This window comes from Schistocerca piceifrons, chromosome 3, assembly GCF_021461385.2.
Source record: "Schistocerca piceifrons isolate TAMUIC-IGC-003096 chromosome 3, iqSchPice1.1, whole genome shotgun sequence".
Lineage (NCBI taxonomy): Eukaryota > Metazoa > Arthropoda > Insecta > Orthoptera > Acrididae > Schistocerca > Schistocerca piceifrons.
The window spans coordinates 483803487-483875575 of NC_060140.1; the positions used below are offsets into that span (position 1 = coordinate 483803487).

Below are 72089 nucleotides of genomic sequence, written 5' to 3' on the forward strand. Positions count from 1 at the left end.
AAAGAAATCTCACGAGATAGAATAAACTGATCCTACTTTATTAAGCAATAGTGTTTTTTTTTGCTTTTAAAAAAAAATCTCACGAGATAGAATAAACTGATCCTACTTTATTAAGCAATCAGTAAAAAAACGAAATTGAAACATAACAGCAAAAGCTTATTAGAACACAGAACTGCTTTATTATCTATGCCTCGAAGTGAAGACATTACGATCTATGACTAAGGAATGACGTCATTGTTCAAAGCCGACGGGTTGTATCCCCTGCTGCACTAGACCCCATTCATCATAGTCAGTATTTTTTACAGTTAAATAGGTATGAATTGAAGTGACTGAATCCAGATTTATGATGTAATCTGTTTTTGTAATGGATGTTTCAGTTTCTGAAGTGAAAATCCAAAGAAGAGAAGACAGCAAGAAGTAGCTTTTTGTCTGTTTCATGGTTTATAGGCCTACTGGGGAAACTCGCCATGTAAAAAAACGAGTAACGCATCAAGCTTGGTACCTCTATGGTGATGTGGAAATCCGAGCGTTGTTAATAAAGAAATTAATTCTGTGTGTGTGTGTGTGTGTGTGTGTGTGTGTGTGTGTGTGTGTGTGTGTGTGTGTTTCTTTTGATTCCTTTATCATGTTGCTTATAGTAGACCAAATGTAATTAAAATACCCAGGTGATAATTTCAACATAAATTGGACTATATGCATAGCTGTTTCTAATGGCTTTACTACTTCTCAGAGGCAAAGTATGAATATTTACCATCCTCTGGCATGTACATTCACTAGTCATTTATGGCAAAAGAAATCACTGACTGAAAGCATAATTTGCTTGGTAGACATAATTTGAAATGGCCTTTTTAGTTATAATTTTACGTTTTTAGATTATAGTACTCCCTGAGAGATTATCTTCTGCATTTCTTGACGCTGACATTATTAGTAATGGATGTTTCACCACCAGGTCAGGCATACAGCAATAAGTGTCCTGCTCTGCTGTGTGCAGCATGGTAGTCAATGTGTTAAGCAGGCATTTAGGAACTCTGAGTGTGAAGTATATGCATCTGTACAGTCGTGGCTAAAAAGAACAGCTAGAATGCTAATTACTGTTTCAGGAATTATCCTTTACACAGTTAAATATGTATCTAAAAATGAATTCATGACTAACTGTAGTCATTTAATCGTTTGGTTTTGTAAGACATTTAAATAAAAATACTGCAGACCCAAAAATAGTCTGGAAATGGCAAGGAATATCAAATATAAGTAAATATTTTTCCGCAGTAAGATTAAAGTGTAAAATTGCTGATACCTGGTTGTTACCATATCACTGCTGTGACCACCGGCACCTTCGTGCCAGCCAACGGGTTGATACACAAAACAGGGCAGTGCAAGACTTGGTCCGTAATTCTCATTGGTTGAAGCAACTAAAATCAAATTTCTGAGATGTGCTGGAACTGTGTTATTGGTATATTCCCCAGCATGATTTAAAATTTTTGCATTGAAATGGCACTGACAGTGTGTAATATATTTTTCAACTGAGAATAAATACTAAAAAATTTATGTTGGAATATATTTCAAGGAACCCTTTCATACGAAACCTGACAATTATATTGACACACAAGTAAACCCACCTGAATGGCACACTGGGTTACCCAAGCATTAGCTGTAGGTGTAGAATAAGTAATTTACACAGAAAACTTTTCATACAAATTTTATTGTAAAGCACACTAAAGGTAAGGGAAAGGTGCGATGCCTAGATGAGATAAATTTGGACACGCAAGAACTGGTTTTGCTCAGATATATGGAAAATTAACTGTAGTATTACATGACATACAACACATCTGAGGTGCAAATTTGTGGAGAGGAGAGATTGCATTGAACCTGTTGTGTATGGTGCACATTTTGTTGCAGTGTTGGGATGATGTCATCCAGATTTCAAAATTAGTGGTCTAGTAATGAAACTCTCATCAGTTTTAATATTTAAAAATAAACATGCCTGAAAAAGGAAGCTGAATTAGGACTTTCAATTAAATTGAAAAAACGTTCTTGTTTTGCACATTCACTGCAGATGACACTTAAAAGCACGGTGTTAGTAGCTCTTATTGACCTTTGTGTCAGCCACAGTGAACATGTTGAAGGTTTTAAAGTAACAAAGTAGTTGTTGACATTCAGATATTAATGGATGACAGCAGGAAACAGCAATGAAATAATGTGAATTACTTAAACCAGGAATTACACAAGTCTACATAGCTTTGAACACAGTCAAAAAATGGTTGGTTCAAATGACTCTGAGCACTATGGAATTTAACTTCTAAGGTCATCAGTCCCCTACATCTTAGAACTATGTAAACTGAACTAACCTAAGGACATCACACACATCCATACCCAAGGCGGGGTTCGAACCTGCGATCGTAGTGGTCGCGCTGTTCCAGACTGTAGCACCTAGAACCGCTCGGCCACCCCGGCCGGTGAACACAGTCATTTCACACTTCGTATTCACTGCATATTTGTGTGCTATAACTAATAGCTATAACTAATACAGCAACCTTTTATTTTCTCATCTTTGATCTGGAACATGTGTCACATCTTGCTTGTTTTCCTAGAGCAACTCTAGGTTTACAAGATCCACATTTCAGAATCCTGGTAATTGCTAGTCCTACCTCTGCTGAAAGTGTGGGTTGATAGCTGTTTCTTCAGATATGATCTCATCAACTGCCATTTCAGAAACTTGAAGCAAAAATGTGATTATTCAATTTTCTGTCAGTGACGAATATATCACTAACATATAGGTATATTCATGATGGTATAGGACAGTGGAGAGCCATCTTCTGGAACACCTGCTGGGGAGACTAAATTGTGCACTTCACATCCAGTGCATCAATTTCTTCATAGGTAGTATCATAGTACACTACTATCTCAGACTTGATTGTTGCAATGCTCAATGAAACAGCATTATGCCTTGAAGACACTAAACTAACAGCCTTCTTAAGTTTTTGAATGAAGGTTATAGGTAAGTAATATATCCAAAAACAATTAAGTTTTACATTTTGCTGTCAGGAACTCTTTTGGAATCTTTCCTTTTATTATTATTTTGTATATGTGTGGCCTTTGTGTGTCCTCTTCCCAGTTTGACAAGTACATCTGATTTACTTAATGAGGATATTTACGGTTAAAAAGAAGTGTTGATAATGCAACCTGCAAACCAAGATCATCCTCCAAAACTTTACGAGCCTAGGGAATAAGCACAATGATTTGGACATAATAGCATGTTTTAATAAACCAGATGTTTCAGTTATTACTGAGCACTGGTATACCAAAAAAAGAATCTTATTATGCACCCATTAACAAAGAATTTCTGCTCATCTTTCAGTAGGGATATCAAACCTTATGGTGATGTTGCAAAAAGTGGCAATAATTGGCTCTCAAAGATGTAATTCCTACGTGTTAAAGGTGTTACTGAACTTTCTGCGATAAGCTATAGATGGGAAAGGAAACATAATTACAGATTTGTTTTAGCTAAATCTCTATCAGTTGCTTGTAGAGAGAGATAGTAAATACTAAGGGAAAATGGCTGGTAATTATGCTGATAATTGTTCACAGTTTAATAAAAAATTATCTAACACAAATCAGTTTTCACTCATAAGGATGGCGAGTGGCACACACAGACCTAACTTTACTGATAGGTAATACAGGGTACCCAGGACTTTGTAATGGGATACTTCCTTTTGTTGATTTGTATAAATGACAAAATACTGCTCCTCCAATTCAGGGACAGTTCTTTATGCTGATGCTACACCCATTGCATGCAAGTGTAAAGATCATGAGCAACTACAAAAACTATGAAACTGTATTACAAATGAAATAATTCAGTACGTATTCAGTATTTCTATGAAAGTCATCTCATTGTCAGCACAAGATAGCAGCAGTAACGGATTTTCACCCCACAAGACAGATTTTTAAATTCAGTTGTGCACTGGAACTGATATTGTCATCAAAGAAAACTACTGCTTGCTTACAGTTAAACTTTCTATATTTAACATGTTATAACATGGAAACTAATTACCGTACTAGAACATAACTTGGTAGCATTAGTGTCAAGGACATGGGGAAGAGAAATAATGCAGAATCAATTCAATTGAAACACTTTTAATGTGCTGCTACAGTACACCATACTATTACATACCAGCACCATTACTGGTGACAGTGATGGAGGCTGTTGTGAAAAGCTTGCGATATTATTCAAATCTGATATGGCAAGTTAACAGAACTTTTGATCCATGTGAGTAAAATTATTGTGTAAAATTGATAGCGCAGCTTCTTACAGAAGTCTCTTCGGAGTCTTTCACTTACCTATCAACATATTTACTACCTAATGGTATTTGTTGTTCATAATAGTGGTAATTTTACTCTGTTCAGTGAAATGAACTTGCAAAATACTGGAAGGAAAAACAATGTCCATGTAGACTATACATCTCTGCCTACGATTCACAACGGAATTTCACATTCTGATCGAAAGTCTTTAACAGGTTGTTGCTAGACATCAGGCAGAAAACTGAAAATCCTAAGACATTAAAAAAATACAAAGTAAAAAAGTTATTTTATTAGCCTCTCCTTCTATAATTATAATTAAATGTAGTGTTTCGACTCAAGGATGCATATGCTAGTTAACACTAAGGTTCAAATTAACAGGGTTTAATGTTACCATTATATGTAGGGCTGCCAGTACTCATTGTAAAATTATGAAATGCTTTGTACGAAATATAACAGAAACAGCACTTGAATAAAAAAAACCATTTCTAGCTTTCAGGGTCATTACTTCCTTCCTCTGGGAAGATGAATACGTTTTGTGACTGGAAATGAGGGGAAGATCACTTAGACCACCCGTATAGAACACTTATGTGACACATTCATGAGTACTGCTCCAAAGTTTGAGATCGAGGTCAGATTTAAGCAACACATTGAAGCAACTCAGAGGCTGGATTCTAGAGAGGTTACCAGTAGTTTCAAACTATATGCGAGTATTATTTTGTATAACACTATTGAGAAAATTTAGAAGGCATGAGAAATCAGGGCTCAGATGACAGAAGGCCTTTCTTCCCTCTCTCTATTTGTGAGTGGAACAGTACAATTTGGTTGCTTGTGTAGTATGTTTATACATAAAAATACGGAAGAAAATTGTGACTGCCTACTACATTAAGAAGTAATTGTTGAACTAAGCTAAAGCTTCGTGATTTAGTTCAAATGTTTTGTCCCACTGACACACTCTGACAATCAGTGATTTGCATCTATAGCAGTCTTACAATTTGGAGATGTCAGTATTGCTTCGATCTATTAATATTCCCTCATTGAGCTCTTTTTATCTTAAAATCACATAAACTGGATTTTTGAGAAACTACATACAGGAAGATGTGATTGGGATATAGCTGTTTGTTTACAGAAAAACAACGATCAAAATTTAAGCATATCGGTAACATACACAGGGCAAGAGCACATATCTGGGCAAGAGCACTATACTGGATTTCGCCCCCTCCCCCCCTTTCCCCTAGAAACGTTGTCTGTACAAATAACTTTATTTGTAGCATAGTCTGAGGTCTACATTAGGCTGAAAAGCGATAATTACGTTGACAGTTGTGGAACACAGCGAATGAGAAATAGAGGTAGTGGTAACAGACAGACGTGTGTCTTTGTCTAATATTTGTTTGCGGCATATTTAAATGCACATTTAACGCATTTCTCATAATAAAAATAATAAAACTACTAGGTCATCCCCAAAAAAACATATATTAGAAAATGAACAAGTATCCGACGTGTTTTGATGCATATTACGTACAGATATCGTACACAAACTGGAAAAATGCAATGGGCGTTCCATTACGCATCCTTTAACATATTTGATTCGTTTTTCCGCATTTGCTACTGCTGGTATGGGTTCAAAGACAAATTCGGCCTGCAAACGTCTCAGTGGTAGTTAGCCTACATTAGTAAGCTGCAGTTAATGCGTTAAAAACATTTAGACACATTGTCCGCAATGCGCAATATGTGTTATGCTATAAATCACTCTGCCTTTCGACCAATAATTTGTAATCAATTGGCTTCAATCAATCACGTACGACCCTAATATGTAACTTTGACTACGCTGCGGATTTAGCATGTCACCATAATCCAGATTATTCACATTTAAACCTTTCTATATTTTATTCTGCTAACGGAAGCTTCATTCAAACAATCTGGATTGATTTGACATTCAAAACAACAGCTGAAGGCAAGTCTGTATAAACACTGTAGCCAACGTGTGACGTCACTTACGTAAACAGAGTTGTTTACAGGTCTAGTCACCAGGCAGCGCTGTCACGCTTTCAGCCTTTCTGATGACGTCATGAAGCGATTCCTCGGGGCCCGCGAGACGCACGTATTGCCTTTCCCCACATTTCACGCAAATGAAGGTTTTCTTGTGTATTACAGAGGTAATAGTTTTTGTGTTACAGCGCAATGAATATTTCATCAAAACGCCATCTTCCCCCAAAAATTGTGCTTGTTGTGGTGATGCATTACTGAAAAGCTTCTAAAACGTCCGGTGATCATACTAGATTCTTTGTAACATGATTAAAATTTCAAGCGAGTCTGCAATTGAAATGCCAATACTGATCATGTTGTTAAAATACTCCATTCTTACAATGGAATGGTCCAATAAGACGTGTCAAAACCGACCCTGAATTTTTTTACTCAGGAAGAAGACAATCAACTGTCAAAATTTTAGCTGCTACGAGGCACTGCAAGTATTTAAAAATACGGCTGAAAATTACCAAATTCCTAGCGCACAAGGTGGCGGTACACACACACACACACAGAGAGAGAGAGAGAGAGAGAAAGAGAGCCGAATTCGGCAATGCATTTGTAAACAGGAAACACGATCGAAATTTGTGAAGACCCTTTTCAGGTTACCGTTCGTTGATAGTTTCTCTGACATACAGTACACAAGTAGCACACAAGTAACATCTGTTACAAATTATCAGTTGCTTTTTGCAGTATTTGTAAGTACTGACAATACAGATAAAGCTCTACTAATATTTACTGTGGTTTCGTAAGGCATGCCTGCTAATAATATCTTTTTTTTCAGTTTCACAGTAATGTGGAATCCAATTAACGTTTTCAGTTTAGCAATGATGAAATGTGAAGACCATTGTTTCTAGCCGAAATCACTTGCTTCTCTCCGGGACCTACATATGTGTCATTTGTTAGTTGATTTCCGTCACATTCATTCGAATGATATCGACATTTCGTTTGAAATTGTGGATACGTCTGAAGAAATAGCAAATAACTGTGACGGTTCCATAAATTGTGGTTCGGATGACTTCAGCTGTGCTAGTAACAGTTCTGAAGAAGAATACCTTCCAAGCCTAAAAAAAACACGTGCTGCAACTGCTTTCAGTGACAAAGAAAAGGCAGTAAATTATTGACTAAACGAAGGAGGGAAATAACGCTTGAATTTACGCAGTGTGCAAAGGTGTTTTCGTTTCGTAAAATCGTAATGTGAACTGTCAAATGGAATAATGAATTACATGAAGTAAGAAATATGCGCCAAACGGAAACCCCATCTGAATGAAAAACTGTTCGAAAGATTTACAACTGCTCGTGAGAGGCTATGCACCGTTACCGATGGAAATCTACGAGACTGGGCCCTCCAAACAGCATCTGACATGAACATTGCTAAGGCCAGGCTTTGTCGACCTGGCTACGCAGGTTCAAGAAGTCGTGCAGAGTTGGATGTTGCGAAATTACCAAGTTTACGTCATGTAAACGTCTAGAGCACCTGCCAGTGATAGACAATACTGTAGAGAAATTCATAGTTGATGTAAAGAAGAAACTCGCTATTATTTCCGCAACTGCTGTTTCTAACGCTTAACAGTGAGGTTTCGTGAAAGAACTGCGTGCACAACGCACATTATCACTTCGGGGTGAAAAAAAGATGGAGTCGGTTGCCCAATCAATGAATGCCATATCACATTCATATATGGTAATGCCAGTGATAAGTATGAGAACCGCAAAGCAAATTAGGAGCAAAAATAAAAAAATCTGTAGGTGTAATGTGGATTCCGCCTGGTACTACTAGTGCGGTTCAACCTCTCGACAAAGAATTTTTTCGACAGTGGAAAGCATTTTTCAGGAAATTATCAGACAACATAATTTCCGGTACCTCTCTTTCGTTTCAGGTTTGACAGTGGAACAGTTTCTTAAGCTCCAGTCATTTGTGCATTACCAGTTTTCTTCGCCATGCTTTACGTATTTCATCAAGTATGCCTGATATGCAGCACAATATGTAGAACAACGACCGGGACCATTTCTGACTCTATCCCAGTTCTGTCTAAATAAAACTAGTGGCTACTGCAAAGTGCCTGACTGCATCAATTTTTCCTTTGTCTGGTGTGCCTAGTGCAAGAAAAATGTTTGTTTTTGTCATTCAATAGACACTTCGCATTTTCGTGACGACTACAAGGAATAAACAAAGAACTGTTTCACTGATAGCCAAAAGTACAGCATTCAAACATTATTATAAGGAGTAGTCCACAGGAATTGTTATAAAATGTAGTACTGCAGGACACATTTCATTTCAACAGATCATAAATCCTCATTGATGGAAGTCGTCTGTGACATCAAACACTGCCATGATTTTATTTTCTCTGCTAGCCACTTTTATCTGAATTACATGTGCAAGAATTGAACTGTCGATATGAAGTTCTTCAAAAAAAGGTTTGTATAGTTTAAGCCAGGTTTTCACCAGAGCAAACATTCACGAGCAAAAGAGAATTCTGTCGGTAGGCTTGTTGCAGGTCTTTCAGCTGGACGCCACTGCAGCTACTTGTGTTTCTAACCTTCCACAGTTACCTAATCGGAAAATGGAGACCTGAAATCCGAACCACATGTCTTTCGTGGCCACTACAACATCTGTGGGAAGTGATGCTCGGTTAAAAATCGTAGTGAAAAAATTGTGTTCTGAACGGGATTTTATCCCAGGCTCTCTGCATCACGAAGCATGCGCTTTCCCGTTTTTTAAAATCTCATTTTTTCCTTAATGTTGATTCTGTTTGTTCAGTGCAGACGTCCCCTGATGCTTGTTCAAGTTCATTGGTGATCCATTAACTCAGATTTTCATTACAGAGGGCAGCTAAACCTCTGACTGAACACACTGAGCTACTGTGCCAGCATCATCAGACCACTTTTGTTTAGGAAAAAAAGCAAAAAAAAAAAAAAAAACTATGACCATTAAGACCTTACACGCGTAGTGGAAACGTTAGCTGTGTGTCACCTCTTGAGATGATGCTTGACGTTGGTAATTAGTGTTCTGTTTGTAAATTTCCCCTCAATGGTAATGAGGAGCCAGGGAGAAATGGCAGCCAACACACAAGGCAAATTTTAGACCTACATCTACAGCTATACTCTTCAAACCACCATGTGGTGCATGGCAGAGGGTACATCCCATTATACCAGTTATCAGGTTTTCTTTCCATTCCATTCACAAATGGAGTGCGTGAAGAATGATTGTTTGAATGCCTCTGTGTGTGCAGTGATTATTCTAATCTTATCCTCATGATCTGTATGTGAGCGATGCATGGTGGGTTGTGATATATTCCTAAAGTCATCATCTAAAGCCAGTTCCTGAAACTGATAGCACTTTTCCGGTATTCTACCAATCAACTGAAGTCTACCTCCTGCTTTACCTGCAAATGAACTCATGTGATCATTCCATTTCATATTCCTACAAAGTGTTACACCCAGGTATTTGGATGAGTTGTTAAATTCCAATAGCGACCAGTTCTAAGGAGAGATGGAGCTGTCATTCCATGTAAAGTGCACGATCTCCACGCATGTCACAATTCCACACACATTGAGACACTTAAATTCTTCCTTCCCTACGACATTTTGCATACTCCATCAAAAACAGTGCGCTCGCCATGCAAAATAACTCACTGAGTAGCAAAGTTTCGCATTGTGGCTCTAACAAGATAAGTGTTGTATTCTGTATGCCGAATATTAGCTCCAAAGACTAAAAACTAATAACACAGCGTTGGTAGGAAATGTTCGCTACCTCATGTTCTCTTCCAATCCCTCCAGTATAAACGATTCTACCCATATATAAGCGAATGGTAGTGAATTTTCTGCAAATGCTAATTCGCATGTGTTCGCTTCTATTCGCTCCATTGTAAACCAGGCTTTAGGTGCTTAAAATTGGTATCTGTGAACTCCAGATAATTCCGCTATGTGGCGCTATGCGAGTGATTCGCCAAGTCGTGTGCTAGGCAGGCAGGGCTGCACGAACTGCTGTTATAATCTGTTCTTCGAACGGCAAAAATCAATTTTTTTACAAAATACTCGCAATACCTCTTAGCAGCTAAAATTTTGGCAGAGCATTTCTTTCGTTGTCTTCTAACTGTAAAAAATTTTCGGGTAGGTTTCGACATGTCTTGTTGGATCATTCCCTTGTTAGTGCAGTTAAAGTGTCAGAAAAAGTGATGTTAATGTATAAAACATAACTGCATATAGGTGTATATCAAAAAGTTACTAAAAAGCTATATTAGGAAGTTAGTAACATTTGTTATATTTTGATAGAGTAAAGCATTACGCATTATTTCTTGCTGTGGAACCAAAGGTATCCTGTTTGATTGCTGGTCGGTCATAGGATTTTTATCGGTCAGGAATCACTCATGTGAATTGTTTTTGGTATGATAAATGCTGAGTTTCTCTGTGGTTCAGGGTCCACAGTGAATTTTAGGACCCCCTCTTACTGGCTAGGTAAGTCAGTTCAGTGGTGAAAGTGAGGCAAGGACCATGCCTAATAAATCACTGAAGCGTTCAAATCAATCTTTGGATTACTGACAGCTTAACAATTTCTTACAAATCAACATTAGAATACATATTGTTGTGGCATGGACAATTTGGACTTCAGTGCTACAAGTGGGTTGAGATATCTAGTGCCAGTACTGCTGTAGGCACATAGTTAGGAATTTATGAACAATCTGTACTTTATTTACTGGCTTTTGACTCCATAAAACAGTAGAGTGATAGCTTTGTACTGTAACCACCTAACGCCCTCTAGTCACTGTTGCCATTAAAACTAATTCCAGTTTTGAAACTTCCTGGCAGATTAAAATTATGTGCCGGACCGAGACTCGAAATTGGGACCTTTGCCTTTCACGGGCAAGTGCTCTACCAACTAAGCAACCCAAGCACGATTCACGAGCCGTCCTCACAGCTTTACTTCCGCCAGTACCTCGTCTCCTACCTTCCAAACTTTACAGAAGCTCTCCTGCGAAGGTTTGCTCTCCTTGCAAGGTTCACAGGAGAGCTTCTGTAATGTTTGGAAGGTAGGAGACGTGGTACTGGCGGAAGTAAGGCTGTGAGGACGGGGCGTGAGTCATGCTTGGGTAGCTCAGTTGATAGAGCACTTGCCCACGAAAAGCAAAGGACCCAAGTTCGAGTCTCGGTACGGCACACAGTTTTAATCTGCCAGGGAGTTTCATATCAGTGCACACTCGGCTACAGAGTGAAAATATCATTCTGGATTTCCAGTTTTGTGCCACTATCTCCAAAAGTTATTACAGTCTGTGTGCAATGGAAAGTTTTCAGAACTATTTGCATTGGCTGATATGATTGTGGTTTTAATGACAACTGACTACTATTCTGAACTGCATTTCCTTGCAAATGAAACGTACTTATTATTCCTGAACCATGTAAACAATTTATCTATATTCCAGTTATCATAAAACGTCATCCTCTTGACCTATAAAAATATTAAAAATACTTTGTAAAATAATTAATACTGTATTTCTCTGTTTTTAGTTGATAAATATAAGAAATAGTCGAAGTAACTCCTTTTATTATTTTCTTTTCAGTTTCTCTTTAGTTATGACACTAACTATTCCTCAGACACATTATTACCAAATTTGACCATGTTTCATTTCACTTACTTAAAAATAAACTTGCTGACAGCATTAGAATCACATGTCATTTCTCCACTCATAACTCCTTTACAGCATTTTTTCCAATTATTCATTCTTCATCCACCTCCTCTGCTATATAGCCATATCCCTTCAGCCAGTGACTGTCTACTTACGCTTTCCACACTCATCTGCCTTCTATCGATCCTTTGTCGTCAATGTCGGCCAATTCAGTGATGTTGCGACCTTACACCAAGCGAATTTCTAGCTAGCACTATTTTAATCCACGTTCTTGTTGTCAAATCTTTCCCAAAGTCTACAAATGCTAGAAACGTAGGTTTGCCTTTCCTTAATCAAGCTTCTAAGATAAGTCGTAGGGTCAGTATTGCCTCACGTGTTCCAATATTTCTACAGAATCCAAACTGATCTTCCCCGAGGTTGGCTTCTACTAGTTTTTCCATTCGTCTGTAAAGAATTCGCGTTAATATTTTGCAGCTGTGGCTTATTAAACTGATTGTTCGGTAATTTTCACATCTGTCAACACCTGCTTTCTTTGGGATTGGAATTATTATATTCTTCTTGAAGTCTGAGTGTATTTCGCCTGTCCTATACATCTTGCTCACCAGATAGTAGAGTTTTGTCAGGACTGGCTCTCCCAAGGCCATCAGTAGTTCTAATGGAGTGTTGTCTACTCTCGGGGCCTTGTTTCGACTCAGGTCTTTCAGCGCTCTGTCAAACTCTTCATGCACTACCATATCTCCCATTTCATCTTGACCTACATCCTCTTCCATTTCCATAATATTTTCCTCAAGTACATCGCCCTTGTATAGACCCTCTATATATGCATCCACCTTCCTGCTTTCCCTTTTTTGCTTAGAGCTGGGTTTCCATCTCAGCTCTTGATATTCATACAAGTGGTTCTATGGGAAATAAATTGTGATCGAGATATGATACTGTGATATGTTTTACATGAAAGCTAGAAATGGCAAAGAGGGTCAAACGTTGCTACTTATGGTCATGACCTTGAACTGATTTTCATGATGATTTTTTAAAAGGGGAACCCTAATATTCGCTTTTAGAACTGACAGGAGTGGCAAATTTTAAGTATAACATGATGCATTACTCAATGTCATGGTAATGTTAAATCAAGATCAAATAAGTAAATATGTTTTTAGTTCTAGTAGGGATTAAGTGGTAGTAGAGTAGGGATACAGCAAAATACAGTGTTAGATGCAGGTTACAACCGGTATAAGGGATAATTGTCGAAAGTCATTCGAAGGTTGAGTTTTGTTTCATGGAAACAACTATTTGTGACGTCGGATTTGGAAAGAGAAAACACAGACTGGAATTTTGAATTTTAATTAACGTGTTTATTGGCAAAAATAAATACATTATAGATTATAAGTGTTACTGTGGCAGTTGCAAGAGAGAACAAATAAATACATAATAAGTAAAATGTATATTATTGTTGAATGAGGCCCCTCACCTCTCATTCCTCAGGATACCCCTTCCAGTTTGTATTTAATACTGTATTTTGCTGTATGCCTCCTCTATTCAAATTAATTCCTATCAGAACTAAAATCATATTTACTTGTTTGACCTTTATTGAACTAGCCATGACCTTGAATAATATATCATTTTAAACATAAAACTTGCCATTCTTTTAAAATCTTGACTCAAATAATAGGGATCCCATTTTAAAAAACTACTTTAACCTCCAAACGACCTTGCAAATTATGTTCAAGTTCAGGGCCATTAGTAGCAATGCATGACCCTCTTTTCCACCTACAATTTTTATCCAAAATATATTTCTATATCTTATTTCATCGCGAGTTATTCCCTGTTATGGATTAAAAGGCCCTACACGCACTGATTGCCACATATAGCACAACTGTATCTTCACTGTTTATTGTTAGTGTTTGACACATTTGAGCTGGGGCATTATCCTATCTAACTTCTATGTGTATGTTTTAAGTACAGTTCTGTTATATATAACAATACGCCACTGTTTAACAAATATATTGACCTGTTACAGTTGCCTATACCTGACAAGCAGTGTGTTTTGTCACCTTTGGTGGAATGCTGAGGCAGCAAAACTGTGATTAGCAGTTTTAGCATCCTTGCAGATCTTTTGCCTGTCTGCTCAATCAATGCAAGGCCAGGGGGCAGGTTGGTATGCAGCACCTGCACCCCTAATGACTGATGAAAAGCATTCACGCTCTTGGAGTTAACTCAGGATCCTTGGTTACTAGCTGCTGTGGCAAGTAATGGCAGTCACTGACCAGCATCACCACAGTGGATGCAGTTCAAAGCCCTGATCCATCAGCTCATAGCCATTGCTATTTGGTGAAGATTGGTTTGGTCTACACCTACATTCAACTGACGACTTGGTAGTGGGCTGCACCAGCTGAATGCAGCAAGCAAGATGATTTCACTGGCAAAGCCAGGCATATTTATACTCCCTCAGCTGGGTGTGTTGACGCATGAGGCAGGTTCACATCATGAAACTGTTTTAGGAAAAGACACATTGTGCTACAGCATGTAGTAATGTGGGCAGACACTGATAGTAGAAACCAGTGAAATCTGTACTCTAGAAAACCGTATGGTTTGGCTTCATGTTCTGGCCATTCCAACTGTCAATTCTGCAACATCAGTGTACAAAAATTTATCATCTGAATACACAGATTGCAGTCTTAGTGTATTCTGTATTCCTATGCTGAACTTTTCCATTGGAAGTGGTTGTTTGTCAGATGGTAACTCATTATACAGTTTCAGTGACAACACTTAATATCTGTCACATGCTTTAGATAATGTATGTATTGTCCTTTTTTGAATATTTTAACTGTGAATTTCATGCATGATGCTAAACATTTCCTCATTTTACTTTACACGATTCAGGCAACTGAAGACATGTTGACTGAAGACTGTCATTACTCCTATCTGAATGAAGATAGATCTGCTGTGGTCCAATTTCTTGCTTGACACTGTAATCCTACTCTGGTGGAGTAAGATAGTGTTGTAATCTGCTGAGAGGCCTCACAACGCTAATTCTCAATCAATATGGCTGTGAAACATTGATTGGTAAAGTGCTAATTAAATGTCGTGTTTTTTTATGAAACTTTTAATTCTTCTAAGAGGCAAACGAAATCTGAAGATTTTCCAGAAACATGTGCAATGTTTTTGGTCCATGCAGATTTCTGTTAATCATGAAATCAAGAAGTTTTCCATCAACAACGTTATTGAAGAAGGTAGTGTCACAAAGGCCCCATAACATCTGCTGCATTTTATCTTTGTTTTCATCTTCTGTACTATAATTCAGACTTTGGCCAGATTGAATATTTCACCTGCTTATTTAATTGCCTCGTTATGGTCTTTCCAACTAGATAATAAAACCACATCATCTGTGAATTCTAAGGCCTAACCTTTCAGTCCAAGTAATTTATAAATGTTAGGGACAAGAAAGGGCTAGGCAAGGCTCCCTAAGATAACCCATATTCTAGCTTCTGCTCATAACATTTCTCCTTAGGTAAATAGGATCTGTCACTTGTTTTCTAAGTAGGTCAGTAACATTCTCTGGACAATTCCAACAACATAGTAGCACTTCAGTTTGCAGCATTGTGTGATATACATTCAGATCCTTTACTAAGGTCAAAGAGTATTAATGCTGTGAATTCCTTCGCTTCATATGCCTTCACCATCTTTCCAACAAGAACAGACGCTGCTGTAGTAGTGATCCTCTCTTTGCTAAATCCATGTTGTGCACCAAGGAATATATTGTTGTTTCCAAAGTGATAGTGCAGCCAATTTTTCACTACAGATTCCATCAGTGCAGCCCATACAATAGTTATTCATATTCGCCTTTTATGAAAACAATTAACAGTGCACCATTTCAAATGTTTCACAACAGAAGTATTAGTTTTATTTCCTGCAAAAAATCCTTCACTGAGCTCCGAAAACAGAAACAAACAAAGGTAAATGAATTACAGGTGAAATGTAGCTATAAGGAAGTTAGAGTCCGTTATTCTGTCATTGTGTAGCCAACAAAATCAATCAGATGACCCGAAGATTAACACCAGTCACCTGACACATTATAAAAAGAATGGTTATCGCGTCATTTGCCATCAAAGGATACTTTTCACTAGTTTTTGTTTTCTTATTTGAACATCGATTTCAAACTTAACACAGGTGCTCGTCGTCTTTCTTTTAAACCTTTCTTATATAATAAAATATAAATTGTAGATTGCTCCTCTTTAAGATACAGTGTGTTCTGCAAATGAGACAATCAGTTCTCTTTCTTATGTGCAAGTTTTTGATCTGTTAGATAACTTGATAATTTTTTATGGGCACTGTAGTTTATCTAGATAGTTTTTTACACTGTAGTGAACTGCTGAAACTGATAAGAGGTTCATTAACAATAAGCCACAAAGTTTTGCAACATAAATGAACTTTATTATGTGAATTGTAATTAACTGGTCAACATGCTCAGAAAGCTCAATTTAACACAGGGTCATTGTTATATTGGGACATTTGATCTTGTTAATGAAAATGTTGTTAAGGCCAACTCACAGTAGACATCAACATACTGGAACAGAACAGAAGGTGATATCACCATCAAATTATGGTGTGTTTATACTAGATGCAACATTAACAAGACGACATTTTGCTTAGCCCACTAGCGAAAGGTTGTAATGATGTTATGAGACAAAATTAGTGGTATAAAATTAGGAGATAGTAAAATAATTTAGAAACTACACATGATAAATTCGTTCAAAACGGATGTCCTTCGCTAATTTGTATGCTAAGCTGTTGAGAGGTAAAATAAGATAATTTCGGTCCAAACATTTAAAAAATTGGTATTTATGTAGAAAAGGTAGTGCATATATGCATATGCATAAAAAATTAGGTGAAGGTGATATATGGAACATTTTGGCTGGCCGTCGTGGTTAAGCGGTTCTAGGTGCTACAGTCTGGAACTGCGCAACCGCTATGGTCGCAGGTTCGAGTCCTACCTCGGGCATGGATGTGTGTGATGTCCTTAGGTTAGTTAGGTTTAAGTAGTTCTGAGTTCTAGTGGACTTATGACCTCAGCAGTTGAGTCCCATAGTGCTGAGAGCCATTTTTGATGTGGAACAATTTTTACCTTATCTGTTGTGTTATCATCTTTCTAAGTATCAAATAACCACAAAATGTCTGTCTTTCTCTCCTTCTCTAGACTTTTTGTGGTTAATATCCTTATTTACGGAAATCGGTTTAATTTTCTTATTTATGCACAGCATGCATATTGTGTTAATCTATATATTAATAAAGCTAAATCATTTACGATTTTCAGCTGTCTGATCTCTTTATTGGAAGAACACTCATGTAAAAAATATCTATCACGGAACATTAGCTACATGCACAAAAACAAAGGAAACTAAAAAACAAAAGAAAGAGGGAATAAGAAGACACAAAAGCATGAAATTTAGTATCAGTTATATTTATTCGTTCATTCATCCATGGATCATCTGCTGATGATACGGACTTTGTCGGCGCAGTACAGTGAAGATATGTAAACACAAACAGTATACAAGAATGTTTTAAGTGGATACAACACTGAACTCACATTAGTGTAGCTTGCATAGGCTTCCGATGTTAGCAGATGAAGTCACTGTCCTCCCACGAACAACAGTGTCAATATTTGCTTCCCAGAAAATATTGTCATTTATTTCCCATTCCTTCCAGTCAAAATTTGAATGGCATTGTGGAATGATTTGAGATTTCTTCTGAATTATTCCATTCTGCTCCATTCCATCAATTGTGAATCAACTTCTAGTTTGTCCGTTATTTAGTTTCATGCTCATTGGTGTATTTGCAAAATTAATCATAATGATGTCTGATGAGTCATTTTTCATTCATTGTACATACTGATAATTACTTCTGGTGACATTCGTACACTTTTTTTAATGCAGATGTGAACTAGTAACTCCTACCCACCTCCTTTTGCACATTACAAAAATAGGAATCCTACTACAGAATAGAAGGATTTGTCAAGAAAAAACTTCCATTTTTTTTTTAAATTGAACTTTGATGTTGTGTCAGATATTTTATATCACTGGGTAAGATCAGCAGCAGTGGAGTTGGGAGCCGCATATTTAGCTTTCATATTTGTTTTTTAGTTTGATTCTTAATTTCCTTCCTAGTGTTTGTGCGCGTGCATATTTAATTACATAAAATCCTTGCGTATTCTCGTATTTGAGAGGAGTTATATTGCTTATTGATAGCTGTAAAGTATAAATTCGAAGAGTCGTTAGTCAGTTGTTTTGGACAGCCAGTGCTTTCTGTTTATTTCGTAGAGTAAGGTAGCAGCAGATAGAGGCCAGTGTAGTTTCATCTGTGCTTGCAGAGTGAAGTGTGCGAGCAGCAGTAGCAGACACTAGTCGTATATTCAGTTTTTCATATTAGTTCCGCAGGTTTAATTCAAATTACTTTGTGTTTTTGTGTGCTTACGTGGTGAAATTTTTCGGATCTTTGCGTATTTTCGAATTAGTAAGGGGTAGTATCAAATTTTAATAACGGTAAAGTATAACATCGCTTAGGCAGGTGTCATTTGTACTAAGACAGGGGTAGGATCGCATTGTAATATCTGTATAGTGGCGTAGTTGTGGTCATTTGACTGCTTAGTTCGTAAGTAATTGTTCATATATCGCAGCTCAATCTGGCGCTGGTGGCGCAATTGTGCAGTCGCATATTGCTGTTTTATTTGTCACAACTCTATATGTCCTGATATTAGCAGTAGGGTGGATGGGGTATGTGAGTGCTGTGTGCGGGCACAGGAGGAACTGGCCGCAGTTCGCAAGCAGTTGAGTGTGCTGTTGGCCATGGTCAGCCGCCTTCAGGCTGCTGCCTCGAGGTGCAACGACGGCGGAGGGCCTGGCGCGTCGCTGGAGACACCCCACGTGTCGCGTCGCTCGAGGCAGAGGGTCAATGTGGAGGCTGGCCCGCTGGCCTCGCCTGTTCATCCTGTCAGTGGGCAGGTGGCTGCTCCTTCAGAGGGCCAGAGCAGGCACATGGGGGCAAAGGCTTGCTGGTTACTGGGAGCTCCAACGTCAGGCAGGTGATGGAGCCCCTTACAGAAATAGCATACAGGGCTGGAAAGAATTCCAACGTGCACTCGGTTTGTCTGCCGGGGGGCCTCATCCAAGATGTGGAGGCGGCCTTGCCTGCGGCTATCGAGCATACGGGGTGCAGTTGTCTGCAAGTAGTTGCTCACGTCGGCACCAATGATGCCTGTCACTTGGGTTCTGAGGCGATCCTCAGTTCGTACGGGTGGCTGGCGGATTTGGTGAAGACCACTGGCCTTGCACGTGGAGTGCAAGCAGAGCTCTCTATTTACAGCATTGTTCCCAGAGTGGATCGGGGTCCTTTGGTTGGGAGCCGAGTGGAGGGTCTCAACCAGAGGCTTCGTTGACTCTGTGACGGTGTTGGCTGCAGATTTCTAGACTTGCGCTATTGGGTGGGGAACTGTAGGATGCCCTAGATAGGTGAGGGGTGCACTACACAAAGGAAGCGGCTACTCGCATAGCAGAGTACTTGTGGCGTGCACATAGGGGTTTTTTAGGCTAGGCAGTAGTTCGAGGTGTCCTGATGAACACTCACCAGTCAACGTGCAGGCACGGAAATCAGGACGTGCTCAGTGTAAAGGCACTTCAGCTATCAAGATATTAGCAGTAAATTTTCAGAGTGTTCAGAATAAAGTTCCTGAATTTACTGTCCTCCAGGAAGCGTGTGGCGCGCAAATTATTCTTGGGACTGAGACCTGGCTGAACCCTGAGATAGGAAGCTCTGAAATATTTAGTGAGGGTTGGAATGTGTATCGGAAAGAAAGATTAGACACCGTAGGAGGTGGTGTCTTCATTGCAGTTGACAAAAATATTGTGTCTACTGAGGTCAAAGTAGAGTGTGATTGTGAAGTTATCTGGACACGTTTAACAGGGCTAGGAGAAATAAAGTTAATTGTTGGGTGTTATTACCGGCCACATGGGTTCCACCGTGACAGTTCTAGAATCATTCAAAGGGAGACTACACTCTGTATCGCAGAAGTACCCGGATCATGCTATATTAGTCGGAGGCGACTTCAACGTAACTAGTATACATTGGGATGTCTGTGGCTTCATTACAGACAAACCGTCTTGTGAATTACTTTTGAACACATTATCCGAAAACTGTCTTGAGCAGCTAAATCGACAGCCACGATGTAATGGAAATATTTAAGATCTGGTAGCCATGAACAGACCAGACCATATCGACGGTGTCAGTGTTGAGACAGGTATTAGTGGTCATGATGTTGTCATTACGACTATGGTTACGAAAGTTAAAAAGTCGGTCAAGTAGGCTAGGAGAGTATTCTTACTAGAAAGAGCAGATAAGCAGTTGTTAGCATCCCACTTAGTAAATGAATCGACTTCATTTACTTCTGGTACGATGGACGTGGAAGAATTATGGGCAAATTTTCAACACATTGTAAATCACGCATTGGACAAGTATGTGCCGAAAAAGTGGGTTACGGACGGAAAAGACCCACCGTGGTTTAACAGCTCATTTCGGAGAATGCTCAGGAAGCAAAGACAGTTGCACGCGCGGTACAAGAAAGATCGGGAGAATGAGAACAGGCAAAAGTTAGTAGAGATTCGTGCTGCTGTAAAAAGAGCGATGCGCGAAGCATACAACCACTCCCACCGTTATACCTTAGCAAATGATCATGCTGAAAACCCAAGGAAATTCTGGTCTTACGCAAAATCGGTAAGCGGGTCGAAGGCTTCCATCCAGTCACTCACTGATCAATCTGGCCTGGCAATGGTAGACAGCAAAACGAAAGCTGGAATTTTAAATTTAGCATTTGAGAAATCTTTCAATCAGGAGGAACATACAAACATACAGCTGTTTGAGTCTCATACAGATTCCCGTGTGGAGGACATAGTGATAGACATCCCTGGGGTTGTGAAGCAGCTGAATGGGTTGAAAATAAATAAATCGCCAGGTCCTGATGGGATTCCAATTCGGTTTTACAGAGAGTACTCTACTGCATTGGCTCCTAATTTAGCTTGCATTTATCGCGAATCTCTTGCCCAACGTAAAGTCCTGAGCGACTGGAAAAAAGCGCAGGTGACGCCTGTATATAAGAAGGGTAGAAGGATGAATCCTCAAAATTGCAGACTAATATCCTTAACATCGGTTTGTTGCAGGATTCTCGAACATATTCTCAGTTCGAATATAATGAATTTCCTTGAGAAAGAGAAGTTGCTGTCCATGCATCAGCACAGCATTAGAAAGCATCGCTCCTGCGAAACGCAACTTGCCCTTTTTTCACATGATATCTTGCGAACCATGGATGAAGGGTATCAGACAGATGCCATATTCCTTGACTTCTGGAAAGCATTTGACTCGGTGCCCACTGCAGACTCCTAACTAAGGTAAGAGCCTATGGGATTGGTTCCCAAATATGTGAGTGGCTCGAAAACTTCTTATGTAATAGAACCCAGTACGTTGTCCTCGATGGTGAGTGTTCTCCTGCGAGCTTCTGTACAGTTTGGAAGGTAGGAGACGAGGTACTGGCAGAAGTAAAGCTGTGAGTACCGGGCGTGAGTCGTGCTTCGGTAGCTCAGATGGTAGAGCACTTGCCTGCGAAACGCAAAGGTCACGAGTTCGAGTCTCGGTCGGGCACACAGTTTTAATCTGCCAGGAAGTTTCATATCAGCGCGCACTCCGCTGCAGAGTAAAAATCTCATTCTGGCAACAAGACATTGACTGATGTCAACCAGTAGAGTGGTATCATGTGGGTGTACAGGCCCAAGTAAGGTGGCATAAAGCCGCTGCATTGAATGGAGATTATATTGAAAAATAGGCTTTTGTAGCCAAAAGAGTGGCGAATTATTTCGTGTACTGGAATCCTGAATAAAACCAACCTGCTTTCAGGAAAAAATATGCTGGATCACTTACTGAACGCCTCTCATACAATATGAATAGAAGGGCTCCAACACATTTCTTGGGTTGCATCCAAAGTTACTTCAACATTTTCTTATGACTCTCCACACAAGGTAACACACTGCATCCTTCCTCCCAAGAATTCCGCAGTTGAGTTTCCTATTTCGCCAGATATCCCAATGTGACTATACTATTGATATTGAGGGCAGATATGGTACTGAGTGACATGCTTTTTGTACATTGAGAAATTCTGTATCTACCTGACTGTCCTGATGTTTGGCTTTCAGTGTTTGGCGTGGAGGATGTCATTCTGTTAGATACCTCAATACATGCGAACCCAGAACATGTTCTAAGATTCTACAACAAATGGATATCAAGGACACTGGACAGTTTGTGGGTCACTTCTGCTACCTTTCCTGTAGACGGGTGTGGCCTATGCTTTCTTCCAGCTTCTTGGCACAGTTTTTTGTTCAAGGGTTCTCTGACAGATTATAGTTAATGGAGGGGCTAACTCAGCCACAAATTGGGTGTAGAATTTAGTAGGGATTTCATCAGGCTCTGGGGCTTCATTCAGTTTTAACGATTTCAGCTGTTCCTCGTTGTTACTGACACTAATATTTCACTCATCTTTTCATTGGTACAAGGTTTCAATTGGGCAATACATCTGGGTTTTCCTTTGTAAAGACACATTAGAAAACAGAGTTCAACATTTTGCTTTTATTTTGTTACTCTCAGTTTCAGTTCCTGTACTGTCTATGAGCGACTAGACTATAAAACCAGCTTCACATACGCAACGAAAGTGTCGCCACAGCTAGTGGCATACTGCAGTTGCATGTGTGAACTACTCGTTTTTAGTGACGCAATTTAAGAGACCCAACTTTTGTCATGCCACAAAAACTTTAGCCTGGTTGTACTTTGTTGCGCCACTTTCCTTCCACTTCAGCTCCTTGGTGACAATATTTCAAAACACGAGCATTCTGTTACGGTTATCAGGAGTTTTACTGCTGTATTCCATTCGATTTCAGTGTGTTTATGTTTTATTACTGGAAAAAGTGGATACAGTGGTCAGCAGATACACTTTCGCAGCTTCTGGAATTAAAAGAACAGCTACCTATTTTTGATTTTCTGCAACATTGTGTGTGTGTGTGTGTGTGTGTGTGTGTGTGTGTGTGTGTGTGTCTGTGTGATGAAGCCCAAAACATTAAAAGATTTTCAATGAATAAATAAATAAACTTAATGTATATAACCAAAAATAGGGAGACGTACAAATGTTATGATATGTGAGAGCAAGAATTGTGCAAATTATGTATTATGTGCAGGAAATAGCTTCCAAGAGTAATGTAGCAGCTGTTACACAAAAAAATAATTATTCAGAACACCTACATCAATGAATAAAATAAGATTTTAAAGAATATAGTTCTTATAAGGGAAAACAGCGATCTGCAATAATTATTATTAATAAACTGGAAGCAGTCTTGATCACTTAACTTTTTAGTGGTGACCGGTTTCGATCTTTTTATCACATCATCTTCAGAGCATGAATGTCTGCTGGAGGCGGTGGTGCATGGCATCTTCTTGTATGTGGCTGGTGATGTACAGTCGCTGGTGGTGTACTGCTGAACCAGCCACAAACATGAGGATTGCAATGCGCCACCACCTCCGGCAGACATTCATGGTCCAAAGTTGATCTGATAAAAAGATTGAAACCAGTCACCATTAAAAAAGTTAAGTGATCAAGGCTGCTTCCAGTTTATTTAGAATAAAATAAGATTCTAAAAGACTGGCGTGTCTGCAGGTTACATTTACATGCCAGCTGTTGGTTAGTTTGCCACTGCAGGCAGCATTTTCATCTGAGAATGTTATTTGTTTTATAAATGTGTTCGTGGCCCCTGTTTTCTCCCTGTGTGAAATCTATTTTTGCATCGAACATTTGGGCTTCATTTCCCTTGTATTTAACCTATGTCGCAGCCCTAATGGCGTAACCAACAATACCCACCATTATGTTTTCACCTGCCACCATACTGAAAGCTGGGCAACTAGGTAGAGTTTGTGGCGTTCTGTGTGAATGATAGCTCACGAAGACGTTAGAGAAAGCCACGAGCTGTGGCACGACATTAATTACGTGTGTGGTAACCGCTTACTTTTTTGCCACTTGTAACCTTTACAAATGACAAGAATTTCTTTGGATTTTGTGATAGATTTTTCGACAATATTCTCGTATGGTAGTCCCTGAACGCTTCACACATTGCTCTCCTAACTTTCAAATGCGTTTTATTCAGCATCTGTCTTGTTTTACACCTCTTATGCAATAGTTCTTCAGAAGTTTCTTTGCAATAACTATAACCCTTGAGGAACTTTCTCATCATGAACTGTTCTGATGGGTACATATCGTTTGGCCAACTATCCTTTTACACTTAGGCCCTAGTTCCCCTACCTGCTCTTGTGCTGACCAGAAAGTCTTCCAAGTTCGCCACTGAGATAAGGCACTACTGATTCTTTGTCTAGTTTTCAGAAATGACATTTGGAAATTATTTCTAGGAGCACGTGTCCTCAGCTTCTACAATTTTCAAGGATATCGTCTTGACTTCACCTATTAGAATTTTACTTTGCGATTGTCAAAATTCTAACAGCCGAAAGGAAGGTGAAATCCTTTAACAAAGTGTTTAGTAATATTTCACAGGATGTTAAGTCATACACACCGTTAAGAAAACTATAATTATACCAATTTATTGTTGGATATTAAAGTCTCCTTCATTGAGTGTAATATGATTAGGGAACTTACGTACAAGTGAACTGACGTTTTCCTCTGAGGTTCTCGGTTAGGGCCTACATCAGGAGGTGAGTTTAGTGATCGAGGAAAGGATCAAGTTACAATTTTATGCCCACTTGTGATACCAAGTCTTGCCTATACAATTCCACATGAAGCTTCAACTTCTGTCTCGGTGGATTTGAGTTGAAGAATGCCACGACTCCTGAGGAAAATGAAGTAGTCACTGTTATTAAATTGTTCTTTGTAGTTGTAACTGCCTATAAAGTCGTTTTGTAACAACTGGCAGTAGTTTATTGCCGTCATATAGCTAATATAAACGTATTTTAAGGCACATTTGAACTTTGACGAATTTATCACCAAAGAGCTTCAATTTCCCTTGACCTCTGTATAAAATCGCGCCAAAAGTGTGTGATGTTTTCCCTCGTAGTCCAAAGAGCAAAGAAATTTCCGCCAATGATGGGCTGGATGTTTAGGGTGGGAGGGAAATGTTTGAATACAGTGTGTAAGCACTAAGCACAGGCGGAAGAAAATGAATGCGTAGAGGAAGAAGTATGTTTTACATTTTACAGGGTGGAAAGTTCTTGTGGTATGTGAAATGCGCTTATTACTGAGATATCGAAGGACGCCAATGGATTTTCTGAAACACCACAGTGTTAGCTAGTTTTGATTTTGACGGTAAACTGCTTACCTTTATATCATAGGCATGGAAAACAGAAATTTAGATTCAGGTCAGCAGGATATTATGAAATCTCCTGCCAGGAAGATTTTAGGTGATATAAAGAACGTAAATGAGGACCCTCCAAGTCCAGTTTCACCCACAGCTAATTTGAAATTGTTAACTAGAGTTGCAAGTCATTTCAGAAAAAGAGATTTCGGTGAAGACTGTGCAGGATTACTCGAGCAGAAAATTGATTCAAACGACTACGATGAGAACGTTGATTCGTTGAGTGAATTCCGGAAAAAAGCATCAACCGCAATCAAACCGCGCAAAGAAAAGTCTTTAAGTCTTCTATGTGACAAGTAAGTGGTAGATTTAAGGTTATTTATCAGCAGAGAAGCAATGTTTTGTATACTACTCAGCTACATGTATCTGAATTGCGTCGAATGTTACTTGTATTTCAGGTTTTTGGAACTTTTCCCGCTGGAGGTACCCCCTGATAGTAATCTGTTTATATCCTTGGACCAAGCTGCCGCTCAGCTTCATACTGAAAGGAGACGATTGTATGACATCATCAACGTTCTAGAGAGCCTTCAGATGGCATCAAAGGTATTTGAATGTTCTGCTCGTTCATGAGCCCATGACGTATTGTTCGGTAAATGGCCTGTGGGAAAAGCTTATGAAGCTAGTAATACTGGGAGAGATTCAGAGTTCTTACATTATACTCAAAGCTGCTCATTTTACATGAACTTTTTATTACATAAGTGTGGATGTGAAGGATATATATTTAAAGTGTCCCAATATAGTGTAAACCTTTCTAGTGCCTTATGTTAAATTATGGCTATGAAGTTTAATGATATCAATACAGGGTGTGTTGAGAACACCTAGTTTCTTTGCCAGATATTTCCTTTACTCTTTTCGTCCCCCATCTCACTGCTTCTGCCTTTGGGTGTGTACACCACCACTTACAATTTAGTTCTTCTTTCAGTGCAGATTGTGTTAATAATATATGTTTTTCAGATTGGTAAGAATAGCTATCAGTGGTTTGGAAATCAGCAGCTCCTAACAACACTTGCTGAACTGAAAGGAATGGCAGAAGAAATGGGTTATCAGAAGAAGGTAATTCCTTTCGTGCTCTGTAAAAGTAGTAAAAATGAGCAAGTAGTTTTATTAGTGGATTAACAGTTCACGGACTAGAGATATTGTTTAAAGAAATGGTCAGAAGCATAAAACCTGCATAAGACAACTTTAGTTCAAAATATGTTGTTACATAGGCCTACTTCAGTAAATTCTAAATTTGTAAAATAAATTCTGTGATGTAAAGTATAGTGCAGACACTGTGACACAGCAGTCAGGAGGAGATGCATACAGAACTTGGGCTGCCCAAGGGAACAAGCCACACCTCTCTCAAAGTGCTTACAGTCCATAACCATGATTTGTGCTTCTTCAGCATCAGAACTGATACGTAGTCATAAGGATCGCTGATCGCTGTGGTGTCATGGGGCTTGTACTCGAACCCCCATGATGGACCAGGATTAGTCTCTGTACTCATTTCAAAATAAGAGAAAAGATGATGAATACACAATCCAAAGCAAAGCTGGTACACAAAGCTTTTGGTAACAACGAAGTAGTTAAATGATATAGTTTAGTCCCTGTTTGTAAAAGTGTCTCATGCAACCATAGTTCAAAATAACCTCCCGCCTCCACCTAAAACTTTTGCATAGTATACTGAATGTACATATAATGTTTGTGTCTAAAGCAGAATGCTGTTGGTATCTACAGAAATACTGGAGGAGGGAAAGGCATCAGTAACAAGCTGTGTTGTCATTGCTTTAAATATTTTAATTTAACTTTAAATATTGTTATTTGAAACCACTATTGTACATCATTGCACATGTTTTTAACAAATTTTGGGTTGTTGTACAGTTCATAATGTAGATTGTAAGCCTGTAAAGACTTACAGACAAAACTATTCTTAAAGGTCATTCTGTCTTCTCAAATGAAGGACATATCTGTATCTCACCTCTTGCTAAAATTGTCGTCCCAACAGTCAAGTTTGCTCTCATGTGGTTGACTTGTTAAGAGTTGCATAACTAGTTTTAGTTGACTTACTTGTGGGTCTCCGTACTCATAATTGTTATTGATTACTGAATCATATGCAGACAATATTTTGTTCGGTATTTCTGTAATTTTATAAAGTTGTTATACATACACTTTTATTAATTTGCAGGTGAAAGCAATGCAAAAGTTGTGTTACTGCTCGCCGAGATATCAAGAGAAGGAACTCCCTCTTACTCCAAATAGTCAACAGGCAGATGGTAACCGTGATGAGCGTTCGCTTGGTGTTTTGTGTCAGAAATTTCTGATGCTGTTTCTAGTGTCAGATGAGGTAAACATGACAGGTGTTACATGGTAATACATTCCCATGGCATTCTGAATTTTCATACTTATAACTGAGACTATGAAGCAGTTTGATTATAATAGGCATTTATTATTACCCCATACCATTTGTATGATGATTGCTTAATTTTTTCCATTACTGCAGAATTACGTAAGAGGCTGTGGATGTTTCTATAAGTATGTTGACACAAAATGCTGTAGTGACTGGCTGGAGTTAGGTTGAGAACAGGGGATATTACAGAAGGAATAACAGCAGTTCTACCATTTTTTGTTAAATATTTGAAAGGACCAGTGCAATAAATACTCTTCTATTCTTTTGATTTGTGATAAGAGCAGGGATGCTATGTTGATGAAGTACAAACATTTATGATGAAAGTTTGGTTAAGATATGTATATCATTGTCCCAGATTTACATTTATTGATTATCTATATTTTGACCAATCATTTACACTGAATAATATAGCCACTCTCTTGTGTCCTAATCGACAGGACATTAAATTGTAATCCTCATTCAAATTGTGTGTCCTCTCTCTCAATCCCATCGGTATGTTCATTAAATACCCTGCATTGTAGAAGTAGAGGTGGGTAAATGCGCATAAACATACTGAAGTTGCCATGAACATATGATTGACTATTTTGCTGTCAGCTTCTAAATGCATTGAATGTTTATTCAAGAGGATAACTTCTTGAAATCTGTATACAGTTGACATTTGACCAGACCGTGGTAGTAGCCACAGGATCTGAAAGAATGAAAACAAAATAAAATTCTCGTCTGATTATAAGTGTTAATTTTGCACATCACTTCAGTTTTCAGACTCGGGAACAGAGATCAAAATGAGTAATATCTCAATTTTTCCTTGTTGAATGCAGCTATTTATCATAGAGCACAAGTCCACATTATCATTGTTGGATGGGACGCAGTCACAAAACACATACTCCCGTTAGCCATACCATCATGAACACTTGCTTAATAGCATGCTGGTCCATCTTTGGAATGCAATAAAGCATTGATTTTGGTGCACCAACGATTCGCTAAGTTCTTGGTAGGTTTCCAGATGTATATGGCACCGGATATGCATGCAAAGATCACAAAATTCCTGTAAACCATGGGCTGGTGATTTGTGCATCAGCACCCCAGATGTGTTTCTCATGTTTGGATCAGGCAAATTCACTGGCCAACACATTGTGATTTCACTATCATGCTCCTAAGGTCAATGCAGCGTGAATCTAGCCTTGTGACAGTCATAGTACACCACTGGAAGAGTAAATCATACATGAAGAGTGCAGGTGGTTCATAATAATGTCCATAATCCATAGCTGTCTTGGTGCCTTCGATCAGGCGTGCTGCCACAGGTCCCATTGGGGCCCAGGTGAATTTCCCCCAGAGCATAATAATGCTCCCACCAACTGCCATTTGGGGCACAGTGCACGTTTCAAGCAGCTGTTCACCTAGATGACGGTTATCCAAATACACACATCAAAAAAAGTTTTGCATCACACTGGTTCCGAGAGTTCCGGAACCTGTACAGAAAATTGGAATAGAGTCAACATATACATCATTTCTTCCCCTTTTTATTGCTCATGAAAATTACACATTACATGTTGTATCACAAGACAGTGAGACTTTCAAAGGTAGTGGTCCAGATTGCTGTACACACGGGTACCTCTAATAACCAGTAGCACGTCCTCTTGCATTGATGCACACCTGTATTCGTCGTGACGTACTATCCACAAGTTCATCAAGGCAGTGTTGGTCCAGATTGTCCCACTCCTCAAAGGCGATTCATTGTGGATTCCTCAGAGTGGTTGGTGGGTCACTTCGTCCATAAACAGCCCTTTTCAATGTATCCCAGGAATGTTAGATAGGATTCATGTCTGGAGAACATGCTGACCACTCTAGTCGAGTGATGTTATTCGTAAGATGTGCACAATGTGGTAGCGAGTTGTCCATAAAGACGAAAGCCTCGCCAATATGGTTGCACAATCGGTCGGAGGATGGCATTTGCGTATTGTACAGCTGTAATGGTGTGTTCCATGACCACTGGCGGCGTACGTCGGCCCCACATAATGCAACCCCAAAACTGCAGGGAACCTCCACCTTGCTTCACTTGCTGGACAGTGTGTCTAAGGCATTCGGCCTTACAGGGTTGCCTCCAGACATGTCTTCGACAATTGTCTGGTTGAAGGCATATGCGACATTCATCGGTGAAGAGAACGTGATGCCAATCCTGAGCGGTCCATTTGGCATGTTGTTGGGCCCATCTGTACTGCGCTGCTTGGTGTTGTGGTTGCGAAGATGGACCTCACCATGGATGTTGGGAGTGAAGTTGCGCATCACGCAGCCTATTGCGCACAATTTGATTTGTAACATTACGTTCTGTGGCTGTACGAAAAGCATTATTCAACATAATAGCGTTGCTGTCAAGGTTTCTCTGAGCCATAATCCATAGATAGCGGTCATCTAATGCAGTAGTAGATGTTGGGTATCCTGAGCGAGGCATGTCATTGACAGTTCCTGTCTCTCTGTATCTCCTTCATGTCCGAACAACATTTTTGTTCACTCCAAGACACCTGGACACTGTCCTTGTTGAGAGCCATTCCTGGCACAAAGTAACAATGCGGACATGATCGAACTGCGGTACTGACCGTCTAGGCGTGGTTTAACTACAGACAACACGAGCCGTGTACTCCTTCCTGGTGGTATGACTGGAACTGATCAGCTGTTGGACCCCCTCTTTCTAATAGGCGCTGCCCATGCATGGTTGTTCACATCTTTGGGTGGGTTTAGTAACATATTTGAACAGTCAAAGGGACTGTGTCTGTGATACAATACCCACAGTCAACATCTATCTACCAGAGTTCTGGAAACTGGGGTGCTGCAAAACTTTTTTTGATGTGTGTAAACCATCCATCCAGTGTAATAAGAAATGAGTCATTCAACCAGGCGACATGTTTCCCTTGATCCAGACTGAAACATCGATGATCCCATGCTCACTGCAGTCTTAATGATGTTGATGTCTGATGACTCTGCCTGTTCTGAAATGCGTGCTGAAAGGTTTTCCTCTCTACCACTTGTGCCTGCACCAGCAGTGTACTCTGTTCTGCCACAGATAGCTGCCTATCCTGCTTTATAGAGCAGCCCAGCCTCTGCTACGTGCTGTGTTGAGGCACGGACATCCACCACCTTGTGGCCTGCTAGTGATTTCAGTACCCTTCTACCAATTTTTCGTAGACACTCACAGCAGAGGCATGTGAACAGTCACCTAACTTTGCCATTTTTTGTGGTGTTCATTGCCAGTCACCTGTCCCTAGTCAGACACTTATGTCAGTGAATTTCCATATTGTGGTGTGTATCATCACGAGAATGATTACCCGTTTGTATACTTTCCTTCATCATGTGCCAACAATGCCATCATGTAACATTCAGTCTTGGCGTGTGCAATGATCATAATGTACAGGTTCATCACTGTATATTTTATCCACTTCTATAGGTACTTATTTCCTTTTCACAGTTCTTGTGTTTTAAAGCGACCTTCTCAGTATCTGTACCCATATCTATTTCATGCTTCTTAGCTTTTCACTTTCAGTATTCCTTACGTCAGTTTAATGTTGCTGTCCTGACCAAGCGAGGCACTGCAGTGCTTGTGTGTGACCCGTTTTCTAGAGGATGATGGTTCAGTTTCGTGTCCAATTATCCGAATTTAGGTTTCCACCGGTTTCTCTAAACAGCTTAACTGTTTGAGTTCCAAAAATGTATAAAAAAATATAATTCTAAAATTATTCACAGAATTGTCATTAATTATTGTAGTAGGTAATAAATATACAAGGAAAAAATTAGCAAAAAGTAAACAATAATTTTTTTGAAGTTGTAGTTCCAATTTGGAACCACAGGGAATACAGTTTTCCCACATCTCGAAACTTCCGTAAAGTCATAATGCTTAAAACAAATTATAGTCCTAAATAACAGGCAAAAGTGGGCTGAAATGTAGTGCATTTATGTTAGAAGTACATACAGCTCCAGTGGATTCATTTAGAAACCTCTCCTAACAGCAGTTATATGAACTCGAATTTATGTTACACTAACTTGAGATACACTTACACTGTCACTGATCTCCTCAGTATGATCACTGGAAAAAAATGCCACCATCTCTTACGGTCTTGTGGCACAATCTCTGCTCAACCTATTGCTTTGAATGCTGTAACTGCTTCAATGTATTACATTTTCTTAGAACTACCTCAGTGTATCACTAAATGTCTCTGTCTTGCAGTAGCATCAATGGTTTCATGCCGAAGCCACTGGTACTTTAAAATTAATTAATAAAATGGTGATGTCAGGCAGAAACCACTCATACTCAGAATTTGAAGACAAATACCATGATATTTCCTTGTAAAAGGACATGGCCTTATTTTCCATCTGCCGTTCTCCAGTCTCATATATAAACTAATTGACAATGGGTTGTTAGACATTATCTCCCTTCTTTTTCTCTTTTTTGTCTCTTCACTGTGTTCATCTTGTTTCTGCTCCACACAGTTGCCTTTGTTACCTTTCATCACCATGTGAACCTGATAGTCGATTTTCCATGTTCCTCTTTAGGGCTGTCCCAGCGTTCTGCCCAGTCGTGCATGGAAAGCAGTTTGTCAACTTTCATTCATTATCATGCTATCCCATGGCATTCTAGAAATATGTGTACTTTATGTGCATTCAACATCACAAACACTAAACCATACCAGTGGAAAAATTAACTCTCCATCCTAGCTTTCTGAAGAAACATGTGAATGGGATGTCAGGTTCATTACCGTTGCTTATGTCTGTCTGCAAACTTGATGGAGAGTTTGCTGTTTGGAGCTTCCATCGGTTGCTGTGTAGGGTTTTTTCTTTTGGTTTTCTGCAGAATTGGAAATATCTTTGAGGAGAGTGATGGGTGAATTGCAGTCACAATAGAGAAATTCATTATTACATGTCACTGCATGGTGATAGAAGAACACAAATTTGAAATAATTTTTGTGGTCCTGGCCTTTTGGCAACCACAAATTTTATTTATTTACTTCTTTCAATATGACCACAAGGAATTTGCCTCACTGTATCCATGGACATTACACTGAAAGTACATAAAAATATGTCTGCTCAGATGGACTTGAACTGACAGTAAGAATTGTCACAAAAGCAAATGCTACTTGTGTTGTAAATTTATGCAAAAGGGGAAGAAGTTTTATCATTGTCAGCTACTATGATTTTTGTTACACTTCTTGAAAGTTTGTTCCAGATGTTGTAACACATTTGTTCAGTAGTGTGCATGTTAGTTGGCAGTTGGTGGTGAGTTGCACAGTAGCAAAACATGTGTACCCTGCTTTATGATGCACCAGTCAGTAGTGACATTCTCCCACCTGCTTCTGTAGTGTGCACTTTGGAGTGCGCAGATGGTGTTGATTTTTATGTTAGTCCACGTTCATTAACAACCTTTTGGTTTCTCTGATGTTCATTATAAATGACATAAAGTATACACCATGAACATAATGATAACAAGCAATAGTGTTCTGTGTATAAAAACGTTTCAAGAGAACTAAGTACTATGGCTGCACGGGATGTTTGCACACATTGTTCTAGATGCTGGAGAACAATTGCAATGTGTATTTTGGACAGAGACAAGGAGCAAGGTAATTGCACCCTGGAATATTGTCTCATTCTCTCTCTAGTTTGTCCAACCCACCATTCCCCAGTAAAATTCCTTGCCATCTTGTGACGTACACTTCAAGTGTTGGCCTTCTGAATTTGACAGTGGCACGCAAGGGCAAAGAAGTTGGAGGGAATAATGTACTCTGTCAACAAAATTTGTATTGAAGTTTATACAGCTACTTGGGCTACAACTGAAGTTCATGCAGACTACGCACCAATATTTGAAAGTAAAACAGTGGAAAATCCAGGTTGGAATATCAACAGTTATGAAAAGGATAGAAAGCTAATCACCTTACAGATGACGTACAGAGTTGGACAGGCACAATGAAAAGATGGTTGCACACTGAGCTTTGACCAAAGCTTTCTAGGATCTCTATGAATCCTTTAAACTTTAATCTTCCTGTTTCCGCCTCTGGAACATAATCCCTCTTGTTTTGTGGCTTGTATGTGCAATACACAACAGAGATGAAAATAATGTTTTTCTGAACTTTCTTCAGTAGTACCTGTCTAAACATTCTTATGTGATTTTCGGAAGCAAGTTCCTTCAGCTGCTAAGTGCAAGTGGGCTTAGCTGTCCATTACAACTCTTGAACTGTTCCTTTGAGCTTGTCATGTATCATCAGCTTAGTAGCAACCCAAACTTCTGAGAAGTAGTCACAGATACTTTGTACGGGGCCATTGTGATTTCCTTTTTAGAGGTACTAGGCTTTGCCACCATTTTCTCGATAAATTTAAGCTAGTTTTTGATTACATACAAATTTCTCTTGTAAAGAAAAAAAACTCTATAGTGCCTAATAACATAAAAGTTTATTCGTGACATTAAGTAATTTATATATTATTGCACTGTATGCTACTTGGCAATTATGTATGCAATATGATCTTACTCAAATGCCCTCCATGACTGCAGGCACACTGTTGTTATTTTGATGAAATTTTCTATAACTTTACGGTATACTAGCACCTCAAGGTCTGAAATTACGTGTCGAATCTCAGCCTTGATCTCTAGAAGTAATCGTGGTTTGTTGGAATACACCAAAGATTTCAAATACTCCCACAGAAAGAAATCACAGGGTGTCACATTGTAAGATCTGGATGGCCTAGTCATGTTACTGTTGCAAGAAATACCCAGCCAGGAAACCGCTTGCTTTTAACAAGTAATGGCTTTTAGATAATTAATTGTGAGTTTTCTGTGCTCCAAATCCTCCGTTTTGCTTGTCACTAAGCAATTCAACAGAAAGTGTCCTCATCAGTGAATATTACTCTTTTTGATAAAATTGTTGTCTGCTCTTTATTTTACAGGCACCCATTGGACAAATGCTCAGCACTTTTGTCATTCTTTAACTTCCATTCTTCTGTTAGCTAAATTTTATAGTTTCAAAGATCCAGTTCTTCTTTCACAATTCTTTGCATGCTGGTTCTGGGAATCTCCAATTACTGTGAATGCCATTGAATAGATTTCATTGGACTTATTCACAATGGCGATGTTTTCTGAAGAACAATTATTAACGAATATGCTTAAAGAGTGTAATGTCCACAACCAAAGCAGTTTTCTGAAATTTAGCAAGTGGTCTCAACACAATCAACTTGTTTGGTGCATTATGTTGACCAAAAATTCCACAGAGTGTGCAAACAGCCTCTGTACAACATTCACCACATCTGTAATGCAGTGTTGTAGTGCCTGTGTTGTACAGAATTTTGATGCAATGATCTTTCGCACTTGCAGGCATGTTCAAGGGAACAGGCAATGTGGCAACTACAGCTCTTACGAAATACATGTCCGAAGGAACACTGCATTGTAATTCTGAACAACACAGGTACTGCAGTATTGTATTTATTTGTCGACACTGGGCAAGTGACTTTCAGTTAAACTGTCTCCCTTGCACAGGAATATACATAATAATGAATGTACAAGTGAAGCTTTGTAGGCATATGGTTGACATGTGGAAGTTTCGGTTTGGCCGTCGAATGTGCTCGAAAGCCTAATGTTAAGGCGACCATTTGCAATTAGTGGGAAGTCTGGGTTCAAGTCATGATCCGGCACAAATTTTCATTGTTGTCATTCTATTATACAGCTAATGGTTGTCCATATTCGCAATTGCGAATACATTTCTTACATTTGTAAGTTTTCACTATGCCAACGCGCTGTTCCATAATGAAGTGCTCCATTGCTTTCAACAAAGAAAACAGATGAAAAATGTGCTATTTCAGTGCTGCCGACATACTGTACTGTAACAGAAATAGCATGCATTTCAAAAGTTTCATTCCTTCTTGGCTTTTTAGTCCTGCTTCTCTTCTAAATGTGTTGCAGTAATGTACTGTATCACTGTATTAATTGAAAGGTTTGTAATTTATATTTGGTATTTGTATCTAGCAAGGTGATGAACTGATAGACACTGTTTTTTAATTTGGGGAAGAGGGGGCAGGGAGAGGTGGTTCAAATCCCTTTCAGGCCATTCTGGTTAAGGATTTTCTAGTTTCCCTTGATCACTTCAGGGAAGGGCAAGAATAATTTCTGTGGTGGGCCTATAGCTGATTTTCTTCTGTATCTTTGTGTAGCTGAGATGTTGCTCAGTCTCTTACTTAGTTCAGTGTCAAATAGACACCACAATCTAACCACTGTTCCAAGCATATCAGGAGTTGTTGATTTAATAAGAGAAACTTTATCAAAGAGAATCAGATGTGTTAAACATAAATTACAATGTGTGAGAAATGTCTGAGTAACACTTGAACTGTGTGTGTTTCTGCACTAGTGGTTAGTATTAGTCATTTAGTTTCTAACTGAAATGTGAATTACATGGAAGTATATGTAGCAGTTTCTTTGACTTCATAAGATATATAGCAGTTTTCATTGAAGTATTTTAAATTTTGAATGAGACTTAGATGTACAAAAATGACAGTTTCATATAAAAGATTTTTCAAACTGTAGGGCTAATATCTTAAAGGTATCAGTAATATTATGTTGGGCAAAAATCAATGGATCCTTTGTGGAAGTAAGCAGGAATGAAGATAAACATTGTTTTGCTTTTAACATAACCTATTTATTGCGTTATGTTGCTTATTTGTGTGTATCATTTTTGCTGGTGTCTTTTTATGCACAAAAAATTCATAAATAAATCCACTGCTGTCCACTTTAAATTGAACCTGACAATTCACAGATAATTAAAATGTATTGTGGAATTCTGTAAAAAATACTTGGATTGGGAACTACTGATTGTAAGGTTTATATAAGAATATAGCGGGTTTTATTTTGTCTTGCATATCGTCAATTGGTGCTGACTGTGCAACCACCGCTAATCGATAATGTGTTACATACAGTTTTTATTTGGTAAATTGGTCAGATGTCTCTTGTATATCTAAAATTATATGTAATGTATTCTGCAGGGTGACCTTGTGAATTTGGAAGTGGCTGCTAGAGTTGTGTTGGCTGGATCGGAATCTGAAACTGCAAGTGACATGGAGGATGTTATTCCATTACATGTGGGAATGGGAATGGGGAGCACGCAACTAAAAGCAAAAGCGCGACGTTTATATGATATTGCAAATGTTTTAAGTTCCCTGAAACTTATCCAGAAAGTGCATTGTTCAGATTCCGTACGGAAGCCAGCTTTCACCTACTGTGGACCTAAAGTTGAGCCCTTGAAGCATCTAACATCGTTAGGCAAGTTATTACACTCTTCTAAAATATGTGTTGTATGGGTGTTACGTGTTGACTGATTTGAATTTTCTGTTAATATTAAAAGTACACATTTTTATAATGTTCTTTCAGTTTACATTGCCAGTGCATAACATATTTACCTGTTGGATATTATTATAGCAACCAGTGAAATACAACCATTAATTTATATACATAAGTCAATTTTTAACTTGCAGGGATGATTTTGGGAATGCTTAATCAGGGCAAATGCTGTTTAATAACTTTGTACGTAAATGAGCTGGAATAAGCCTAGCTGTCCTTACACCTGAGAATATTGAGTGTTCGGAAATATGTTGGAGGGCATTTCTGGACTTCTAATGGTTTACTCCTAATCAATCTGTCAACCATTTGTGGACCATATTGGGCAAAATATGGTCTAAACTTTATGTATGCCTTTTAAAATGTACAGAATTTGTACCATCATTGAGCGGATCAGCTATAACAGGGAATTTTCTTTTCCTGTAAGTGGAAGACCTGCACATAAAAAAATTTGTTTATTGCAGCAGGACATCATTTTTTTCAACTCATTTGAAAAGCTTTTCCTTGGTGTTTAATTTTCAGTTTCTTTGGTACCGCATGAGAGCAACTGAATTAATGGGTCTTTGGTTTTTCTTGTAGTACTTTCTGAAGATAGACATTATCTGATCTCAGGAGAAGAATAGGAAAACAATGGCAGTCTTTTCGATTACAGATTGGTAGGTCAATAAGTAAGTTAATGAGGCACATTTTTTCAAAGTGTCCTTCCATAAAATTACCATCTCTGGTTCAAATCATTAAATTTTCAACCATATTGTTAAATGATTTGTATTTGTCATTAATGTCAATTTCTGATGCACAGTACTGTACATCACTCTACAAGTAAAATTTGCATTGTTAGCTGCCACAAATGGAAGTTGAGTCTTGTGAGTACTCTGATTTCCTGGTTTGAGTTGGAGGTGCTACAGGGTTAATCTTTGGAATGCTAGTGTAGAAAGTATTAAAAATTTGACTAAATGAACACTTTTTTTCATATTTATTAACATATATAAGCAGATTTCTTGTTTTCAATTTGTTGGAGGTCACATTTGCCAGAAAGTTCCAATTATAAGTTCTACCCAGTGATATTTTATTGTTCGTGCCATCTTCTTTCATTGACTGGATAAGGCTGATATGTATCTTGATGTACGATGGTGGTTTGATAAGTCTGTATTACCGAAGCATCCGATTCCAACTGTCTGCTTTGACCCATGATGTCACCAATATGGCAGAAACGACCATTCTCAAGGTCTCCAATATGGTGTCTATGACGTCAATACACAAACACGACAACAAACATGAAAATACATATAAAAACCTCACACACACCTCTCTCCAAAAATATAAACTAACGGGATCAGCGCAGGAAATTGGGGGTCTTTGAGTGGAAATATAAACCCATACAGACACACACCATGATCCCAAACCACACAAGATGACGACATAAAAACACCACAAAATTCCCAAATTCTGCTACACTCACAATATTGACATGAATTGATCACTTCCCTTTACTTACATAGCTCAACTGCAATTGTTGATACCACAAAATAAAAACCAACTGCTCCAAAAATTATAATCGCACTGCAACTATCGATATCACAAAAACCAACCCCTAAAATAACAAATAATTGGAATTGGACACTTCCCTTGACCTATATAGGTCAGCAGCAGCTCTCGATACCAAAACACACACTTTTACGATGACACATTGGAATCGGGCACTTCCTATGACCTATATAGCTCAAATACAGCTGACAGTACCAATAAAATCCAGATTGAGTACTTCCCCTAAGATACATAAATCAGCCACAAGTGCCGATACCAAAACATCAGCCACCAATGCATGCAGTAAATAACACTGACCCAACAACACATTTAAACCACACCGAACATCATCATAAAACACACACACTCACATACACACACTCACACACACATACACAACCAAAACAAACTCACAACCTACCAACACCCCCACCCACCCAACCTCCCCCCCCCCAAAAAAAAAAAACCACCACCACCAACAGTCTCTGGTCCGAGATGCAGAAACTCGGGCCAACCGCATATTTTACTTGCATACACCGCATTTCACTGTCTTGCCCCAAGCCCAAAAAGTTGCAGAAACTGAATGACAGGCAATATGTCCCACATTTCAGCCTGCAGACATGCACTATTAAACTTGGAAGTCATATCCATACCTAATAAAAGAAGCCTCAGATTGAATTAAATGACTTACCGCGCGACAAACAGCAAACGACACCGCAATAACAGAAACTTCATTCTTAACTCAATGAAACCAATTTCCATTCTTCTGTAACAGTCACAACCGATAAATGCACAACTCAAGCACTGACACCCAAATGAACCCAATACACCACATAACATGCAGCCATACACACATCACTAGAGGACACCACCAGCTGCAACAAGATGACCTCTACAAACCACATAACATGCGGCCATACACACATTACTAGAGGACACCACCAGCTGCAACAAGATGACCTCTACAAACACAACTCACTCATAAACTGAACTCCGCACCATTATGATGTCACACACCACAAGAGCCTTACGTGCCTGTGGGTGGGATCAGATGCCTCCGTTGACCTGATAAGTCTGGTAAAAGAAAGTCTGTTCCATAAACAACTCGTCTTACTCCTCGACATAGTGTCCTTTGAAGCATATATACACATATAATACTGATCATTCAGCTTTTTAATTCCATTGGAAAAACATGTTATTTCAAATACTCGTTGAGTGCCACTCATGTCCTCATTTGATGAAAATTTCTTCTCAGCAAGCCAAAGTTTCAAGTTACAGAACAGGAAGAAGTCACTTAGAGCTATGTCCAACAATTAGGGTCGATGAGGTACCAATTCAAAGCTCAGTTTATGCATTTTGACCATTATTATCTATGATGTGTGGGATTGTGCATTATCCTGATGAAAGAGTACATTTGTGCGTATCAACCTTGGTCTTTTTTTGGCTAACTCAAGTTTAAAAGATCCAGCAGTGAAGCATAATAGAGTCCAGTTATAGTTTTGCTTTTCCCAAGTGATCTGTGGAGGTTATTCCTTGGAACCCCAAAAAATCAGTGGCCATCACCTTACCAGCTGCCAAAATGGTCTTTGTCTTATCTGGTGCACTTTCAACAGTCTTTGTCCATTGTTTTGACTGCTGTATTGACTCTGGTGTGTAATGATGAATACAGGTTTCATCAACAGTTACAAATGATCACAAAAAGTCTTCCATATTATGATTAAACATCGCCAGACATTGCGTGGAAATGTTGTGCTGGATGCGCGTTTTGTCAACTGATCAATTGCGGCATTCACCTTACACACAGCTTCTTCTTAGCCTATTCTCTGTGCAGCTTACTATGCACTCACTTACTAGAGATGCCTGCAGTCTCGGTATTCTCATGAATTTTTACTCAATGATCTTCCAATACCATATCATGGAGTTGGTCTGTGGTTTCCTTTGTGGTGACCTCTGTTGGCAGCCAGAGCATGCTTAGTCTTCAGTGATTGTCCGACCACATTTAAATTCATTTATCCAAAAGTAAATGGTCGTCAGTGATGGTGCAGAGTCCACGTGAATTTTATCCAATTTTGTTTTGATGTGTGCAGCAGTCCAACCTGTCAAATGAAAATGTTTAGTAATAGCATAATACTTGGTTTCCTCCATTTTCAGTCACAGTCAACACATTGACAGATTCAGACAGCTGTTAGCAATTAATTGTATGCTGTCCATTGTTAAAATTCTTTGTATAATCCTTAGAATAATCAAGTTTATCAACCATGAAGGTGCAACAAAAATGTTTCCCTCTTTAATGGAAATTTACCACACTTACAAACAACCCTTCTATAGTGTATTTGAATGTTTGTGTGAGCCACAAAAAATTCTTACTTTGATCATCCTTCTTAGATCTTTTGAAAGGAATATCCTCATACAGAATAGGTTCCTCCTAATTTAATTCAGTATTTAGGTGTGGAATGGTTTAACATTGATAATTTTAGGAAGTCTGCTAGTGTTGTGTATAACGTAATTTGTAGTAAATTGTGAGTAACAATTGTATATTATACAAACTTTTGCAGCAATTTGTTTTCCCATTATTACATTATTGGTACTTACATGATTTGTACAATATTTTCACTTTTTCAGTTTGTTGATGTGTTCGAAATTTCACAACTGTGATGAAAACCTAGCTCTCACGAAGCCATCTACTGATATGTAATATTGTATTTGCACATGTTCTATTGTGTTCCATTAGGATCCCCATTCAACAGCAGAGAATATTGTCAATATTTGCCATACAGTAGCACTTGCCTACATTGCAGTAGCACTTACCTACATTGATACGTAAGTCTGTTGGTCAGTATAAACTCGATGAAGGATAGACATTAATTTATCTTTGAAGAATCTGTCAATTTGGCAACTTGTAAATAGGAAAGGAGACGTAAAACCAGAAATATTTTAACCTATTAAATTGGGCTGACAAGCTTGCAGAAGATACTTTCAGGTTTCAAGTCTTAAGTTTTTGTCTGAGCTGAAAAATTTGACCAGTTTTTACTACCGGTAATAACTTAGGGCTGTGAAACATGGATATGCCATGAGTTCATCATTAAAAGACTCACAGGATGTCAAAGAGGAATGGGTAAATCAATGTTGGGCTACACAAAGCAGTAGACATCAGATGTATAACAAATACCTCGAAAAGAATAAATACCTCAAAATTGCAGTAGGCTGGTGATTTCATTACACCGCTGCTACCTTTCACAGGTGATTTGTACACATCTGTGCATGCTATTTTTCATTCCATGAGGTGCTTTAGATGTGTATATGTGTGCCCACTTGCTAACATCTTCGGGCTCCTAACACGATCAGATGGGTGGCCACTCATGTGTCTGTATACTTCGGACGTGTTAACGCACAAGGCAGAAAGAGCGTCAAAGTAGCCAAATATCTACATATACATCTATACTCTGCAAACCACCAGGAAATGCATGGCTGAGGGTACATCCCATTGTACCAGTTACTGGATTTCTTCCTGCTCCATGTCGGGTGCTGTAAGAATGATAGATTGAATGACTCTGTGCATGATGTAATTATTCTAAACTTGTCCTCAGAATCCCCGTGTGAGCGATTTTTAGGGGGTTGTTGTTTTTTCCTAGAGCCATAATTTAAATCCAATTGTTGGGACTTTGTTAGTAGACTTTCTCGAGATAGTTTACATCCATCTTCATGAGCCTGTCAGTTTAGTTTCTTCAGCATCTCTGTGACACTCTCACAGGTAAAACAAACCTGTGACCATTCACACTGCCGTTCTTTGTACAGGGTGTTAGAAAAAGGTACGGCCAAACTTTCAGGAAACATTCCTCACACACAAATAAAGAAAAGATGTTATGTGGATATGTGTCCGGAAACACTTAATTTCCATGTTATACTGACGAAACTAAAATGAGCTCTAACATGGAAAGTAAGCGTTTCAGGACACATGTCCACATAACATATTTTCTTTCTTTGTGTGTGAGGAATGTTTCCTGAAAGTTTGGCCGTACCTTTTTGTAACACCCTGTGTATGTTCAATATCCCCTATTGCACCCATTTGATATGGGTCCCATACAGCAATATTCTAGAATGGGTTGCACAAGTGATTTGAAAACAAGCTCCTTTGTAGACTGACTGCACTTACCCAGTATTCTGTCAATAAACTGAATGATCATAATGACCATTTCGCTTCATATCCCTACAAAGTGTTATGTTCAGTTACTTGTACAAGTTTTCCAACTCCAACTGTGACTCATTGATATTATAATTATAGGGTACCAAGTTTTTTTCATTTTGTGAAATGCACAATTTTACATTTCTGAACATTTAAAGCAAGTTGCCAATCATTGCACCACTTTGAAATATTATCAAGATGCAACTTCTTTGAGACAGTGCTTGTTATACATAACTGCATCACCTGCAAAAAGTCTGAGGTTATTATTAATATTGTCGGCAAGGGCATTAATATGCAGTTTGCCCCCAAGTCCTCAGTAGTTTCCTAATGTTCATCCTATGTACATTTGCTGCTGTGCTATTGTTTGGGTTTCTGTTTTCACCTTTGTTGTTGACTGAGAAAACAGCATGCCATTGTGGTTGTACAGAGGAAGAAATTATGAAAATGGTGACAGGCAATTATCTCTTATACTACTTTACATCACAAGATAAAGGAACTTCAGCAGAGTAGGCTTAATAATGAATAAAAAAATAGGAGTGCTGGTAAGCTACTGCAAACAGCATAGTGAACGCATTATTGTGGCCAAGATAGACACGAAGCCCATGCCTACTACAGTAGTAAAAGTTCATATGCCAACTAGCTCTGCAGATGAGGAAGAAATTGATGAAATGTATGATGAGATAAAAGAAATTATTCCGGTAGAGAAGGGAGATGAAAATTTAAGTCGTGGGTGACCGGAATTCGAGAGTAGGAAAAGGGAGAGAAGGAAACATACTAGGTGAATATGGATTGGGAGTAAGAAATGAAAGAGGAAGCTGCCTGGTAGAATTTTTCACAGAGCATAACTTAATCATAGCTAACACGTGGTTCAAGAATCATAAAAGAAGGTTGTATACATGGAAGAATCCTGGAGATACTAGAAGGTGTCAAATAGGTTATGTAATGGTAAGACAGAGATTTAGGAACCAGGTTTTAAATTGTAAGGCATTTCCAGGGGCAGATGTGGACTCTGACCACAATCTATTGGTTATGAACTTTAGATTAAAACTGAAGAAACTTCAAAAAGGTGGGAATTTAAGGAGATGAGACCTGGATTAACTGACTAAACCAGAGGTTGTACAGCTCTTTCAGGGAGAGCATAAGGGAACAATTGACAGGAATGGGGGAAAGAAATACAGTAGAAGAAGAATGGGTAGCTTTGAGGGATGAAGTAGTGAAGGCAGCAGAGGATCAAGTAGGCAAAAAGACAAGGGCTAGTAGAAATCCTTGGGTAACAGAAGAAATATTGTGAAAGGAGACAATATAAAAACACAGTAAATGAAGCAGGCAAAAAGGAATACAGTCTCAAAAATGAGATCGACAGGAAGTGCAAAATGGCTAAACAGGGATGTCTAAAGGACAAATGTAAGGATGTAGAGGCTTATCTCACTAAGGGTAGGATAGATACTGCCTACAGGAAAATTAGAGACCTTTCGAGAAATGAGAGCCACTAGTAAGAATATTGAGAGCCCAGATGGAAACCCAGTTCTAAGCAAGGAAGGGAAAGCAAGTGGAAGGAGTGTATAGAGGGTCTATACAAGGGCGATATACTTGAGGACAATATTATGGAAATGGAAGCGGAAGTAGATGAAGATGAAATGGGAGATACGATACTGCGTGAAGAGTTTGACAGAGCACTGAAAGACCTGAGTCGAAACACGGCCCCGGGAGTAGACAACATTCCATTGGAACTACTGATGGCCTTGGGAGAGCCAGTCCTGACAAAACTCTTCCATCTGGTGAGCAAGATGTATGAGACAGGCGAAATACTGTCAGACTTCAAGAAGAATATAATAATTCCAATCCCAAAGAAAGCAGGTGTTGACAGATGTGAAAATTACCGAACTATCAGTTTAATAAGTCACAGCTGCAAAATTCTAACGCTAATTCTTTACAGACGAATGGAAAAACAGGTAGAAGCCGACCTTGGGGAAGATCAGTTTGGACTCCGTAGAAATGTTGGGACACGTTAGGCAATACTTACCCTACGACTTATCTTACAAGAAAGATTAAGGAAAGGCAAACCTACGTTTCTAGCATTTGTAGACTTAACGAAAGCTTTTGACAATGTTGACTGGAATACTCTCTTTCAAATTCGGAAGGCGGCAGGGGTAAAATACAGGGAGCGAAAGGCTATTTACAATTTGTACAGAAACCAGATGGCAGTTATAAGAGTTGAGTAGATGGCAGTTATAAGAGTGGAGGGACATGAAAGGGAAGCAGTGATTGGGAAGGGAGTGAGACAGGGTTGTAGCCTCTCCCCGATGTTATTCATTCTGTATGTTGAGCAAGCAGTAAAGGAAACAAAAGAAAAATTTGGAGTAGGTATTAAAATCCACGGAGAAGAAAAAAAAACTTTGATGTTCGCCGATGACAATGTAATTCTGTTAGACACAGCAAAAGACTTGGAAGAGCAGTTGAATGGAATGGACAGTGTCTTGAAAGGAGGGTATAAGATGAACATCAACAAAAGAAAAATGAGGATAATGGAATGTAGTCGAATTAAGTTGGGTGATGCTGAGCGAATTAGATTAGGAAATGAGACACTTAAAGTAGTAAAGGAGGTTTGCTATTTGGGGAGCAAAATAACTGATGATGGTCGAAGTAGAGAGGATATAAAATGTAGACTGGCAATGGCAAGGAAAGCGTTTCTGAAGAACAGAAATTTGTTAACATCGAGTATAGATTTAAATGTCAGGAAGTCGTTTCTGAAAGTATTTGTATAGTGTGTAGCCATGTATGAAAGTCAAACATGTATGATAAATAGTTTGGACAAGAAGAGAATAGAAGCTTTCGAAATGTGGTGCTACAGAAGAATGCTGAAGATTAGATGGGTAGATCACATAACTAATGAGGAGGTATTGAATAGAATTAGGGAGAAGAGGAGTTTGTGGCACAACTTGAGAAGAAGGGACCGTTTGGTAGGACATGTTCTGAGGCATCAAGGGATCACAAATTTAGCATTGGAGGGCAGTGTGGAGGGTAAAAATTGTAGGGGGAGACCAAGAGATGAATACACAGATTCAGAAGGATGTAGGTTGCAGTAAGTACTGGGAGATGAAGAAGCTTGCACAGGATAGAGTAGCATGGAGAGCTGCATCAGACCAGTCTCAGGACTGAAGACCACAACAATAACAACAAGCAGAGAACCAGACAATTCCATGTAAAGACTTTTGAAATAAACACTTTTGAAATAAAGTGTTGATGGAGAGACTAGTTGACATGCCAATATCATTACATGTAGGCATAAAGCCTTCTATAGACAGTAATTAAACATAGGATCTTGATGGAAACTGAAATAATTAAAATGTATGCTTACTTAGTGATTGCATATTGTGATCTACAACAAAATGGGGTGTGATTAACACTGATTAGCCCACATAGAATATCATAAATATTAATTACTTTCTTGTAACAGGGGACCACAGCTTCTATCAATTTTTAAATGTCCTCATCTTGCTTTCAGCTGTCAGAACCTTATTTTAGGATTGCAGTTTTGGTATTAAACCTATAAGTTGAAATCATATGCTTGAAAATGGCTTAATGCCGAAATTGCAATTGAAAAATAAAATTCTAACAGTTGAAAGAAAGATGACATTTAAAGAAAATAAATATTAATGAGTGAAATGCCAAAGTACTCTTGCATTGACTAGATATTAAACGCTGTTGAGAGGTAAATTGTTTCATTGAGAAAAACTAAAGTTACTTTTATACATTGATAGATAACAAAGTTTAGAGTATCAATCATATGGCAAAATATGCATCTCTTTCGTGTGCTATCATTTGGAGAAAAAACTTGTTTAGGTATCTTGAATCTTTTTTATGAAACATCGTCGGCTTAAAGACCTCATGATCCACATTGCACATGGAAGGAGCACTGCATGCACCCCTACTGTATATATAAAAATCAAATCTCGAGAATGGTGACACACATGCACTGCTGTCAGCTTTAATTACAATTTTGATGTGTTAGCTACATTTCATACACAGCAGTGAGTGATCTGAAATGAAATATATGCAGAGTCCATGCAGTGTGTTTTTGCCTCTGAAAAATTCTAAAAAAAATGTGCAATGCTTTACCTAATTTGATGCGGCAAAGTAACTAAGATGAATAACAAAACAAAATTCAGTCTTTGATTGAGCAAAGATATCAGACTGTAAGTTGTTCAATAATTAAATTTCTGAACCAAATAATTTTCTTAAAATCAGATGATTAGTATTTCATAGCAGCTGGCATTTCTGCTCAGGTGCTTCGCTGACAATTTTTGTAACATGATTGTGCTGCGCACATCAGACAGAGAAATTACATCACACTGCTTCTTGATGGATCACTTGTCAATGTGTCCTCCTCCTGTGACAAAGTGTTCAGCTTGCTATTGTACATGAAATTATTGAAGGCGTCTAATGAAACAGAATCGATGAACATGGAGCAAAAAGAAATTACTGTGGCTCTCAGCAGCTGCTGATGCATTAGTGATGTCACAGATAGATTCATCCTTTCCTTGAATTGTTATATTTATGAATTAATGGAGAAGTAGAGGTATTATGGAATAGTAAATGTGAAAGAACACTAAGTTACTGAGGTGAACCCGAAGTGACACACCGCTTTTGTCATAGGCTTCTGCAATCCTACTAAAAGCTATGTTACAGACGTACTTCTTTGGTCTGAAACCATATTGACACACCTGTGCGTTTGTCTATGCTGTAATTAATTATTCCCTCCTGAATTTTCTGTTTTTCAATTTTGTCTAAGCAGTAATTCGTTTTGTAGGAACCTCAGAGTGGAAAAACGTAAGGTGTCAGAGTAACTGTATCTTGTATCCGAGTTGGCAAAACCCAGAGTGGCAACCAAAATTATCATGCACAGTGCAGCAAAACTGGTTGACAGGTAGCAGTTGGAACATTGTCTCTCAGTGCAGGTAGCAGTGTATGGGGCTAACAAAGCCACGCTTAACACAAAGCGGCAAGCATATTCGTAGCTGTCAGAGGGTTAACACCTTATTTGAACAAGATGATACTCCTCACTCACAACTTTTAGTCAAGTACATGGGTTGTCCTAAGATGCTTAAAACTGGAGTCTACCCATAAATCGTATTAGAATAAAGCTTACCTGGATTAACCTGAGTTGTATTTAGACAATTACAAAATCTGTCTCTATAATATCCCAGTATAAAATTTACATAAGACGTTAGTTTTGGCAAAACCGTTTTACTTATAAGTTGAGCACTAACAGTCACTGGTCATGATGGAGGAGGTACTCACCTGGTTTTATTGTTATTCACATACAAAACATATCCCTCTGTCTCTCATATCAAAATAAAAAAAAAAAACTGGAATAAATTGCAGGCAGTGGTCTGTTTCGGTAAATACTGGAAAAACACAGTTATATTGACATATTTTGCACTAGGTTTGCATTAAAACTACTCACTGCCAACTAGCAACCCCAACTTTTTAGCCACTGTCAGTAAAACACTTCAAAAAGTTGTATAAACCTCCTATGGATATGTGAACTATACACAGTTTCCTTCATGTACTATTAAAAAGTGTGTTAAATGCTTTTGCAGCATGTTATATGCTAATAGCTAGGACTATTTAGATAAAATGAATCTTAATTATGGTTGACAGATTTCAGTTTTTGGAACAAACTGTCATTAATAACCAGAAAATGGAGGATTTTTAAATTTGTCACCTGCTTCCTTTGTTTTGGTGCAACAAATCTGTTCCAATGTTAGTAAAAATATTTCTGATAGTTATGCCCTATAGTAAGAATATTAAAAACTTAAATTTAACTCAAGTAACTGAAAATAAATGGTTTCAAACTTTCTTTGTGTCACAAAATTTGATATTTAACCCTCCAGCAGGCAAGCCCACTGTTGTCACACGAGCAGGTGTGTTTTAAAATTTACAACATGGTCATTTGTCAGTAAAAACAAACTTGTCTTAAACTATTATATTTATTGAAGAAAGCAGTTCATATTCACTATCTTCAACATTTATAACAAAAAGTTCTGTTCTTTTAGTTCTTTAAATAACAATTTAGCCAGTTTTTCTAACATACGTTCGATTTCATAACACCTTTCACAGACACTTTGTTTCCAGTTTAATTCCAGCAATGTTCAGAAAAGTGAAAAAGTAGGCAATGGCCATCTTGTAATTCCTTGAAATGGGATATCAGGCACAGATTTTAGCTATAACGTCAACTCCACCTTTTGTCATGTTGTACTCAATTACAATTGTAGGTTTGTGTGTTTCTTCATCCACTGTCGCCATGTCATGCACAGCAGACTAAAGTATGATAGCACAGTTTTTACAAGGCACATATGAAATTAAGGTATTATCCTACTGAAATACAAACATTGCACTTCAATTTTTTTGTTTTGTTTGGGATGGATTCCGGAAGAATTTCAGGTCTGTTCTTTGTCATTATACCAATGCAAGTGATAGTATTCTGCAGAAAATATTCAGAAAGGAGATAGCTTGTGTACCAGTTGTCAGTTGTAAGGTTCCTGTTAGAATTTTCTATGGGCACCACATATCTTTTAATTATGTCCTGAGGAGCATTAGATACCCGATATTGTCCAAACCGCATACAGATTAGAAAAAAATAGAAACCTATTGTAACTCATTGCAGTCCTAAGCAGTAGCAATTCTGTTCCACCAGCTGCCCAGAGTTCCAGTGCATTAGCATGATGGGATTTTCTTCTTCATCTTAAAAAAAAATCACACACACAGCCATTATTTCGTCACTTTATTACCTCTTTGGCGCAAGAATTGATGTGTGTCTCGCTGTTTATTTATATAGATATTTGTATAGTTTACGATTTATTGATAAAGTCAAGGTTGATTACTTTCGAAAAAGCACTAACTTAGTCAGTTATACTCCTCACCTTTCGCTTTGGATCTGGTGGAATTTATAAAACGTTTTTTTCTTGGGTTTGATGTTTTAGCACACTCGCTTGTACACCAAAGTGAAACTTTGTCTTTTCAATAAAGAACACTTGTACATCTGCTCTCTCTTAGAGATTATCACCATCCTCACCTTCAAGTTCGAATTCACTGCCATGGTCCTATTCAGTGTTTTCATCACTCAAATCTACTTTATTTTCCTCCAAGTCTGAAAAGTCTGGATAGACTTTACCATCACCTTCTCTGAGCAGTTTGCCAATTTCTTTGCATTTGAATTGGAACAAAACATCAAAGAAATGAAATGAATAAATACACTCCTGGAAATTGAAATAAGAACACCGTGAATTCATTGTCCCAGGAAGGGGAAACTTTATTGACACATTCCTGGGGTCAGATACATCACATGATCACACTGACAGAACCACAGGCACATAGACACAGGCAACAGAGCATGCACAATGTCGGCACTAGTACAGTGTATATCCACCTTTCGCAGCAATGCAGGCTGCTATTCTCCCATGGAGACGATCGTAGGGATGCTGGATGTAGTCCTGTGGAACGGCTTGCCATGCCATTTCCACCTGGCGCCTCAGTTGGACCAGCGTTCGTGCTGGACGTGCAGACCGCGTGAGACGACGCTTCATCCAGTCCCAAACATGCTCAATGGGGGACAGATCCGGAGATCTTGCTGGCCAGGGTAGTTGACTTACACCTTCTAGAGCACGTTGGGTGGCACGGGATACATGCGGGCGTGCATTGTCCTGTTGGAACAGCAAGTTCCCTGGCCGGTCTAGGAATGGTAGAACGATGGGTTCGATGACGGTTTGGATGTACCGTGCACTATTCAGTGTCCCCTCGACGATCACCAGTGGTGTACGGCCAGTGTAGGAGATCGCTCCTCACACCATGATGCCGGGTGTTGGCCCTGTGTGCCTCGGTCGTATGCAGTCCTGATTGTGGCGCTCACCTGCACGGCGCCAAACACGCATACGACCATCATTGGCACCAAGGCAGAAGCGACTCTCATCGCTGAAGACGACACGTCTCCATTCGTCCCTCCATTCACGCCTGTCGCGACACCACTGGAGGCGGGCTGCACGATGTTGGGGCGTGAGCGGAAGACGGCCTAACGGTGTGCGGGACCGTAGCCCAGCTTCATGGAGACGGTTGCGAATGGTCCTCGCCGATACCCCAGGAGCAACAGTGTCCCTAATTTGCTGGGAAGTGGCGGTGCGGTCCCCTACGGCACTGCGTAGGATCCTACGGTCTTGGCGTGCATCTGTGCGTCGCTGCGGTCCGGTCCCAGGTCGACGGGCACGTGCACCTTCCGCCGACCACTGGCGACAACATCGATGTACTGTGGAGACCTCACGCCCCACGTGTTGAGCGATTCGGCGGTACGTCCACCCGGCCTCCCGCATGCCCACTATACGCCCTCGCTCAAAGTCCGTCAACTGCACATACGGTTCACATCCACGCTGTCGCGGCATGCTACCAGTGTTAAAGACTGCGATGGAGCTCCGTATGCCTCGGCAAACTGGCTGACACTGACGGCGGCGGTGCACAAATGCTGCGCAGCTAGCGCCATTCGACGGCGAACACCGCGGTTCCTGGTGTGTCCGCTGTGCCGTGCGTGTGATCATTGCTTGTACAGCCCTCTCACAGTGTCCGGAGCAAGTATGGTGGGTCTGACACACCGGTGTCAATGTGTTCCTTTTTCCATTTCCAGGAGTGTATATTCATATGTCGGTGTAACCAAAGTAATGTTTAACGTGCATCTATAAACAACGAGCAAGTATAGTTAATTTTTTTGTTCACTTTTCTCTGGACATTGACTGCTGGAACAAAGCCTGCAACTCATTGTTTTCAATTCAGAAAACAAACTGACAAAGCTAACCAAATGAAATGAAGCCACTTTAACACTGTCAAGAAAACATCAGCTATGGAATACATGTCAGCAATGGTGCAATAGCTCAAGATTTAGGCATTGATTAGGCATAAAAACTGCTGCTGTTGTACTTTCTACAACAGCACACCTGCTTGAGGATTAATCCACATTTGTTGTAGACATTTTGTTTTATTCTTGTACACATCAGTGACTCTTCGTAAATGTTAGCTCCAATACTACCCACAAGGGTTCAATAATGTTAAAGTCCGGGGACTGTGGTGATCAGGGAAGACAATTCAGTTCAGTTGCTTGCTCCTCATCCCACAATTGTACTGTCCTGGCTGTGTGAATGGGTGCATTATCGTCCTAAAATATGGCATTTTTGGAGAAAAACATTTGAATCGTGGACCGCGCTAGGTCACCTAAAATGTTCACATAATCATTGGCTGTAACACTGCCATTGATAATAATGATGGGACCATCAGAATACCATGGTATCGCTGCCGGCACACTCACTTCCACGTCCATGCTTAACCGTTGGAATGAAGCAATCAGGATCATAGGCTTCTTTTGGCATTCTCCAGACATAAACCCGGCCTGAAGTTGGAAATAACAAAAACGTTGACTCGTCAGGTCATATGATATGTTTCCACTGATCAGCCGTCCAGGATTTATGCTCCTAACACCACGTTTTAAACTTCGTGTTGGTTGTCGTCACTAATGATTTCGGTATAGCATCTCGTCCATGGATATTTACTTTATGGAGTTTTTGGTGGACAGTGACGATAGATACGGGGTCTCGGAGATGGCTGCCGAGTTCTGCAGTCACTTAAGATGCCATAGTTTTGTAATATTTTGATGCAATTCATGTTAGCGTACAGCGATCGCTATCATTTAGTTGCAATTTGTGCCCACTATTATGTTTACTCGATTATGTCTTTCCATGTTTTGTGTAGGCTGTCATGAGTGTTGAAAAAATTTCTCTTGAAATATTCAGTAAGTTTGCTGTGTTGGTTACTGATGCCCCCACAATCTGCTCTCTTTGGAACTCTGTTAGGTCTTTCATTGCACATCAACCTTGGCCTCTGAATGCAAACATTAAATGTGCAATACTCGTAAGCAACCTGCACTGATGCCTTGTCCATACTGAACACGCACAGTCCAGCACAACACGTGCCTTACTTGCCATCCATACATCCCATTGTGACCACTGTTCACGTTATTTTGCCTATCCCCTGTAGGTTATTGTCTTTACCTAAGAATTTATGTGAAGTGTCAACATTCAGGTGTTAGTGCGCATTTTAGAGCGCATTCTTTATTTTAGTGTGTGTCACTTCTAATTATTTTTGCTATGTAAATGTGCAGTTTAAAAGTGTAGTGTTGATGTTTTTCCCTGATATTTGGCACTCGCTGAAATAGTTCTATAATAATATTTGCTAATTCCACTGCTCACCAGATGGTACAGTTTACACAGTTCTTTTAATGTTATAAATATGGTTTTCTTTACAGATAGAAATCCACTCTACCCAACTCGACATTCTCTTCTCCGATCACAACGTGTGGTGCCTAGTATAGAGGAGAGAGCTAAAATCATGATAGGTAATGACTGATGCCTTTGAGGTGTCATTTCTATTAACTAAACAAGCACTATTGCTGTTGCTGAATAGTGCTTTGAGAATCATATAAGCGATTTATCATTACTTATTCATCTGCTTATTGGATGTGTCTGTTGTTGCCTTAATTACACATGCTGCCTAAGAGTGGCTACTTGTATTGGAAATAATTGAATTCTGTTACAAATGACACTGATCCCGCTTCAGAAACAATGTGCTTGCGTACATGCGAGAGAGAGAGAGAGAGAGAGAGAGAGAGAGAGAGAGAGAGAGAGAGAGAGAGAATTTGTTGCATTCGCATTTTTGAAATATAAATATGGATTCACATTTAAAAACACATTTTGTAGCTCAACATTGAATATTTAGCCCTCTAGTGCTTTTCGAACTTCCCATGAAAACTAGTAAAGCAAAACTTACTCTCATGTACAAAAATTTTCAAGAAATTTATAATTTCAGCTTGAATTAACCTGGAATTTTCAGGTGAATCTGTTGATGAAACGAAGTTGCTGTCCTTTGTCAGGTTGGGGTTTTGTGGAGAGAGTACTTCAGAGTACAGTGGGCCACTGATGGGCTTGGAACTTGATAAATCAGTTATTTACAAGCTGTGGCTGGCCAGTGGTGGTCAGCTTGGAGGATAAATATGTTTAGCGTAGATGAATAAAACTCAAAAGCATTGTATAATGCAGCTTAAGACAACTATGTGCCAAGCAAGGCATAGAAAATAAGCATTGTATTTCAATAGCCATGGTAGAAAGTTACTACAGAAGCAAAGAGAGCAGCATCACAGATTTAAGCCTATCAGAGAAGCATAAGCTAAACATTGTGAAAACAAACATCAAGAGAACAATGCGAGAAGTGTTCTACGAATGTAAGTGTAAGATTTTGCTAACTAATCATACCAAAAAGTCTTAAGATTGTATGTCAGTAAGCAGATCCAAATTGCCTATTCATTCCCTCAGTGACCATACTGACACCAAAACAGAAGATGACAGATAAGGCTGAAATAATGAAGTCACTCTTCCAGAACTTATTATTATTGTTTGTGTATCTGCACAGACATGGCAGTGCCACTAAACTGTCATGTCAGCACCAATGCACATATTCCGACCAATGAATGGTTCTAGGGCAGGAAACTGGGGAGCTGAATGCCAGAAGAGGGAAGACTCATTGTGCGGCCAGTCTATGAGCAGCAGAGTGTAGGAACATCATATAGAGATTGGCATGGAGAAATCACTAATGCAACCAGTGTGAACAATTGAAATAACTAGAATGTATAACCAAGAGCATGGTATTATGAGGAAATCAGGTCTGTGTCCATTGATCTCGGTGTAAGAATTGCTTGGTCTGGTAAATATACTCAGGCCACTGAAACATGTCATTACCCAAGCACCGTAAAGTTGGTGATATAACTGACAAACAAATGAGGAACACAAGGCACTGTCACCAAAATGGTTATTCACAAAGTGAAAATCCGTTGCACTGTGGAGTGCTGTTAATCAGACTTTGGGTGCAAGAATTTTACGAGCAAGAAAAAGAATTTCTATCTGTTCATCAACATGTCAATTCCTGCTGATAAATTTTACAGCGTTTCTCAAAAACTCTAGGGCTTGGTCAAAGAACAGTTATAAGGAAAGGGTTGCTATTTCAAAATTTGTGATACTGAGGTAAAGAGTGTTTAACTAAGCCCCTATGGAGAAAAAGTGTGGTTTTAAGTATTCCGGAAAAGGAAAAAACCAGCCTTGTCCAGTAATTGATCTTGATTCTTTCCACACCAATGCAGTTCATCAGCACATTTACAGATGTTATAGCAGGGAAGAATACTCCACAATAGCGAAGTTGCTAATTTCTTTAAAAAAATGTGAACTTTCCTCAGGGGAGAAAACACCACTTAAAACGATGTTAGAAAGTATTGTCATTTGCTTTAAAAAGTAAGACGGACGAAAACTGTTACTCAGAAAAGCTCATGTCTTTGCAGCTCATAGCATTTTTTTTACACAATATTGTAGTAAAGGATATACACACAATTATATGGTTAGATGAAACTGATATCAACATTGGAGAATCAGTTGATAAATGCTAGTGGACAGTTGATACTCCAAATAGCAGCTGTCATCGGCCAACAGGAGGAGGATCCCAATTAATTGTGGCCCATGCAGGTTCTGCAAACTGTTTTGTGGATGAAGAACTTTCAGTTTTTCAACTTAGAAAACCTACGACTATCACGAGGATATGGACCACCCATGATTTCTGCCATGGTTTAAAATTTTGTTACTCCAGTTCAGTGTTCTGACAGTGTTTGTGTTGGACAATGCATCTCACCATTCATATGGTAATTAGGCTACTGCCTTTCTACTGCCATTTAAACCCAATTGAACTGATCTGGAATGATGTCAAGGCATACATTAGGAATAACACGACATTTACAATAACAGAAGTGGACAGGCTGCTATGTCGTTTTGCTAATGTAGACACCACCTCATGGAGGAAAGAAGTAGACCATGTTGGTAAACTCATAAGAGAAGCACAGATTATACACAGAAATAAGAGTGAGAAAGAACAATTAATGATTTCTCGTGATGGTGGTGGTTTAGGTGCCAATTCCAATGATAGTGAAGGAGAACTGGGTGGAATTGTGACACTGACGTCATAAATTGGTGAATTAATTCTTTCTCTCTGCAACTGAGTGGGCTAAGGATCTTTTGCTTTATTTCGTTTTACGACTGTGGATAGCGTGTTTTATGATGATGTGTGCTTAGGTTTACATTATTGTACGACATTTTATATGCAGCTATTACGGTAACAATTCATAATGACTTTGTATAGACATTGTCATTAACTTCGGGTGTTTTTATTTCTTGGTTTCATACACCACCAAACACTTCTTCTCAGTCATTCTCTCAATTGTTAGAAAAATGTACTTTGTTGTACTTACATATATATTAAGTGACTGCTTTTGTACATGATTGTTGCTGACATTTTAAAAGTATACTTTGGAGATGTGGGTGTGTGCAATGGCAGCTATTGCAACCTCACAATCACAGTATAGCCAACTACACGCAGGCTGTCAAGTGACATGTTTCACCAGCCCAGGAATAAATACTTGGATCAGCAGGTCTCTCTGTACTATATACATTATAGCTTTCCACGTTACTCTGCAAGCAGTTACAGGCAGAAACAGTCATCACCTCTTGTTCACATTCCATGAGTGTCGATGCAGCCTGAACAGTAGTTTTCATGATATGGTTTTAATGTGCATAATGGGAACAAAAATATTGTGTGTAAAAATATCATAGTAAGGTAATGATTAATTGAAGTTGCTACAAACACAGGCTTCAGTGTCACCTCAGGTGGATTCTTGAGGGCTTGAAGCCATAGGAATGAAATCATGGCATTTTGTCATGCCATATGCTGGAGCCACTGTGATGTTTTCCTTCCTGTGTGTGACGATGTCTCCCTAAAGGGCTCTGTCAATGTACTTCTTATCTACATGAGGTAGAGATCACACAGTTGCTGTGACTTTTGTACTAGTTAGTTTATTCGTAAATTGCCTGCAAATTGATGCCCTGCAGGTAATGAAGCAATGTTGATGATTTGAGGAGACAACATGTATTATTGGACTTTAATTACAGTTGCATTGTCTGTGTCTAGTCTTTTCCACAGGTGCAATCCCTTGTTGCCACCTGCTCATTCCTCCCCCACCTCCTTGCCACCTGACAGAACTGTAAACAGTAGTTGCTTTTAGTTTGCACCAAGTAACAGTGTTTAGATTGCACTAGATACTGGAAAGCTTTATTGCACATTAGTGCCAAGATACAGGCAGAGGTATCTTTCAGAATATGTCCACTTTTGTGCTATCTGACTATAACATTCCAGGATGTTGACTGTCATTTTGGGATATGTCTCATTTTCATTCATTGACACCATTGCAGTAACATATTGAGACAACTGTATAATTTTATTTCTGTGTATTAATTTTTCATTGTCACACAGTGTGTCTCATTCATTAATTTAATTTTTATTCTTCATATTGTTTCACAGGTGGAGGAAAACGCAAATTGAAACGCACCTACAGTGATTCTGTGTTGTTGCCATTCAGTGAATGTCAGGAATTTCAGGAGTCGGGTGTTGATAGCAGTGCAGATGGTGAATGCTTCGGTGAGGCGGTCCTTACATTGCATTTAGTTGACAATAAAGCCACTCGATTTTCATCTGCCGAGTCTGTTCAGACAGAGGACCAGAATAACACAAGTAGAGTATTCACTCCTTACATGGCTACTGGTGCAGGTGGTGTGTCTAAGTCAATTGTGGGTGCCACACATGTTGGTGGTGCAGTGACTTGTGAGAAAGAGGCCATTGTGCAATGTACTGATCCTATTTCCCAAGTAACAAATCGTTGTCAAATTGGAACTGAGCCTCATGGAAATAAACTGATCAGGCATCATTCAGAATCATGTGTTGGTAAGACATCGATATGTGTGAAAAGGAGATTGGTTAAAGTAGCACCACTGAGTATGCATAAAATTAGCAGTATGGAGCACAACTCTCCTGAACATGGTGCAAGCATCCATAAATCGTTCACTACAGCACCACAAAAATCAGAATTAATGGCACAACAAGCCTCTTGTGTGCAGCCTGCTACAAACTTCAATCATTCAGTCTTAGTGCCGTATACAGCTCCAACAAACAGCTGTACAGATGGATTGTACATTGTTGACAATCCTTGTATAAAAACATCAGATGCCGTACGCCCATCTAATGATTCCTTTGTAACCAATGATCAAAATAAAATTACCTCTTCCCCTGTCATATCGACCATTGTGATGCCGACAGTAAACCAGCCCCGTATAATACTGACAGAAGAAATGCTAAGGAATGGCAGAAGATTAATCAATATACCTGGAAAGAGTGATTCATTTAGTAGCAAACGGCAGTTGTTGCCGAAAGGTATTAATAATGAGCAAAGAGTTTTCCTGCAATCACCACCAGTTGCTGCGAAAAATACAGATTATATTCCGTACCAGCCAAAATGGAAATTACCATATGTTAAGAATGACTCGCACGTTGTGACAAAGGATTTTTTCAGTGAAGTGAACAAACGTAGTTCTTTCGTTGCTCAAAACAAATGTTCTTACAGTGTGGTAACTGGAAATGACACAAATGGACATACCAGGTTACATTTAAGTCCAAACATTGACGTAAAATGTGACTATGTTCAAAAAGAGACTGGCACTGTAGTAGGCCAATCTAGTGTAGACAATAAGCAATATACAACACTAACGTATTCAGGGGAACAAGGAAATTATAGTGCAAATCAAAAACAGTTTTCACAGTATATGTCTGTTGTCTCAGATGATCACTGTTACAATAGGCAAGGAGATAAAAGTTCCTTACAGACTGATGATTGTACTTCTGGCCTAGCTGGTGAGGAGAAAATTGTGCTCCCACATGTGGTTCCTGGAGAGCTGTACACAGCTGTTAAAGTTGGCTCTGTTCTGCAGCTTGTGCCTGTCAGTAGTAACTCACTGGTTACTAAAATATAAACATTATGGAATGTTCTACATTATTTGTATGTGCAATACATTTTTAAATTTATGAAAAATCTATTGACTTAAAATTTATACTGAGATGTATGTGTATTAGAGAATTAATATTATCTAATGTAAAACGAAAAATTGAACTTCTTTCGTTGCGGATAAATTTTATTAATATATATATATATGTTTCTTGAGACTATTTCAGTCTTCCGTTCAGTCGTGCATCAAGTTTCTTTGGTTAAATATTTGAGATAAAATTGAAATTTCTCTCTGTTCTGGTACTCATTGTCATACCCAATGTCAAATTTTATGTAAAGTGCATATTTATGCATCAGTTAAGGGAAAACAGTCAATGTCTTCGTTTACTGGAATATTTTCCAATAAACTCCGTACTTTTATCACTATATTTTAGATAAAATTTTATTTTATGTTTACAGTTAGGAATATGAGGAGGAGGTAAATTGTTCTTATTGTGCAACACAGTAAAACAGCATTTAAATGGAATGTTGGACATTAGTATTGACAGTCTGCACACACTTAATTGGAGTATTAACACAGTTTGTCAGACATGTTTGAAATAACAGCTTCAAATTATTGAAGAGTTTAATTTTTTATTTAGTGAAAAATTTTGTTGAAATAGTTTGTGATACAACAGTTTCTGGCTTCATCTGTCTCCAAGACATTAAGTAATATTGGAACCCAGGTAATATTGCATTGTGTCATTTTTGTGCACTTCTGTAAATTAATTACTGTTTTCCCCTGTCACTGCAAGTGTTTTTAATTCCTTGGCATGACCTTGATATGCTGTAGATCCTGCAGTGGACTGGTGGTGCATTTTGCACCCAAGAATGAAAATATGCTCATAAATTACTCACAGTATAGTAATTATTTTTGTAGTTTGTTGTTAATAGGATAATATTTATGTTGTTTGTGCATGTACTGAAACTTCATGTTATGGAAGCTCATGCTTACAAGAAAACTTGGGGATATAAGCCAGAATCGGCTGTTATTCTCAGAGAATTGAATAACATTTGGAAAATTGGGTGCGCGCACGCACACACACACACACACACACACACACAATAACTAACATAATATGTAATGAGAATAAATCACTACTTGACAAATAGCTTAAGATAATGTCCCTGTCCACTGCTCTGTGACTTCTACACTTGGTAAATAGTGATATCTTAATATTATATTATACCATTGCATAAAACAAGTAGTTTGGTGTGGATTATTACAGATTATTGATACAAGGAATGTGCAAATTATTGAATAGACATTCACAACCCATAGCTGCCTCTCTTTGAGGAAAAGGCCTTACCTGTTTTGCAATATATGCATCTTTCCTTCCATTCAGTGATTTTGTTTTGTGTGCAGTGAATGCGGCTCCTGCTTCACTTTGTTGAATTCTGTTTCAGTTGTTGTTTACTATTCTACCTATGTCTTCTAGTCAGTTATTTCGGGATGAGAATTGATATTGTCAGCTTGAAATGTTTTCAGTTTTTGTTCTCATTCTGTCATTTATATATAGTGGTAATGCACTGAAGAGTTCTGTCTGCTAAATATTCATTCAACAATCTATCGCAGAGGCTTCAGTTAAATCTTTCTGTTGTTATAAAAGATGCACTAGATATTTTCTACCTTTTTCGTTACGTTCTGCACAAAATGACATACTTTGGGAGTGACGCCACAGAGATTATTTTATTGTTGAATATTGTTTAGTGGTAATATTAATCCAATTCAGGAAATTTTCTTCATGTTTTGGCCTGTGAGGTTGCATTCTTCTGTCACTATTCATAAATTTAAAAAAATTGCAATGAGAGTAAGGCAGATATTTTCTGGGTACTTAAAAGAGTGGTATAATTTTTCTTGCAATACATTTTTCTGTAGCCAGTAGCACATCCAGTGTAACAAGAACAGTTGCTTGAGAAATATCATTAGTTTTCGTGAGGTAGTTGAAGACTTGTTTCAGTTTATACCAAAATTTGTAAAACTTACGTGCTACAACATTCATTTATAATGAATTGAACTGCTATGTTAATATGAGTTAACAGCTTAGAATAGTATATTTTGAAATGCTCATAAAAGCATATTGAGTCCTGTTTATAGCATATTGTGCACATTCATTAGCTATTGCAGCATCAGTACTGGTTTAGTCTCAAGACTTCCATAACATTGTAGCAAGTTACAAAGTAGGAAAATATTGTAAATTTGGGATATTTTTTCTGCAAAATGCCGTTAAGGCAGTTTCAACATCAGGATCATTACGCCATGTAATCACTGTAGTACCAGGTGCCCCCCTCCGCTGCCGCCAAACAAAACACACACTCATACATACATTTAAATCTATTTTTTGTGTCATTAGACAAACGGAGATAGAAACAAAGGAGTAAGTGGCTCTATATCAAAGCTGTGCAAATTTTCTGAGCATTTAATTGTCTCTCTAGTGATTGACTAACATTTACATATAGGCTGCACTGTTAAAATGGCAAGCATGTGGTTACTGTGATTGAAAGTGAAGCTGCATATTTATATTATTACTTTTTGGTTCATATTTAAGCTAAATTCTCACCACTCTCTGAAGTCAGGTATCGTGCATAATTTTTCTGCAATTATTTGTAGAACATTGAACAATATTCATCGAAATACTCGGTTCTGTTTTTTCTATTCCTGTCTTTGTCAGTAGGAGATGTACAGTTGTAAGTTTATGCCGACTGTTTTTAATAGTTTCAGAACCTCTCTTCCTTTAAATTTTAGACTCCTCCAGAGAACTAAAATTAATTAATTTAACATTTTCACTGTGGTATGTTTTTAGACAAACAACCTAATGTAGTATTATTTCCATCTGTCTGGTCCAGTGTAATTTTTTTCCTCATTGTCAAACACGATGGAAGGTATATGATCTCAGAGATTCATAAATATTACTTGCTGCTGCTGCTGTTGCTACTACTGCTCATTACATAACTACCTTTTTAATTTACATTCTATCATAATGTTTCCACTGCAGTAGTCGTGTAGTTTTGTACATTCAGTCATCACTAGAGATCTATGGATCTGTGTGTTGCTAGGCACATAATCTCTCTTTTAAAAAAATCCATTGTCTTTGAGATATAACATTTTTTCAACTTCTGCTTTGTGGTGATTATAGTTTTTAAATTTCTTGAATTGTTGTACAGTGATGGTTTTGCTTTGGCACGTCCAAATGCAGTGTTTTATTCACATCAGATTTTACCAGTCCACATGCATGGTCTTTTAGCTGTGTGGCATCACTAACTGGCCATCCTATCATGGTAAAAGTTGTGCATACTTAGCTTCTCTCTTAAGCAGGCTTGTGACAAGACCAAATGTAATGTCGGATATTAATGAAACATATGCTGGGACTATGAAGCAGTGTATTTTATGGTTATGCCTTTATATTAAAGAAAAACCAGGACACATTTAATGACTAAATTTATAAATTTTTTATATGTACCGTAATCCTCAAGAGCAAGCACCTGAGAGTCCTTGATTTAATAGCAAAGTATTTTGGATTATATAATTTTTACATATTGAAGTATTCAAATCACAGTATTTATGAGCTGTTCACAGTTGTAAACATAGATTGCTTTTGTTTCCTTACATGAATGGCACTCTTAAACCTGGCATTGGTCCAGAAATTGTCCATTTTTTTAATCTGTAGAGTGCACAGCTGTTTCACAGAAACAGGGACTGCCAAATATTTTAAAATTATTCATCGTAAGAGTGCAGAGGTCAATGAATAAACAAATGTATTGTAGAGAGACTATGTTTTGTTGTGTTTTTACTTGATTCCATTCCAATTGTTTTCCTCTGGTCATTTTGAACTGATGTTATAAAATACAATAACACTGGTATTAACTTTAGTTAAAAGTTTTTAGATTAATTAAAATTTGACTTGAATGACAAGTGTTAGTTTTGGAGAAAATACATATCAGCATTGAAGAAATTCTTGTTCCAGTATTACTTAAATGCCATATACCAAGGCTCTTCAAGTAAATTTGATTGCATTATTTCATTGTCTGAATATTTGCCACTAAAGATTCTTTTAAGATTTTATGAAATATGTCCATGCAAAGATTTTAACAGTTTTGTATGCATCTTTAACACAATATGCTTTTAGTTAAGACAAAAGTAATTTACTATCTGTGTTAGCCAGTCTATTTGAAATTATCATCCAGGCTATCTTTATCTGCATTCATACCTGAGAAACACTTAACCTCACCTTTAAGGGTTTTACTTGTTGGGCATGCTTGTATCTAATAAGTAACATATTAACAAAGAGCAAGAAAGTATTTTAAAATTATTTTTGTTGGTGATTTTGTTATAGACTGAAACTGAATATTTACCAAAATGTAACAACATTTACAGTATTGCTACTCCTGCTCAGACTAAAATTATCCAGAAACAAACTGCAATGGATGCAGTAGTTTAGACTGATCTTGTGATTATTGCTGTTATAATTATTGTTATTGCTGCAGTAGTAATATTCCTAATACTTGTGCTTCAGAATACTAGTCTAACAAAAAGAAATTAAATGTAAATTTTAATGGTACATATATATTAAGTGTTAAAGCCTTTATATAACTTTCTAAGACAGTTGTAAAATAGAATCCAGTTTGCATATGATATAATCCATTTGTGCAATAAATTGTATATTTTAGATGAGAAAGAAGTTTTATTTATGAATAAGTATATACTGTGTGGGGTATAATGCATAATAAATCTTGGTTGTTATTTTTGATGGCACTAATGCTCAGATTGTAAAGTATTTCTTAAGGGTTTACTATTGTCAGAACTTACTAGCTTATGTATTGATTTAGATAGTATGTTGGAGAATGTGGGTATTAAATAGGTTTGCTTCTAAAAAGGGTTTTTAAGTGAGTTTGAAAGCGAAATATTATTTCTCTTTTTTTTTTTTTTTTGTAATACTGCTACTTGGAAATAAGAGAAAACAAATTAAATGCAACAGTTGCCTTTAGCTTATATCATGTGCTTTTTCAGCTCCTATGTAACAAGTCATACGTGTGGCCATACATTACTTTTCTTTTTAGTGTAGCAAGTTACTGTAAAACATGATAAAATGTAAGCCACTTAAAGTATTACTGCCACAACATGTGCAATTTTAAATTCCATCAAGTAATGTGGTTTATTACAGTGCAGAAGTACAATTGATAATTTATAAATTATTGCAGTTACGTCTTTTATTTTAACTTAAAAATTGTGTGCAGTCATTGTCCATTGTTTCATGTGGACGGTTTTCCTAACAATGTTAGTCTTTCATATTATCATTGTGACAAATCATGTTAGAAAAATTTTAGGAATATTTTTGGTGCACGGTAAATACTTTTATAGTAATATCTGTGCTTGGAATTTGAAATAAAATTGTTATGAATGTTGAATTTTAAAATGTTACCATAAAATTGTTTGATGAATATCAAGTTGCATTTTTCATTTGCTTCAAAACTTTCCTAATACAGTCACGTGGTGATCCACAGTTGTGCATCCAGAATTGAATATGAGAAATCAAATAACCTCATTTCCAGTATTTAAGAATTCTCACAAACAGATAACTTTTCTATTTATCTGTTAGTAGCTTAATTTTGAACTTTGTAATGATGAATGATCATCTTGTGAGAATCATTACAAAACAAAATGTAAAATATTATAAAACAAATATCATAACTGACAACATTAAAAAAAATAGATTACACTCTGAGTAGCATATGGTTTACCATACTAAAAAGAGAACTGTCAAAAAAAAAAATGTTAGAGTGGTTCAACCATTCTCATATAACCTGCAAGTATTCTAACAGAAAACAGCAACGGAACATAGATTTTACAGGCAATGATAAAGGTACTCTTTATGCAACAAAAATTGCCCACAGAATTCTAAGTCCAGTTGTACACATGATCTGGCAACACTGTAGGATAAAAAAGTGTGAGGCTGCTGAAGTTATCAGTCTGATGGAACCTCAAAGATAATTTGCTTCACTTTCTCACCCACCGGTTATAGCAAAATGTTCTGTGAAACAGCTCATTCGTGCATTAAGAGCTGAACAGTCTGTGCTAGGTTCTCTCTGCCTTAAGTGTACTGCTAGTTGAGAAGCTCTTCAACATAAGCATGTTTTGTTTTCATTGACAAAGCATCAGCAGAGGTTGTGTTGGAGACTCTGGGTCAGTGGTACTTGCTTTCCTACAGTATTTATAGACCGAACGACAGTTTTGCTTAAGAACATTACTGTCAGTGTTTTATATTCATTCTTGCACAGCCTGATAACTAGCAGGATAACTGTGTCCTCTGGGAAGTAACTCCACGATCACATAGTTGTGAAACATATTCTGTATTGTTGCCAAGTTTCCATTATACTATCAGCATGAGAATATCTTTTCAGGGTGATGCGTGCCTTTATGTAGACAGAATTTGGAATTGATGTATATTACTCTTTTGGTTGTTTCATTTTCTTCATAGCTTTTGGACATGACTTTTTCGTTCACTGTGTAGGCCTGTGGTTTTCTGGACAGTCGACCTTACTGGACGCGGAACTTGGTGTTATTCGTAGATTATGAAGTCTCTCTGTGGATATTCATGTTTTGTAATCAATGCTATGTTGGGTTTTCATTTGTGATCCTCTGTTTTGGAGACAGCGTCCTTAAGAAAAACATTTCTACAGCCATAATGATCAAAGATACGTTGCCTACTCGTAATGTTTACGGTATAACCATTCGAGGTGCTCAAAAAATGTGAATTACATCTGGTGATGGAGTTTCTTCAGTACACTTAAGACACCTTTCTTGTTGATTTTCTAACACATACTAATTTATGGTGCTTAGTTCGCAGTTGGTGTTAGTAACTATGCTGTACTCCTATTTAGAGAAACAGGTATGGAATTCCTTGTAGTGTATTTTAGGTGTTCCAGCCACCAGTGCCCATTTCTTTGAGGTGCAAACCATGCTCACTTATGAGCTTGCTCAAGGCACGCATCACCCTGAAAACATATTCTCATGCTGATAGTATAATGGAAACTTGGCAGCAACAATACAGAATATGTTTCGAAACTGTGTGATCATGGAGTTACTTCCCAGAGGGGACAGTTATCCTGCTACATTCATTTGATACATTCTCCTCATTTCCAAAGAAAGATGAGTGAAGGGTGCTCTTTGTCTGCATGAGTATGGGAACAGTGGATTGGGTTAAAGAGCTGGTGCCCAGAGTATCTAAATGAGAGGAGGTGAAGCTGCTGGTCAAGACAACAGCCAATCTCTTCAGGTAACAAACATCTTAAGGATATTACTCCAAAGACTATTTGAGGAAGTGCTGTTGCAGAACCCGAAAGCCGACCGCGGTGGTCTAGCGGTTAAGGCGCTCAGTCCGGAACCGTGCGACTGCTACGGTCGCAAGTTCGAATCCTGCCTCGGGCATGGATGTGTGTGATGTCCTTACGTTAGTTAGGTTTAAGTAGTTCTAAGTTCTAGGGGACTGATGACCACAGATGTTAAGTCCCATAGTGCTCCGAGCCATTTGAACCATTTTTGAGAACCCGAAAGTCCCAACAGAGGAATGGAGGATAATAACCAAAAGGTTTTACCAGTTGTGATGAAAGTCTATGAAAATCCCTGAAAGTAATCTGAGAACAGGATTTGAAATTGTACTTAAAGTTCTTGCAGGTTACTGTCAGGATAATCAAAGTCATTGGAACTGGCAATGTACTGTCAGGATAATCAGTCATTGGAACTGGCAATGGTGGAAAGTTGGAGGCTTCAAGTGTTGCAGATAATATTCAACACAGTAAAGGGGAAACTGCCACCCTGTGTTGTATTCTGTGAAAAGAGGAAGTGGACGTGGCCCTGATCCGGGAGCCCTAACTATATAAAAGGGGTGATTCAGGCCTCAGAGCAACTTGAGGCAATTTGATTTGCTCTAGATATCTAAAGGGCTCCAGAACATGCATTTACATTAAGAATGTAACTTTATTCATGCCAGTGGCAGACTTAGTTCCAGGGACTTAGTGACCATGGGGATGAAACATCATGAGGAAGGAGACACAAGGGAAATTGTATTGGTATCGGCTTACCTTCCTTATGAGGAAGTATTCATCCTCCCTGGGAAATGGGGAGAGTGGTAGACATCTGCTAACAGCAGAATGAATAGCCGGTTGTGATGCCAAGCCCACAGCCTAGTGGAGAACAGCTATACCATCAGCAAAGGTGAGCACCTAGTTGAATACTGAGTCAATAGTAATTTGGAACTCTTGAAGTGGGGTAGGGAACATACCTTCAGTAATGAAAGGAAGAGGTAACTGCCATAACTTTTGGGTCCACTCTAATGGGCGGTTTTGTCAAACAGTGGCATGCAGTGTTGGAGCCATCCTTACGTGACCACATGTATATTAAGGCTGAAGTGGGTGTTAAACAAATTTGTCCTATAGAAATCCTACAAAAACATAATAGAGCCCCTGTAGGAAAGACCAAATGCATTCTCATCTCATGTCAGAATTTTATAAGGAACTCCCTTGGTATTCAGGAAATGGCAGGCACAGTGACAATGGCAACCTCAAATTTAACAGCCAGTCACCAAGTAGTTCACAAACAGAAATGTACTTTGGTTGACTAACTATCAGTAATTGCAAAGAAAGCTGGTAAGAAGAATGTTTAACCTTGCAGGGAAGAAAGGGCAGCAGGTAAAGTATTAAGAGGCCCTTGTCAAATACAACTTTGAGATCAAGCAAGAGAGACTATCATCCTGGAAGGTATTCTGTGAGGAGGTGAAAGGTACACGTACTTGCACTAGACTTCATAAAACCCTCAGTAGAATCTAGAGTACCAACAAATTCATGAGGTACTCTAAGGAAAGAGCATGGTGGGTGTTGAAGTATCGTGAGTGAGACACTGGATGTCCTCAAGACTCACTTCCCTTAATGCACACTGGCAGATAGCACATACCAAGAGTCAGCCCCTGAGAGGCACTTATTTACAGGTAATCAGAAGGAAAACTGGGAATCTGCCAGCAAATATGTTGATTAAAAAATTTCCAGTGGCTAGTGGCCTAGATGGAATCTTTACAGTTCTACTACAATAAGAGGGAGAGGGTTTAATTAGCTTCCTATGTAGGCTGTTTAGAGTCAGCCTCACAGCAGGATCATTCCTAATGCCTGGAGTATAGTGAGAGTTGTTTTCATTCCAAAGCCAGGGAGAATTGATCATACCAATGTTATGGACATGAGACTGATCAGTCTGTCCTTCTTTCCTCTCAAGATGTTAGAAAAATAGGTTAATGTGCATGTTAGGGAGAAGATAACTGATGTTGGTCTGCTTGTAAAGCAACACATCAACCAGACAAGTCATGTGAAACAGCACTTCAACATGTTGGAAAGGTGAAAAAAAATTCTGCAGTCTGAAGAAATTGTTCTTCACAAAGTCCTGGATATCGAGGGGGCTTTTAGCAATGCAATCTCTGAATTCATGGTTACAACTACAGAAAAGTGCGGCAGTGACATCTCCATATGTTGGTGGATGAAGACCATGCTAAGTAAAAGAAAGACAGAAGCCATCATAATCAATGAATGAGAAAATGATCAACACCACCAGAGTATGTCTGCAAGGAGGAGTTTTGTCCCCACTACTGTGGCACATAGTGGTCAATGAACTCATTGAAGAGTGCCATAGTAATCCTTCGGTTCCATATCTATAGTATATGAATGACTGCATGATAGAAACTCAATTAAAGTGACATCAGGGCAAATATGTGGCTATGATTATTAGTTCATAATTCCTTGTGGGCACTCCCCATGTCATAAACATGAATAAGTATATTTATTACAAATGAAATAAAATTGGAGCATTGATTATGATCAAATATACGAGGGTTGACTGAAAAATAATGCCTCCACCTTCATAACTCTTCAACAGTTGGCAGCATTGGTATGTGGCAGGTACTGGCTTGGTCCATAACCTCTTCTCCACAGCTGCAGTTAGTGGGAAGCCTTAGCATTGAATGGTTGTGTTGTTGCAGTGTAAAGTATGGAACCCTGTGCAGACAGTCGGTCAATGTGATTTAAGCAACGTGCAGTCATTGAATTCTTGACAGCAGAGGGTGTCACCCCTAAGGAGATTAATCAGAGAATGAAAGTAGTTTGTGGTGATTGTGTTACTGTGAGTACTGTGCATCATTGGGTGAGTAAGTTTAAAAATGTTGAGGTGGGAACATCTAACCTGCGTGACAAAAAAAGAGTTGTACGTCCTGTGACAGCAACCACCGAGTTTCACAAGCAAAATGCTGACAGATTGATTCAGGATGATTGTCATATCAATTGCAAGCTGAATCGGCATTTCACAAGAACATGCGGGTCACATTACTGCTTTGCTCGACAATCGGAAGACCTGTGCATAATGGGTCCCCCGAATGCTGACTCTTGAAATGAAAGTGTACAGACTTGAAATTTGCCAGGAACTCTCTTGTTACAAGAATGAAGGTGACACCTTTCTCCATTCAATTGTGACAGTAGACGAAACATGGGTGCACCATTACGACCCGGAGACAAAACGTCAGTCTATGGAATATCGACATAAAGATTCTCCCCCAGAAAAAAAGGTCAAGACGCAGCCCTCAGCTGGAAAACTCATGGCCACAGTGTTCTGGGAGGCAGATGGTGTTACCCATGTTGATTTCCTTGATTGTGGAACAACAATAAATTCAGATTGTTACATCACAACACTGCTGACTCTGAAGCGACAGCTAACAAGGGTCCGAAAGGATAAGGAAAATGTTTTCGTGCAGCATGACTGTCACCACACACTTCACGTACCACCACAACAGAACTTCACAGACTGAATCTCACCACCGTACGGCATCCTCCATACAGTCCATATTTAACGCCGTCTGACTTCCATCTGTTCCCGATAATGAAAGACAATATGTGGGGACATCATTATCCTTCTGATGCAGACACTGAGAGACTGTGGTTGCGGAAACAGTATGTCAACTTCTTCCATGATGGCTTCAGAAAACTTGTTCGTCATAGTCAAAAATGTATCCAATTGGCTGGTTATTATGTGGAAAAGTGAATACTGGTAATTAAAGATGGCGCTCTATGGATTATTTCTGCATTTGATTTATTAAAATATTCCCATCCAAACCTAATTAACAAAGGTGGAGGCATTACTTTTCATTCAACCTCCGTATATGAGCTATTGATAATTTTAGTGAAAATGTTAAAACCAGTTTTACTGGACTCATGAATTTGTGTGCACATTTCCCGATGTTTACCACTCAACACTGAGCATATATAACTCTGTAACAGCTCAAGCAGAAGACGAAACTTCCTCCAGGCACTGCAGTGATGCCAAACCATGCAGATGGCCGAAGAATTATGAGGGGCAGTCAATTTTTGGGCTGTGAAGTTTACATCTACACTGTCTTCCACAAGTCACCTTACAGTGCGTAGCAGTAGGTACTTTATGTAGAATGTCCCTTCTTCTTTTCCTGTTCGACTTGCTATAGTGCTTGGGAATGACAACTGTAGGTAAGCCTGCATGAGTTACAATCTCTTCAATTTTGCTTTCGTAATCTCTTTGTGAGAGATATGTAGGAAGGAGGACTATGTTGTTTGACTAGAAACATATGCTCTCAGCAGTTTAATAGCAATGGGTGAATTCCATTGACTTTTGCACTTACTAAATGAACTTGTGACAAAACATGCTGCTCTCTAGACATTCTCGAAGTTCTCCATCAACCCTACCTGCCAAGGATTGCAGACTGGGAAAACTAATAAAGTGGTAGTTGAACAAGGGTTTTGTAAGCTGTCTTTCATTGGAGGACTATGCTTCCTGAGGATCCTACCATTGCAGCTTTTGACCCGCCCTGCAAATATTTTTACATTGTCATTGCACTTTAAATAATTTTGTATGCATACCCCAAGATTTTTAATCGATATTTTGGTTCATTCTTTTCTGATTATTGTGACTGCAATTTCAGATATGTGAGGCATGTTCGGAAAGAAAGTGTACTAGATTTTTTTATACTTTTTTTTTAAAGAAAAAGTGTATTTGTTTGAAAAGAATTACAGCACATTGTTGATAAGGCTGTTAACTATTTCTCCACATCATCACCATCTCATTCAGCACATGTGGTGAGCTGTGGCACAAGCCTTTTTATGCCCTTGTCGAAGAACTCTCGTGCTGGCTCCTTCCCCCACTTCAGAACATCTTTCTGTGTCTACTCCTTGGTTGAAAATTTAATTCCACTCATGTGTAGCTCCAGGGAGGTGAAAAGATGATCATCTGAAGGTGGGCATTGTTGTGCAACAAGGACTCTCCTCTCATAAGCGTTTCCTGCCTCCTGTTTCGAATGCTCCCTGTGAGCTTTTCTTAGGGTCTCCCCGTGAGGCAGAAATTCTACCAAAATGATGCTTTTTTGGTCCCAAAATAGTGAGGCCATGATGTTTTTTATTTAATTAATTAATTTATTTTTTGCTCAAAATTGTGATTTGAAATTTTTTGGCATATGGGAAACTGTTGTGACGCCACTGTGACAACTGGCTTTTGGTCTCAGGCATGTAATGAGCCACCCACATTTCATCTCCAGTCACAATAGAACTCAGAAAATATTCACCTTCCAGTTCAAGTCACTCAAGAAACTCGTGGGTGCTACTGAGCCAATTTTTCTTGTGCTGCACTGTCATTTGTTTTGGGATCCATCTTGCACAGTTTCCAGTAACACAGCATTTCCATGAGTGCCCCATGTAAGAGAGTTCTGAAGAGTGGGGGAAATATTGCAGAAATTTCATCCACTGTCAATTGGCAGTTTTGACAGGCAGTTTACTCGATTTTTTTGTACTATCTCGTCAGTTAGAATAGGTCTTCAATGCCTCTGTTCGAAATGAACATTTGTTCTGCTTCCGCTAAACTCCATGCACCACTCAAGCACACTTGTTCTGTTCTTAACATCTTCACGGTAAACCATTTTCATTCACCAAAAAATTTCAGTAGGTGTTATTCTTTCTGCAAGTAGGAAGCAGATCACAACATGTCTTTCACACTTCACGGGATTTCTCAACAGCACCCTTCAAACAACTGGACACTACAACATGTACCACCGTGTACCTTAGATGCTCACTCTGATAAGGGGATCCCCCTCTACCAATCAGCATTGCCATCCCTCAAAACACACACAGCCTTGTATGGTCACTTACTTTCCGAACATGCCCCATACTTGACAGCCTATAAGCAAGAAATTTACAAAGAGCAATGAAAGCATCCTGTTAGCTGGA

At 38.6% G+C, this 72089-nt stretch overlaps 1 protein-coding gene across 1 annotated transcript; it reads left to right on the forward strand.

Moving 5' to 3' along the window:
- Positions 1-25134: 25134 nt before the first annotated feature.
- LOC124789908 lies at positions 25135-58892 on the forward strand. Its single transcript, XM_047257426.1, has 7 exons — positions 25135-25668; positions 25771-25915; positions 26327-26425; positions 27537-27695; positions 36762-37038; positions 53163-53252; positions 57305-58892. The coding sequence occupies exons 1-7, from the start codon at positions 25352-25354 to the stop codon at positions 58804-58806; spliced, it is 2589 nt and encodes an 862-aa protein (XP_047113382.1). The 5' UTR covers positions 25135-25351; the 3' UTR covers positions 58807-58892.
- Positions 58893-72089: the final 13197 nt, after the last annotated feature.

Bases quoted from the DNA above. Each gene is read 5' to 3' on its own strand.
- LOC124789908 (XM_047257426.1), top strand. From the start codon at position 25,352: ATGGAAAACAGAAATTTAGATTCAGGTCAGCAGGATATTATGAAATCT. The intron at 25,669-25,770 runs GTAAGTGGTAGA...CTTGTATTTCAG, and splicing joins TTAAGTCTTCTATGTGACAA to GTTTTTGGAACTTTTCCCGC. The intron at 26,426-27,536 runs GTAATTCCTTTC...ATTAATTTGCAG, and splicing joins AAATGGGTTATCAGAAGAAG to GTGAAAGCAATGCAAAAGTT.